Below are 72,089 nucleotides of genomic sequence, written 5' to 3'. Positions count from 1 at the left end.
TGATAATTCACATGGAATAGTCATTTGCAGTCAAAACATTAAACGTTAAAAAATATCCATTTCTGACCATCTGGAGAAATTTCGAGAGGTCACGGGTCATCATTTTTCATCAGAAAATTGTTTTTTGGACTGTAGAAAAATTGATTAAAAATGTCATTTGGAATGTGCCTCATGTTGAATAACTACTTTTTAAAGCTTCAATGTGACAAAATTGCCATTATTACAGACTTTTGCTCCTATTCAGAAGCTTCTATTTTGACCAATTTCAGGCATTAAAGTGACTCTAAACACTTATTTTAGTTCCAAAAGTGATAATTTACATGGAATAGTCATTTCCAGTAAAAATATTAAACATTAAAAAATTTCCATTTCTGACCATCTGGAGAAATTTCGACAGGTCACGGGTCATCGTTTTTCATCAGAAAATTGATTTTTTTAGACTCTAGAAAAATGTATTCAAAATGTCATTTTGAATGTGCCTTATGTTGAATAACTACTTTTTAAAGCCTCAATGTGACCAAAATTGCCATTATTACAGACTTTTTCTCCTATTCAGAAGCTTCTATTTCGACCAATTTCAGGCATTAAAGTGACTCTAAGCACACTTGTTTTTGTTCCAAAAGTGATAATTTACATGGAAAAGTCATTTGCAGTCAAAAAATTAAACATTAAAAAATTTCCATTTCTGACGATCTGGAGAAATTTTGACAGGTCACGGGTCATCGTTTATCATCAGAAAATTGATTTTTTGGACTGTAGAAAAATTGATTCAAAATGTCATTTAGAATGCGCCTCATGTTGAATAACTACTTTTTAAAGCCTCAATGTGACCAAAATTGATATAATTACAGACTTTTTCTCCTACTCAGAAGCTTCTTTTTCGACCAATTTCAGGCATTAAAGTGCCTCTAAACACACTTGTTTTTGTTCCAAAAGTGATAATTCACATGGAATAGTCATTTACAGTAAAAAAATTAAACATAAAAAAATTTCCATTTCTGACAATCTGGAGAAATTTCGACAGGTCACGGGTCATCGTTTTTCATCAGAAAATTGATTTTTTGGACTGTAGAAAAATTGATTAAAAATATCCTTTGGAATGTGCCTCATGTTGAATAACTACTTTTTAAAACCTTAATGTGACCAAAATTGCCATTATTACAGACTTTTTCTCTTATTCAGAAGCTTCTATTTCAACCAATTTCAGGCATTAAAGTGACTCTAAACACCCTTATTTTTGTTCCAAAAGTGATAATTCACATGGAATAGTCATTTACAGTAAAAAAAAATAAACATTAAAAAATTTCCATTTCTGACCATCTGGAGAAATTTCGACAGGTCACGGGTCATCGTTTTTCATCAGAAAATTGATTTTTTGGACTGTAGAAAAATTGATTCAAAATGTCATTTGGAATGTGCCTCATGTTGAATAACTACTTTTTAAAACCTCAATGTGACCAAAATTGCCATTATTACAGACTTTTTCTCCTATTTAGAAGCTTCTATTTCGACCAATTTCAGGCATTAAAGTGACTCTAAACACACTTATTTTTGTTCCAAAAGTGATAATTTACATGGAATAGTCATTTGCAGTCAAAAAATTAAACATTAAAAAATTTCCATTTCTGACCATCTGGAGAAATTTCGACAGGTCACGGGTCATCGTTTTTCATCAGAAAATTGATTTTTTGGACTGTAGAAAAATTGATTAAAAATGTCATTTGGATTGTGCCTCATGTTGAATAACTACTTTTTGAAGCCTCAACGTGACCAAAATTGCCATTTTAACAGACATTTTCTCCTACTCAGAAGCTTCTTTTTCGACCAATTTCAGTAATTAAAATTACTCTAAACACACTTATTTTAGTTCCAAAAGTGATAATTCACATGGAATAGTCATTTGCAGTCAAAAAATTAAACGTTAAAATATTTCCATTTCTGACCATCTGGAGAAATTTCGAGAGGTCACGGGTCATCGTTTTTCATCAGAAAATTGATTTTTTGGACTGTAGAAAAATTGATTAAAAATGTCATTTGGAATGTGCCTCATGTTGAATAACTACTTTTTAAAGCTTCAATGTGACCACAATTGCCATTATTACAGACTTTTGCTCCTATTCAGAAGCTTCTATTTTGACCAATTTCAGGCATTAAAGTGACTCTAAACACTTATTTTAGTTCCAAAAGTGATAGTTTACATGGAATAGTTATTTGCAGTCAAAAAACTAAACATTAAAAAATTTCCATTTCTGACAATCTGGAGAAATTTCGACAGGTCACGGGTCATCGTTTTTCATCAGAAAATTGATTTTTTGGACTCTAGAAAAATTGATTCAAAATGTCATTTGGAATGTGCCTTATGTTGAATAACTACTTTTTAAAGCCTCAATGTGACCAAAATTGCCATTATTACAGACTTTTTCTCCTATTCAGAAGCTTCTATTTCGACCAATTTCAGGCATTAAAGTGACTCTAAGCACACTTGTTTTTGTTCCAAAAGTGATAATTCACATGGAATAGTCATTTATAGTAAAAAAAAATAAACATTAAAAAATTTCCATTTCTGACCATCTGGAGAAATTTCGACAGGTCACGGGTCATCGTTTTTCATCAGAAAATTGATTTTTTGGACTGTAGAAAAATTGATTCAAAATGTCATTTGGAATGTGCCTCATGTTGAATAACTACTTTTTAAAACCTCAATGTGACCAAAATTGCCATTATTACAGACTTTTTCTCCTATTTAGAAGCTTCTATTTCGACCAATTTCAGGCAATAAAGTGACTCTAAACACACTTATTTTTGTTCCAAAAGTGATAATTTACATGGAATAGTCATTTGCAGTCAAAAAATTAAACATTAAAAAATTTCCATTTCTGACCATCTGGAGAAATTTCGACAGGTCACGGGTCATCGTTTTTCATCAGAAAATTGATTTTTTGGACTGTAGAAAAATTGATTAAAAATGTCATTTGGATTGTGCCTCATGTTGAATAACTACTTTTTGAAGCCTCAACGTGACCAAAATTGCCATTTTAACAGACATTTTCTCCTACTCAGAAGCTTCTTTTTCGACCAATTTCAGTAATTAAAATTACTCTAAACACACTTATTTTAGTTCCAAAAGTGATAATTCACATGGAATAGTCATTTGCAGTCAAAAAATTAAACGTTAAAATATTTCCATTTCTGACCATCTGGAGAAATTTCGAGAGGTCACGGGTCATCGTTTTTCATCAGAAAATTGATTTTTTGGACTGTAGAAAAATTGATTAAAAATGTCATTTGGAATGTGCCTCATGTTGAATAACTACTTTTTAAAGCTTCAATGTGACCAAAATTGCCATTATTACAGACTTTTGCTCCTATTCCGAAGCTTCTATTTCGACCAATTTCAGGCATTAAAGTGACTCTAAACACTTATTTTAGTTCCAAAAGTGATAGTTTACATGGAATAGTTATTTGCAGTCAAAAAACTAAACATTAAAAAATGTCCATTTCTGACAATCTGGAGAAATTTCGACAGGTCACGGGTCATCGTTTTTCATCACAAAATTGATTTTTTGGACTGTAGAAAAATTGATTAAAAATGTCATTTGGATTGTGCCTCATGTTGAATAACTACTTTTTGAAGCCTCAACGTGACCAAAATTGCCATTATTACAGACTTTTTCTCCTATTTAGAAGCTTCTATTTCGACCAATTTCAGGCATTAAAGTGACTCTAAACACACTTATTTGTGTTCCAAAAGTGATAATTTACATGGAATAGTCATTTGCAGTCAAAAAATTAAACATTAAAAAATTTCCATTTCTGACCATCTGGAGAAATTTCGACAGGTCACGGGTCATCGTTTTTCATCAGAAAATTGATTTTTTGGACTGTAGAAAAATTGATTAAAAATGTCATTTGGATTGTGCCTCATGTTGAATAACTACTTTTTGAAGCCTCAACGTGACCAAAATTGCCATTTTAACAGACATTTTCTCCTACTCAGAAGCTTCTTTTTCGACCAATTTCAGTAATTAAAATTACTCTAAACACACTTATTTTAGTTCCAAAAGTGATAATTCACATGGAATAGTCATTTGCAGTCAAAAAATTAAACGTTAAAATATTTCCATTTCTGACCATCTGGAGAAATTTCGAGAGGTCACGGGTCATCGTTTTTCATCAGAAAATTGATTTTTTGGACTCTAGAAAAATTGATTCAAAATGTCATTTGGAATGTGCCTTTTGTTGAATAACTACTTTTTAAAGCCTCAATGTGACCAAAATTGCCATTATTACAGACTTTTTCTCCTATTCAGAAGCTTCTATTTCGACCAATTTCAGGCATTAAAGTGACTCTAAGCACACTTGTTTTTGTTCCAAAAGTGATAATTTACATGGAATAGTCATTTGCAGTCAAAAAATTAAACATTAAAAAATTTCCATTTCTGACGATCTGGAGAAATTTTGACAGGTCACGGGTCATCGTTTTTCATCAGAAAATTGATTTTTTGGACTGTAGAAAAATTGATTCAAAATGTCATTTGGATTGTGCCTCATGTTGGATAACTACTTTTTAAAGCCTCAATGTGACGAAAATTGCCATTTTTAAAGACATTTTCTCCAATTCAGAAGCTTCTATTTCGACCAATTTCAGGCATTAAAGTGACTCTAAACACACTTATCTTTGTTCCAAAAGTGATAATTCACATGGAATAGTCATTTACAGTATACAAATTAAACATTAAAAAATTATCATTTCTGACAATCTGGAGAAATTTCGACAGGTCAAGGGTCATCGTTTTTCATCAGAAAATTGATTTTTTAGACTCTAGAAAAATGTATTCAAAATGTCATTTTGAATGTGCCTTATGTTGAATAACTACTTTTTAAAGCCTCAATGTGACCAAAATTGCCATTATTACAGACTTTTTCTCCTATTCAGAAGCTTCTATTTCGACCAATTTCAGGCATTAAAGTGACTCTAAGCACACTTGTTTTTGTTCCAAAAGTGATAATTCACATGGAATAGTCATTTACAGTAAAAAAAAATAAACATTAAAAAATTTCCATTTCTGACCATCTGGAGAAATTTCGACAGGTCACGGGTCATCGTTTTTCATCAGAAAATTGATTTTTTGGACTGTAGAAAAATTGATTCAAAATGTCATTTGGAATGTGCCTCATGTTGAATAACTACTTTTTAAAACCTCAATGTGACCAAAATTGCCATTATTACAGACTTTTTCTCCTACTCAGAAGCTTCTTTTTCGACCAATTTCAGGCATTAAAGTGCCTCTAAACACACTTGTTTTTGTTCCAAAAGTGATAATTCACATGGAATAGTCATTTACAGTAAAAAAAATTAAACATAAAAAAAATTCCATTTCTGACCATCTGGAGAAATTTCGACAGGTCACGGGTCATCGTTTTTCATCAGAAAATTGATTTTTTTGGACTGTAGAAAAATGTATTCAAAATGTCATTTGGATTGTGCCTCATGTTGAATAACTACTTTTTGAAGCCTCAATGTGACCAAAATTGCCATTAATACAGACAGTTTCTCCTATTCAGAAGCTTCTATTTCGACCAATTTCAGGCATTAAAGTGACTCTAAGCACACTTGTTTTTGTTCCAAAAGTGATAATTTACATGGAATAGTCATTTGCAGTCAAAAAATGAAACATTAAAAAATGTCCATTTCTGACCATCTGGAGAAATTTCAACAGGTCAAGGGTCATCGTTTTTCATCAGAAAATTGATTTTTTGGACTGTAGAAAAATTGATTAAAAATGTCATTTGGATTGTGCCTCATGTTGAATAACTACTTTTTGAAGCCTCAACGTGACCAAAATTGCCATTTTTACAGACATTTTCTCCTACTCAGAAGCTTCTTTTTTGACCAATTTCAGTAATTAAAATTATTCTAAACACACTTATTTTAGTTCCAAAAGTGATAATTCACATGGAATAGTCATTTGCAGTCAAAACATTAAACGTTAAAAAATATCCATTTCTGACCATCTGGAGAAATTTCGAGAGGTCACGGGTCATCATTTTTCATCAGAAAATTGATTTTTTGGACTGTAGAAAAATTGATTAAAAATGTCATTTGGAATGTGCCTCATGTTGAATAACTACTTTTTAAAGCTTCAATGTGACAAAATTGCCATTATTACAGACTTTTGCTCCTATTCAGAAGCTTCTATTTTGACCAATTTCAGGCATTAAAGTGACTCTAAACACTTATTTTAGTTCCAAAAGTGATAATTTACATGGAATAGTCATTTACAGTAAAAATATTAAACATTAAAAAATTTCCATTTCTGACCATCTGGAGAAATTTCGACAGGTCACGGGTCATCGTTTTTCATCAGAAAATTGATTTTTTTAGACTCTAGAAAAATGTATTCAAAATGTCATTTTGAATGTGCCTTATGTTGAATAACTACTTTTTAAAGCCTCAATGTGACCAAAATTGCCATTATTACAGACTTTTTCTCCTATTCAGAAGCTTCTATTTCGACCAATTTCAGGCATTAAAGTGACTCTAAGCACACTTGTTTTTGTTCCAAAAGTGATAATTTACATGGAAAAGTCATTTGCAGTCAAAAAATTAAACATTAAAAAATTTCCATTTCTGACGATCTGGAGAAATTTTGACAGGTCACGGGTCATCGTTTATCATCAGAAAATTGATTTTTTGGACTGTAGAAAAATTGATTCAAAATGTCATTTAGAATGCGCCTCATGTTGAATAACTACTTTTTAAAGCCTCAATGTGACCAAAATTGATATAATTACAGACTTTTTCTCCTACTCAGAAGCTTCTTTTTCGACCAATTTCAGGCATTAAAGTGCCTCTAAACACACTTGTTTTTGTTCCAAAAGTGATAATTCACATGGAATAGTCATTTACAGTAAAAAAATTAAACATAAAAAAATTTCCATTTCTGACAATCTGGAGAAATTTCGACAGGTCACGGGTCATCGTTTTTCATCAGAAAATTGATTTTTTGGACTGTAGAAAAATTTATTAAAAATATCCTTCGGAATGTGCCTCATGTTGAATAACTACTTTTTAAAACCTTAATGTGACCAAAATTGCCATTATTACAGACTTTTTCTCTTATTCAGAAGCTTCTATTTCAACCAATTTCAGGCATTAAAGTGACTCTAAACACCCTTATTTTTGTTCCAAAAGTGATAATTCACATGGAATAGTCATTTACAGTAAAAAAAAATAAACATTAAAAAATTTCCATTTCTGACCATCTGGAGAAATTTCGACAGGTCACGGGTCATCGTTTTTCATCAGAAAATTGATTTTTTGGACTGTAGAAAAATTGATTCAAAATGTCATTTGGAATGTGCCTCATGTTGAATAACTACTTTTTAAAACCTCAATGTGACCAAAATTGCCATTATTACAGACTTTTTCTCCTATTTAGAAGCTTCTATTTCGACCAATTTCAGGCATTAAAGTGACTCTAAACACACTTATTTGTGTTCCAAAAGTGATAATTTACATGGAATAGTCATTTGCAGTCAAAAAATTAAACATTAAAAAATTTCCATTTCTGACCATCTGGAGAAATTTCGACAGGTCACGGGTCATCGCTTTTCATCAGAAAATTGATTTTTTGGACTGTAGAAAAATTGATTAAAAATGTCATTTGGATTGTGCCTCATGTTGAATAACTACTTTTTGAAGCCTCAACGTGACCAAAATTGCCATTTTAACAGACATTTTCTCCTACTCAGAAGCTTCTTTTTCGACCAATTTCAGTAATTAAAATTACTCTAAACACACTTATTTTAGTTCCAAAAGTGATAATTCACATGGAATAGTCATTTGCAGTCAAAAAATTAAACGTTAAAATATTTCCATTTCTGACCATCTGGAGAAATTTCGAGAGGTCACGGGTCATCGTTTTTCATCAGAAAATTGATTTTTTGGACTCTAGAAAAATTGATTCAAAATGTCATTTGGAATGTGCCTTATGTTGAATAACTACTTTTTAAAGCCTCAATGTGACCAAAATTGCCATTATTACAGACTTTTTCTCCTATTCAGAAGCTTCTATTTCGACCAATTTCAGGCATTAAAGTGACTCTAAGCACACTTGTTTTTGTTCCAAAAGTGATAATTTACATGGAATAGTCATTTGCAGTCAAAAAATTAAACATTAAAAAATTTCCATTTCTGACGATCTGGAGAAATTTTGACAGGTCACGGGTCATCGTTTTTCATCAGAAAATTGATTTTTTGGACTGTAGAAAAATTGATTCAAAATGTCATTTGGATTGTGCCTCATGTTGGATAACTACTTTTTAAAACCTCAATGTGACCAAAATTGCCATTATTACAGACTTTTTCTCCTATTTAGAAGCTTCTATTTCGACCAATTTCAGGCATTAAAGTGACTCTAAACACACTTATTTTTGTTCCAAAAGTGATAATTTACATGGAATAGTCATTTGCAGTCAAAAAATTAAACATTAAAAAATTTCCATTTCTGACCATCTGGAGAAATTTCGACAGGTCACGGGTCATCGTTTTTCATCAGAAAATTGATTTTTTGGACTGTAGAAAAATTGATTAAAAATGTCATTTGGATTGTGCCTCATGTTGAATAACTACTTTTTGAAGCCTCAACGTGACCAAAATTGCCATTTTAACAGACATTTTCTCCTACTCAGAAGCTTCTTTTTCGACCAATTTCAGTAATTAAAATTACTCTAAACACACTTATTTTAGTTCCAAAAGTGATAATTCACATGGAATAGTCATTTGCAGTCAAAAAATTAAACGTTAAAATATTTCCATTTCTGACCATCTGGAGAAATTTCGAGAGGTCACGGGTCATCGTTTTTCATCAGAAAATTGATTTTTTGGACTGTAGAAAAATTGATTAAAAATGTCATTTGGAATGTGCCTCATGTTGAATAACTACTTTTTAAAGCTTCAATGTGACCAAAATTGCCATTATTACAGACTTTTGCTCCTATTCTGAAGCTTCTATTTCGACCAATTTCAGGCATTAAAGTGACTCTAAACACTTATTTTAGTTCCAAAAGTGATAGTTTACATGGAATAGTTATTTGCAGTCAAAAAACTAAACATTAAAAAATTTCCATTTCTGACAATCTGGAGAAATTTCGACAGGTCACGGGTCATCGTTTTTCATCAGAAAATTGATTTTTTGGACTCTAGAAAAATTGATTCAAAATGTCATTTGGAATGTGCCTTATGTTGAATAACTACTTTTTAAAGCCTCAATGTGACCAAAATTGCCATTATTACAGACTTTTTCTCCTATTCAGAAGCTTCTATTTCGACCAATTTCAGGCATTAAAGTGACTCTAAGCACACTTGTTTTTGTTCCAAAAGTGATAATTTACATGGAATAGTCATTTGCAGTCAAAAAATTAAACATTAAAAAATTTCCATTTCTGACGATCTGGAGAAATTTTGACAGGTCACGGGTCATCGTTTTTCATCAGAAAATTGATTTTTTGGACTGTAGAAAAATTGATTCAAAATGTCATTTGGATTGTGCCTCATGTTGGATAACTACTTTTTAAAGCCTCAATGTGACGAAAATTGCCATTTTTAAAGACATTTTCTCCAATTCAGAAGCTTCTATTTCGACCAATTTCAGGCATTAAAGTGACTCTAAGCACACTTGTTTTTGTTCCAAAAGTGATAATTCACATGGAATAGTCATTTACAGTAAAAAAAAATAAACATTAAAAAATTTCCATTTCTGACCATCTGGAGAAATTTCGACAGGTCACGGGTCATCGTTTTTCATCAGAAAATTGATTTTTTGGACTGTAGAAAAATTGATTCAAAATGTCATTTGGAATGTGCCTCATGTTGAATAACTACTTTTTAAAACCTCAATGTGACCAAAATTGCCATTATTACAGACTTTTTCTCCTATTTAGAAGCTTCTATTTCGACCAATTTCAGGCAATAAAGTGACTCTAAACACACTTATTTTTGTTCCAAAAGTGATAATTTACATGGAATAGTCATTTGCAGTCAAAAAATTAAACATTAAAAAATTTCCATTTCTGACCATCTGGAGAAATTTCGACAGGTCACGGGTCATCGTTTTTCATCAGAAAATTGATTTTTTGGACTGTAGAAAAATTGATTAAAAATGTCATTTGGATTGTGCCTCATGTTGAATAACTACTTTTTGAAGCCTCAACGTGACCAAAATTGCCATTTTAACAGACATTTTCTCCTACTCAGAAGCTTCTTTTTCGACCAATTTCAGTAATTAAAATTACTCTAAACACACTTATTTTAGTTCCAAAAGTGATAATTCACATGGAATAGTCATTTGCAGTCAAAAAATTAAACGTTAAAATATTTCCATTTCTGACCATCTGGAGAAATTTCGAGAGGTCACGGGTCATCGTTTTTCATCAGAAAATTGATTTTTTGGACTGTAGAAAAATTGATTAAAAATGTCATTTGGAATGTGCCTCATGTTGAATAACTACTTTTTAAAGCTTCAATGTGACCAAAATTGCCATTATTACAGACTTTTGCTCCCATTCAGAAGCTTCTATTTTGACCAATTTCAGGCATTAAAGTGACTCTAAACACTTATCTTAGTTCCAAAAGTGATAGTTTACATGGAATAGTTATTTGCAGTCAAAAAACTAAACATTAAAAAATTTCCATTTCTGACAATCTGGAGAAATTTCGACAGGTCACGGGTCATCGTTTTTCATCAGAAAATTGATTTTTTGGACTCTAGAAAAATTGATTCAAAATGTCATTTGGAATGTGCCTTATGTTGAATAACTACTTTTTAAAGCCTCAATGTGACCAAAATTGCCATTAATACAGACAGTTTCTCCTATTCAGAAGCTTCTATTTCGACCAATTTCAGGCATTAAAGTGACTCTAAACACTTATTTTTGTTCCAAAAGTGATAATTTACATGGAATAGTCATTTGCAGTCAAAAAATTAAACATTAAAAAATTTCCATTTCTGACCATCTGGAGAAATTTCGACAGGTCACGGGTCATCGTTTTTCATCAGAAAATTGATTTTTTGGACTGTAGAAAAATTGATTCAAAATGTCATTTGGATTGTGCCTCATGTTGAATAACTACTTTTTGAAGCCTCAACGTGACCAAAATTGCCATTTTAACAGACATTTTCTCCTACTCAGAAGCTTCTTTTTCGACCAATTTCAGTAATTAAAATTACTCTAAACACACTTATTTTAGTTCCAAAAGTGATAATTCACATGGAATAGTCATTTGCAGTCAAAAAATTAAACGTTAAAATATTTCAATTTCTGACCATCTGGAGAAATTTCGAGAGGTCACGGGTCATCGTTTTTCATCAGAAAATAGATTTTTTGGACTGTAGAAAAATTGATTAAAAATGTCATTTGGATTGTGCCTCATGTTGAATAACTACTTTTTGAAGCCTCAACGTGACCAAAATTGCCATTTTAACAGACATTTTCTCCTACTCAGAAGCTTCTTTTTCGACCAATTTCAGTAATTAAAATTACTCTAAACACACTTATTTTAGTTCCAAAAGTGATAATTCACATGGAATAGTCATTTGCAGTCAAAAAATTAAACGTTAAAATATTTCCATTTCTGACCATCTGGAGAAATTTCGAGAGGTCACGGGTCATCGTTTTTCATCAGAAAATTGATTTTTTGGACTGTAGAAAAATTGATTCAAAATGTCATTTGGAATGTGCCTCATGTTGAATAACTACTTTTTAAAGCTTCAATGTGACCAAAATTGCCATTATTACAGACTTTTGCTCCTATTCCGAAGCTTCTATTTCGACCAATTTCAGGCATTAAAGTGACTCTAAACACTTATTTTAGTTCCAAAAGTGATAGTTTACATGGAATAGTTATTTGCAGTCAAAAAACTAAACATTACAAAATTTCCATTTCTGACAATCTGGAGAAATTTCGACAGGTCACGGGTCATCGTTTTTCATCAGAAAATTGATTTTTTGGACTCTAGAAAAATTGATTCAAAATGTCATTTGGAATGTGCCTTATGTTGAATAACTACTTTTTAAAGCCTCAATGTGAACAAAATTGCCATTATTACAGACTTTTTCTCCTATTTAGAAGCTTCTATTTCGACCAATTTCAGGCATTAAAGTGACTCTAAGCACACTTGTTTTTGTTCCAAAAGTGATAATTTACATGGAATAGTCATTTGCAGTCAAAAAATTAAACATTAAAAAATTTCCATTTCTCACGATCTGGAGAAATTTTGACAGGTCACGGGTCATCGTTTTTCATCAGAAAATTGATTTTTTGGACTGTAGAAAAATTGATTCAAAATGTCATTTAGAATGCGCCTCATGATGAATAACTACTTTTTAAAGCCTCAATGTGACCAAAATTGATATAATTACAGACTTTTTCTCCTACTCAGAAGCTTCTTTTTCGACCAATTTCAGGCATTAAAGTGCCTCTAAACACACTTGTTTTTGTTCCAAAAGTGATAATTCACATGGAATAGTCATTTACAGTAAAAAAATTAAACATAAAAAAATTTCCATTTCTGACCATCTGGAGAAATTTCGACAGGTCACGGGTCATCGTTTTTCATCAGAAAATTGATTTTTTTGGACTGTAGAAAAATGTATTCAAAATGTCATTTGGATTGTGCCTCATGTTGAATAACTACTTTTTGAAGCCTCAATGTGACCAAAATTGCCAATAATACAGACAGTTTCTCCTATTCAGAAGCTTCTATTTCGACCAATTTCAGGCAATAAAGTGACTCTAAGCACACTTGTTTTTGTTCCAAAAGTGATAATTTACATGGAATAGTCATTTGCAGTCAAAAAATGAAACATTAAAAAATGTCCATTTCTGACAATCTGGAGAAATTTCGACAGGTCACGGGTCATCGTTTTTCATCAGAAACTTGATTTTTTGGACTCTAGAAAAATTGATTCAAAATGTCATTTGGAATGTGCCTTATGTTGAATGACTACTTTTTAAAGCCTCAATGTGACCAAAATTGCCATTATTACAGACTTTTTCTCCTATTCAGAAGCTTCTATTTCGACCAATTTCAGGCATTAAAGTGACTCTAAGCACACTTGTTTTTGTTCCAAAAGTGATAATTCACATGGAATAGTCATTTACAGTAAAAAAAAATAAACATTAAAAAATTTCCATTTCTGACCATCTGGAGAAATTTCGACAGGTCACGGGTCATCGTTTTTCATCAGAAAATTGATTTTTTGGACTGTAGAAAAATTGATTCAAAATGTCATTTGGAATGTGCCTCATGTTGAATAACTACTTTTTAAAACCTCAATGTGACCAAAATTGCCATTATTACAGACTTTTTCTCCTACTCAGAAGCTTCTTTTTCGACCAATTTCAGGCATTAAAGTGCCTCTAAACACACTTGTTTTTGTTCCAAAAGTGATAATTCACATGGAATAGTCATTTACAGTAAAAAAAATTAAACATAAAAAAAATTCCATTTCTGACCATCTGGAGAAATTTCGACAGGTCACGGGTCATCGTTTTTCATCAGAAAATTGATTTTTTTGGACTGTAGAAAAATGTATTCAAAATGTCATTTGGATTGTGCCTCATGTTGAATAACTACTTTTTGAAGCCTCAATGTGACCAAAATTGCCATTAATACAGACAGTTTCTCCTATTCAGAAGCTTCTATTTCGACCAATTTCAGGCATTAAAGTGACTCTAAGCACACTTGTTTTTGTTCCAAAAGTGATAATTTACATGGAATAGTCATTTGCAGTCAAAAAATGAAACATTAAAAAATGTCCATTTCTGACCATCTGGAGAAATTTCAACAGGTCAAGGGTCATCGTTTTTCATCAGAAAATTGATTTTTTGGACTGTAGAAAAATTGATTCAAAATGTCATTTGGAATGTGCCTCATGTTGAATAACTACTTTTTGAAGCCTCAACGTGACCAAAATTGCCATTTTTACAGACATTTTCTCCTACACAGAAGCTTCTTTTTTGACCAATTTCAGTAATTAAAATTATTCTAAACACACTTATTTTAGTTCCAAAAGTGATAATTCACATGGAATAGTCATTTGCAGTCAAAACATTAAATGTTAAAAAATTTCCATTTCTGACCATCTGGAGAAATTTCGAGAGGTCACGGGTCATCATTTTTCATCAGAAAATTGATTTTTTGGACTGTAGAAAAATTGATTAAAAATGTCATTTGGAATGTGCCTCATGTTGAATAACTACTTTTTAAAGCTTCAATGTGACAAAATTGCCATTATTACAGACTTTTGCTCCTATTCAGAAGCTTCTATTTTGACCAATTTCAGGCATTAAAGTGACTCTAAACACTTATTTTAGTTCCAAAAGTGATAATTTACATGGAATAGTCATTTACAGTAAAAATATTAAACATTAAAAAATTTCCATTTCTGACCATCTGGAGAAATTTCGACAGGTCACGGGTCATCGTTTTTCATCAGAAAATTGATTTTTTTAGACTCTAGAAAAATGTATTCAAAATGTCATTTTGAATGTGCCTTATGTTGAATAACTACTTTTTAAAGCCTCAATGTGACCAAAATTGCCATTATTACAGACTTTTTCTCCTATTCAGAAGCTTCTATTTCGACCAATTTCAGGCATTAAAGTGACTCTAAGCACACTTGTTTTTGTTCCAAAAGTGATAATTTACATGGAAAAGTCATTTGCAGTCAAAAAATTAAACATTAAAAAATTTCCATTTCTGACGATCTGGAGAAATTTTGACAGGTCACGGGTCATCGTTTATCATCAGAAAATTGATTTTTTGGACTGTAGAAAAATTGATTCAAAATGTCATTTAGAATGCGCCTCATGTTGAATAACTACTTTTTAAAGCCTCAATGTGACCAAAATTGATATAATTACAGACTTTTTCTCCTACTCAGAAGCTTCTTTTTCGACCAATTTCAGGCATTAAAGTGCCTCTAAACACACTTGTTTTTGTTCCAAAAGTGATAATTCACATGGAATATTCATTTACAGTAAAAAAATTAAACATAAAAAAATTTCCATTTCTGACAATCTGGAGAAATTTCGACAGGTCACGGGTCATCGTTTTTCATCAGAAAATTGATTTTTTGGACTGTAGAAAAATTGATTAAAAATATCCTTTGGAATGTGCCTCATGTTGAATAACTACTTTTTAAAACCTTAATGTGACCAAAATTGCCATTATTACAGACTTTTTCTCCTATTCAGAAGCTTCTATTTCAACCAATTTCAGGCATTAAAGTGACTCTAAACACCCTTATTTTTGTTCCAAAAGTGATAATTCACATGGAATAGTCATTTACAGTAAAAAAAAAATAAACATTAAAAAATTTCCATTACTGACCATCTGGAGAAATTTCAACAGGTCACAGGTCATCGTTTTTCATCAGAAAATTGATTTTTTGGACTGTAGAAAAATTGATTCAAAATGTCATTTGGAATGTGCCTCATGTTGAATAACTACTTTTTAAAACCTCAATGTGACCAAAATTGCCATTATTACAGACTTTTTCTCCTATTTAGAAGCTTCTATTTCGACCAATTTCAGGCAATAAAGTGACTCTAAACACACTTATTTTTGTTCCAAAAGTGATAATTTACATGGAATAGTCATTTGCAGTCAAAAAATTAAACATTAAAAAATTTCCATTTCTGACCATCTGGAGAAATTTCGACAGGTCACGGGTCATCGTTTTTCATCAGAAAATTGATTTTTTGGACTGTAGAAAAATTGATTAAAAATGTCATTTGGATTGTGCCTCATGTTGAATAACTACTTTTTGAAGCCTCAACGTGACCAAAATTGCCATTTTAACAGACATTTTCTCCTACTCAGAAGCTTCTTTTTCGACCAATTTCAGTAATTAAAATTACTCTAAACACACTTATTTTAGTTCCAAAAGTGATAATTCACATGGAATAGTCATTTGCAGTCAAAAAATTAAACGTTAAAATATTTCAATTTCTGACCATCTGGAGAAATTTCGAGAGGTCACGGGTCATCGTTTTTCATCAGAAAATAGATTTTTTGGACTGTAGAAAAATTGATTAAAAATGTCATTTGGATTGTGCCTCATGTTGAATAACTACTTTTTGAAGCCTCAACGTGACCAAAATTGCCATTTTAACAGACATTTTCTCCTACTCAGAAGCTTCTTTTTCGACCAATTTCAGTAATTAAAATTACTCTAAACACACTTATTTTAGTTCCAAAAGTGATAATTCACATGGAATAGTCATTTGCAGTCAAAAAATTAAACGTTAAAATATTTCCATTTCTGACCATCTGGAGAAATTTCGAGAGGTCACGGGTCATCGTTTTTCATCAGAAAATTGATTTTTTGGACTCTAGAAAAATTGATTCAAAATGTCATTTGGAATGTGCCTTATGTTGAATAACTACTTTTTAAAGCCTCAATGTGACCAAAATTGCCATTATTACAGACTTTTTCTCCTATTCAGAAGCTTCTATTTCGACCAATTTCAGGCATTAAAGTGACTCTAAGCACACTTGTTTTTGTTCCAAAAGTGATAATTTACATGGAATAGTCATTTGCAGTCAAAAAATTAAACATTAAAAAATTTCCATTTCTGACGATCTGGAGAAATTTTGACAGGTCACGGGTCATCGTTTTTCATCAGAAAATTGATTTTTTGGACTGTAGAAAAATTGATTCAAAATGTCATTTGGATTGTGCCTCATGTTGGATAACTACTTTTTAAAGCCTCAATGTGACGAAAATTGCCATTTTTAAAGACATTTTCTCCAATTCAGAAGCTTCTATTTCGACCAATTTCAGGCATTAAAGTGACTCTAAACACACTTATCTTTGTTCCAAAAGTGATAATTCACATGGAATAGTCATTTACAGTATACAAATTAAACATTAAAAAATTATCATTTCTGACAATCTGGAGAAATTTCGACAGGTCAAGGGTCATCGTTTTTCATCAGAAAATTGATTTTTTGGACTCTAGAAAAATGTATTCAAAATGTCATTTTGAATGTGCCTTATGTTGAATAACTACTTTTTAAACCCTCAATGTGACCAAAATTGCCATTATTACAGACTTTTTCTCCTATTCAGAAGCTTCTATTTCGACCAATTTCAGGCATTAAAGTGACTCTAAGCACACTTGTTTTTGTTCCAAAAGTGATAATTCACATGGAATAGTCATTTACAGTAAAAAAAAATAAACATTAAAAAATTTCCATTTCTGACCATCTGGAGAAATTTCGACAGGTCACGGGTCATCGTTTTTCATCAGAAAATTGATTTTTTGGACTGTAGAAAAATTGATTCAAAATGTCATTTGGAATGTGCCTCATGTTGAATAACTACTTTTTAAAACCTCAATGTGACCAAAATTGCCATTATTACAGACTTTTTCTCCTATTTAGAAGCTTCTATTTCGACCAATTTCAGGCAATAAAGTGACTCTAAACACACTTATTTTTGTTCCAAAAGTGATAATTTACATGGAATAGTCATTTGCAGTCAAAAAATTAAACATTAAAAAATTTCCATTTCTGACCATCTGGAGAAATTTCGACAGGTCACGGGTCATCGTTTTTCATCAGAAAATTGATTTTTTGGACTGTAGAAAAATTGATTAAAAATGTCATTTGGATTGTGCCTCATGTTGAATAACTACTTTTTGAAGCCTCAACGTGACCAAAATTGCCATTTTAACAGACATTTTCTCCTACTCAGAAGCTTCTTTTTCGACCAATTTCAGTAATTAAAATTACTCTAAACACACTTATTTTAGTTCCAAAAGTGATAATTCACATGGAATAGTCATTTGCAGTCAAAAAATTAAACGTTAAAATATTTCCATTTCTGACCATCTGGAGAAATTTCGAGAGGTCACGGGTCATCGTTTTTCATCAGAAAATTGATTTTTTGGACTGTAGAAAAATTGATTAAAAATGTCATTTGGAATGTGCCTCATGTTGAATAACTACTTTTTAAAGCTTCAATGTGACCAAAATTGCCATTATTACAGACTTTTGCTCCTATTCCGAAGCTTCTATTTCGACCAATTTCAGGCATTAAAGTGACTCTAAACACTTATTTTAGTTCCAAAAGTGATAGTTTACATGGAATAGTTATTTGCAGTCAAAAAACTAAACATTAAAAAATTTCCATTTCTGACAATCTGGAGAAATTTCGACAGGTCACGGGTCATCGTTTTTCATCAGAAAATTGATTTTTTGGACTCTAGAAAAATTGATTCAAAATGTCATTTGGAATGTGCCTTATGTTGAATAACTACTTTTTAAAGCCTCAATGTGACCAAAATTGCCATTATTACAGACTTTTTCTCCTATTCAGAAGCTTCTATTTCGACCAATTTCAGGCATTAAAGTGACTCTAAGCACACTTGTTTTTGTTCCAAAAGTGATAATTTACATGGAATAGTCATTTGCAGTCAAAAAATTAAACATTAAAAAATTTCCATTTCTCACGATCTGGAGAAATTTTGACAGGTCACGGGTCATCGTTTTTCATCAGAAAATTGATTTTTTGGACTGTAGAAAAATTGATTCAAAATGTCATTTAGAATGCGCCTCATGTTGAATAACTACTTTTTAAAGCCTCAATGTGACCAAAATTGATATAATTACAGACTTTTTCTCCTACTCAGAAGCTTCTTTTTCGACCAATTTCAGGCATTAAAGTGCCTCTAAACACACTTGTTTTTGTTCCAAAAGTGATAATTCACATGGAATAGTCATTTACAGTAAAAAAATTAAACATAAAAAAATTTCCATTTCTGACCATCTGGAGAAATTTCGACAGGTCACGGGTCATCGTTTTTCATCAGAAAATTGATTTTTTTGGACTGTAGAAAAATGTATTCAAAATGTCATTTGGATTGTGCCTCATGTTGAATAACTACTTTTTGAAGCCTCAATGTGACCAAAATTGCCATTAATACAGACAGTTTCTCCTATTCAGAAGCTTCTATTTCGACCAATTTCAGGCAATAAAGTGACTCTAAGCACACTTGTTTTTGTTCCAAAAGTGATAATTTACATGGAATAGTCATTTGCAGTCAAAAAATGAAACATTAAAAAATGTCCATTTCTGACAATCTGGAGAAATTTCGACAGGTCACGGGTCATCGTTTTTCATCAGAAACTTGATTTTTTGGACTCTAGAAAAATTGATTCAAAATGTCATTTGGAATGTGCCTTATGTTGAATGACTACTTTTTAAAGCCTCAATGTGACCAAAATTGCCATTATTACAGACTTTTTCTCCTATTCAGAAGCTTCTATTTCGACCAATTTCAGGCATTAAAGTGACTCTAAGCACACTTGTTTTTGTTCCAAAAGTGATAATTCACATGGAATAGTCATTTACAGTAAAAAAAAATAAACATTAAAAAATTTCCATTTCTGACCATCTGGAGAAATTTCGACAGGTCACGGGTCATCGTTTTTCATCAGAAAATTTATTTTTTGGACTGTAGAAAAATTGATTCAAAATGTCATTTGGAATGTGCCTCATGTTGAATAACTACTTTTTAAAACCTCAATGTGACCAAAATTGCCATTATTACAGACTTTTTCTCCTACTCAGAAGCTTCTTTTTCGACCAATTTCAGGCATTAAAGTGCCTCTAAACACACTTGTTTTTGTTCCAAAAGTGATAATTCACATGGAATAGTCATTTACAGTAAAAAAAATTAAACATAAAAAAAATTCCATTTCTGACCATCTGGAGAAATTTCGACAGGTCACGGGTCATCGTTTTTCATCAGAAAATTGATTTTTTTGGACTGTAGAAAAATTTATTCAAAATGTCATTTGGATTGTGCCTCATGTTGAATAACTACTTTTTGAAGCCTCAATGTGACCAAAATTGCCATTAATACAGACAGTTTCTCCTATTCAGAAGCTTCTATTTCGACCAATTTCAGGCATTAAAGTGACTCTAAGCACACTTGTTTTTGTTCCAAAAGTGATAATTTACATGGAATAGTCATTTGCAGTCAAAAAATGAAACATTAAAAAATGTCCATTACTGACCATCTGGAGAAATTTCAACAGGTCACAGGTCATCGTTTTTCATCAGAAAATTGATTTTTTGGGACTGTAGAAAAATTGATTCAAAATGTCATTTGGATTGTGCCTCATGTTGAATAACTACTTTTTAAAGCCTCAATGTGACAAAAATTGCCATTTTTAAAGACATTTTCTCCTATTCAGAAGCTTCTATTTCGACCAATTTCAGGCATTAAAGTGACTCTAAACACACTTATCTTTGTTCCAAAAGTGATAATTCACATGGAATAGTCATTTGCAGTCAAAAAATTAAACATTAAAAAATTTCCATTTCTGACCATCTGGAGAAATTTCGACAGGTCAAGGGTCATCGTTTTTCATCAGAAAATTGATTTTTTGGACTGTAGAAAAATTGATTAAAAATGTCATTTGGATTGTGCCTCATGTTGAATAACTACTTTTTGAAGCCTCAACGTGACCAAAATTGCCATTTTTACAGACATTTTCTCCTACTCAGAAGCTTCTTTTTTGACCAATTTCAGTAATTAAAATTATTCTAAACACACTTATTTTAGTTCCAAAAGTGATAATTGACATGGAATAGTCATTTGCAGTCAAAACATTAAACGTTAAAAAATTTCCATTTCTGACCATCTGGAGAAATTTCGAGATGTCACGGGTCATCATTTTTCATCAGAAAATTGATTTTTTGGACTGTAGAAAAATTGATTAAAAATGTCATTTGGAATGTGCCTCATGTTGAATAACTACTTTTTAAAGCTTCAATGTGACAAAATTGCCATTATTACAGACTTTTGCTCCTATTCAGAAGCTTCTATTTTGACCAATTTCAGGCATTAAAGTGACTCTAAACACTTATTTTAGTTCCAAAAGTGATAATTTACATGGAATAGTCATTTACAGTAAAAATATTAAACATTAAAAAATTTCCATTTCTGACCATCTGGAGAAATTTCGACAGGTCACGGGTCATCGTTTTTCATCAGAAAATTGATTTTTTTAGACTCTAGAAAAATGTATTCAAAATGTCATTTTGAATGTGCCTTATGTTGAATAACTACTTTTTAAAGCCTCAATGTGACCAAAATTGCCATTATTACAGACTTTTTCTCCTATTCAGAAGCTTCTATTTCGACCAATTTCAGGCATTAAAGTGACTCTAAGCACACTTGTTTTTGTTCCAAAAGTGATAATTTACATGGAAAAGTCATTTGCAGTCAAAAAATTAAACATTAAAAAATTTCCATTTCTGACGATCTGGAGAAATTTTGACAGGTCACGGGTCATCGTTTATCATCAGAAAATTGATTTTTTGGACTGTAGAAAAATTGATTCAAAATGTCATTTAGAATGCGCCTCATGTTGAATAACTACTTTTTAAAGCCTCAATGTGACCAAAATTGATATAATTACAGACTTTTTCTCCTACTCAGAAGCTTCTTTTTCGACCAATTTCAGGCATTAAAGTGCCTCTAAACACACTTGTTTTTGTTCCAAAAGTGATAATTCACATGGAATAGTCATTTACAGTAAAAAAATTAAACATAAAAAATTTTCCATTTCTGACAATCTGGAGAAATTTCGACAGGTCACGGGTCATCGTTTTTCATCAGAAAATTGATTTTTTGGACTGTAGAAAAATTGATTAAAAATATCCTTTGGAATGTGCCTCATGTTGAATAGCTACTTTTTAAAACCTTAATGTGACCAAAATTGCCATTATTACAGACTTTTTCTCCTATTCAGAAGCTTCTATTTCAACCAATTTCAGGCATTAAAGTGACTCTAAACACCCTTATTTTTGTTCCAAAAGTGATAATTCACATGGAATAGTCATTTACAGTAAAAAAAAATAAACATTAAAAAATTTCCATTTCTGACCATCTGGAGAAATTTCGACAGGTCACGGGTCATCGTTTTTCATCAGAAAATTGATTTTTTGGACTGTAGAAAAATTGATTCAAAATGTCATTTGGAATGTGCCTCATGTTGAATAACTACTTTTTAAAACCTCAATGTGACCAAAATTGCCATTATTACAGACTTTTTCTCCTATTTAGAAGCTTCTATTTCGACCAATTTCAGGCATTAAAGTGACTCTAAACACACTTATCTTTGTTCCAAAAGTGATAATTCACATGGAATAGTCATTTGCAGTCAAAAAATTAAACATTACAAAATTTCCATTTCTGACAATCTGGAGAAATTTCGACAGGTCACGGGTCATCGTTTTTCATCAGAAAATTGATTTTTTGGACTCTAGAAAAATTGATTCAAAATGTCATTTGGAATGTGCCTTATGTTGAATAACTACTTTTTAAAGCCTCAATGTGAACAAAATTGCCATTATTACAGACTTTTTCTCCTATTCAGAAGCTTCTATTTCGACCAATTTCAGGCATTAAAGTGACTCTAAGCACACTTGTTTTTGTTCCAAAAGTGATAATTTACATGGAATAGTCATTTGCAGTCAAAAAATTAAACATTAAAAAATTTCCATTTCTCACGATCTGGAGAAATTTTGACAGGTCACGGGTCATCGTTTTTCATCAGAAAATTGATTTTTTGGACTGTAGAAAAATTGATTCAAAATGTCATTTAGAATGCGCCTCATGATGAATAACTACTTTTTAAAGCCTCAATGTGACCAAAATTGATATAATTACAGACTTTTTCTCCTACTCAGAAGCTTCTTTTTCGACCAATTTCAGGCATTAAAGTGCCTCTAAACACACTTGTTTTTGTTCCAAAAGTGATAATTCACATGGAATAGTCATTTACAGTAAAAAAATTAAACATAAAAAAATTTCCATTTCTGACCATCTGGAGAAATTTCGACAGGTCACGGGTCATCGTTTTTCATCAGAAAATTGATTTTTTTGGACTGTAGAAAAATGTATTCAAAATGTCATTTGGATTGTGCCTCATGTTGAATAACTACTTTTTGAAGCCTCAATGTGACCAAAATTGCCAATAATACAGACAGTTTCTCCTATTCAGAAGCTTCTATTTCGACCAATTTCAGGCAATAAAGTGACTCTAAGCACACTTGTTTTTGTTCCAAAAGTGATAATTTACATGGAATAGTCATTTGCAGTCAAAAAATGAAACATTAAAAAATGTCCATTTCTGACAATCTGGAGAAATTTCGACAGGTCACGGGTCATCGTTTTTCATCAGAAACTTGATTTTTTGGACTCTAGAAAAATTGATTCAAAATGTCATTTGGAATGTGCCTTATGTTGAATGACTACTTTTTAAAGCCTCAATGTGACCAAAATTGCCATTATTACAGACTTTTTCTCCTATTCAGAAGCTTCTATTTCGACCAATTTCAGGCATTAAAGTGACTCTAAGCACACTTGTTTTTGTTCCAAAAGTGATAATTCACATGGAATAGTCATTTACAGTAAAAAAAAATAAACATTAAAAAATTTCCATTTCTGACCATCTGGAGAAATTTCGACAGGTCACGGGTCATCGTTTTTCATCAGAAAATTGATTTTTTGGACTGTAGAAAAATTGATTCAAAATGTCATTTGGAATGTGCCTCATGTTGAATAACTACTTTTTAAAACCTCAATGTGACCAAAATTGCCATTATTACAGACTTTTTCTCCTACTCAGAAGCTTCTTTTTCGACCAATTTCAGGCATTAAAGTGCCTCTAAACACACTTGTTTTTGTTCCAAAAGTGATAATTCACATGGAATAGTCATTTACAGTAAAAAAAATTAAACATAAAAAAAATTCCATTTCTGACCATCTGGAGAAATTTCGACAGGTCACGGGTCATCGTTTTTCATCAGAAAATTGATTTTTTTGGACTGTAGAAAAATGTATTCAAAATGTCATTTGGATTGTGCCTCATGTTGAATAACTACTTTTTGAAGCCTCAATGTGACCAAAATTGCCATTAATACAGACAGTTTCTCCTATTCAGAAGCTTCTATTTCGACCAATTTCAGGCATTAAAGTGACTCTAAGCACACTTGTTTTTGTTCCAAAAGTGATAATTTACATGGAATAGTCATTTGCAGTCAAAAAATGAAACATTAAAAAATGTCCATTTCTGACCATCTGGAGAAATTTCAACAGGTCAAGGGTCATCGTTTTTCATCAGAAAATTGATTTTTTGGACTGTAGAAAAATTGATTAAAAATGTCATTTGGATTGTGCCTCATGTTGAATAACTACTTTTTGAAGCCTCAACGTGACCAAAATTGCCATTTTTACAGACATTTTCTCCTACTCAGAAGCTTCTTTTTTGACCAATTTCAGTAATTAAAATTATTCTAAACACACTTATTTTAGTTCCAAAAGTGATAATTCACATGGAATAGTCATTTGCAGTCAAAACATTAAATGTTAAAAAATTTCCATTTCTGACCATCTGGAGAAATTTCGAGAGGTCACGGGTCATCATTTTTCATCAGAAAATTGATTTTTTGGACTGTAGAAAAATTGATTAAAAATGTCATTTGGAATGTGCCTCATGTTGAATAACTACTTTTTAAAGCTTCAATGTGACAAAATTGCCATTATTACAGACTTTTGCTCCTATTCAGAAGCTTCTATTTTGACCAATTTCAGGCATTAAAGTGACTCTAAACACTTATTTTAGTTCCAAAAGTGATAATTTACATAGAATAGTCATTTACAGTAAAAATATTAAACATTAAAAAATTTCCATTTCTGACCATCTGGAGAAATTTCGACAGGTCACGGGTCATCGTTTTTCATCAGAAAATTGATTTTTTTAGACTCTAGAAAAATGTATTCAAAATGTCATTTTGAATGTGCCTTATGTTGAATAACTACTTTTTAAAGCCTCAATGTGACCAAAATTGCCATTATTACAGACTTTTTCTCCTATTCAGAAGCTTCTATTTCGACCAATTTCAGGCATTAAAGTGACTCTAAGCACACTTGTTTTTGTTCCAAAAGTGATAATTTACATGGAAAAGTCATTTGCAGTCAAAAAATTAAACATTAAAAAATTTCCATTTCTGACGATCTGGAGAAATTTTGACAGGTCACGGGTCATCGTTTATCATCAGAAAATTGATTTTTTGGACTGTAGAAAAATTGATTCAAAATGTCATTTAGAATGCGCCTCATGTTGAATAACTACTTTTTAAAGCCTCAATGTGACCAAAATTGATATAATTACAGACTTTTTCTCCTACTCAGAAGCTTCTTTTTCGACCAATTTCAGGCATTAAAGTGCCTCTAAACACACTTGTTTTTGTTCCAAAAGTGATAATTCACATGGAATAGTCATTTACAGTAAAAAAATTAAACATAAAAAAATTTCCATTTCTGACAATCTGGAGAAATTTCGACAGGTCACGGGTCATCGTTTTTCATCAGAAAATTGATTTTTTGGACTGTAGAAAAATTGATTAAAAATATCCTTGGGAATGTGCCTCATGTTGAATAACTACTTTTTAAAACCTTAATGTGACCAAAATTGCCATTATTACAGACTTTTTCTCCTATTCAGAAGCTTCTATTTCAACCAATTTCAGGCATTAAAGTGACTCTAAACACCCTTATTTTTGTTCCAAAAGTGATAATTCACATGGAATAGTCATTTACAGTAAAAAAAAAATAAACATTAAAAAATTTCCATTTCTGACCATCTGGAGAAATTTCGACAGGTCACGGGTCATCGTTTTTCATCAGAAAATTGATTTTTTGGACTGTAGAAAAATTGATTCAAAATGTCATTTGGAATGTGCCTCATGTTGAATAACTACTTTTTAAAACCTCAATGTGACCAAAATTGCCATTATTACAGACTTTTTCTCCTATTCAGAAGCTTCTATTTCGACCAATTTCAGGCATTAAAGTGACTCTAAACACACTTATCTTTGTTCCAAAAGTGATAATTCACATGGAATAGTCATTTACAGTATACAAATTAAACATTAAAAAATTTCCATTTCTGACAATCTGGAGAAATTTCGACAGGTCAAGGGTCATCGTTTTTCATCAGAAAATTGATTTTTTGGACTCTAGAAAAATGTATTCAAAATGTCATTTTGAATGTGCCTTATGTTGAATAACTACTTTTTAAAGCCTCAATGTGACCAAAATTGCCATTATTACAGACTTTTTCTCCTATTCAGAAGCTTCTATTTCGACCAATTTCAGGCATTAAAGTGACTCTAAGCACACTTGTTTTTGTTCCAAAAGTGATAATTCACATGGAATAGTCATTTATAGTAAAAAAAAATAAACATTAAAAAATTTCCATTTCTGACCATCTGGAGAAATTTCGACAGGTCACGGGTCATCGTTTTTCATCAGAAAATTGATTTTTTGGACTGTAGAAAAATTGATTCAAAATGTCATTTGGAATGTGCCTCATGTTGAATAACTACTTTTTAAAACCTCAATGTGACCAAAATTGCCATTATTACAGACTTTTTCTCCTATTTAGAAGCTTCTATTTCGACCAATTTCAGGCAATAAAGTGACTCTAAACACACTTATTTTTGTTCCAAAAGTGATAATTTACATGGAATAGTCATTTGCAGTCAAAAAATTAAACATTAAAAAATTTCCATTTCTGACCATCTGGAGAAATTTCGACAGGTCACGGGTCATCGTTTTTCATCAGAAAATTGATTTTTTGGACTGTAGAAAAATTGATTAAAAATGTCATTTGGATTGTGCCTCATGTTGAATAACTACTTTTTGAAGCCTCAACGTGACCAAAATTGCCATTTTAACAGACATTTTCTCCTACTCAGAAGCTTCTTTTTCGACCAATTTCAGTAATTAAAATTACTCTAAACACACTTATTTTAGTTCCAAAAGTGATAATTCACATGGAATAGTCATTTGCAGTCAAAAAATTAAACGTTAAAATATTTCAATTTCTGACCATCTGGAGAAATTTCGAGAGGTCACGGGTCATCGTTTTTCATCAGAAAATTGATTTTTTGGACTGTAGAAAAATTGATTAAAAATGTCATTTGGAATGTGCCTCATGTTGAATAACTACTTTTTAAAGCTTCAATGTGACCAAAATTGCCATTATTACAGACTTTTGCTCCTATTCCGAAGCTTCTATTTCGACCAATTTCAGGCATTAAAGTGACTCTAAACACTTATTTTAGTTCCAAAAGTGATAGTTTACATGGAATAGTTATTTGCAGTCAAAAATCTAAACATTAAAAAATTTCCATTTCTGACAATCTGGAGAAATTTCGACAGGTCACGGGTCATCGTTTTTCATCAGAAAATTGATTTTTTGGACTGTAGAAAAATTGATTAAAAATGTCATTTGGATTGTGCCTCATGTTGAATAACTACTTTTTGAAGCCTCAACGTGACCAAAATTGCCATTATTACAGACTTTTTCTCCTATTTAGAAGCTTCTATTTCGACCAATTTCAGGCATTAAAGTGACTCTAAACACACTTATTTGTGTTCCAAAAGTGATAATTTACATGGAATAGTCATTTGCAGTCAAAAAATTAAACATTAAAAAATTTCCATTTCTGACCATCTGGAGAAATTTCGACAGGTCACGGGTCATCGTTTTTCATCAGAAAATTGATTTTTTGGACTGTAGAAAAATTGATTAAAAATGTCATTTGGATTGTGCCTCATGTTGAATAACTACTTTTTGAAGCCTCAACGTGACCAAAATTGCCATTTTAACAGACATTTTCTCCTACTCAGAAGCTTCTTTTTCGACCAATTTCAGTAATTAAAATTACTCTAAACACACTTATTTTAGTTCCAAAAGTGATAATTCACATGGAATAGTCATTTGCAGTCAAAAAATTAAACGTTAAAATATTTCCATTTCTGACCATCTGGAGAAATTTCGAGAGGTCACGGGTCATCGTTTTTCATCAGAAAATTGATTTTTTGGACTCTAGAAAAATTGATTCAAAATGTCATTTGGAATGTGCCTTATGTTGAATAACTACTTTTTAAAGCCTCAATGTGACCAAAATTGCCATTATTACAGACTTTTTCTCCTATTCAGAAGCTTCTATTTCGACCAATTTCAGGCATTAAAGTGACTCTAAGCACACTTGTTTTTGTTCCAAAAGTGATAATTTACATGGAATAGTCATTTGCAGTCAAAAAATTAAACATTAAAAAATTTCCATTTCTGACGATCTGGAGAAATTTTGACAGGTCACGGGTCATCGTTTTTCATCAGAAAATTGATTTTTTGGACTGTAGAAAAATTGATTCAAAATGTCATTTGGATTGTGCCTCATGTTGGATAACTACTTTTTAAAGCCTCAATGTGACGAAAATTGCCATTTTTAAAGACATTTTCTCCAATTCAGAAGCTTCTATTTCGACCAATTTCAGGCATTAAAGTGACTCTAAACACACTTATCTTTGTTCCAAAAGTGATAATTCACATGGAATAGTCATTTACAGTATACAAATTAAACATTAAAAAATTATCATTTCTGACAATCTGGAGAAATTTCGACAGGTCAAGGGTCATCCTTTTTCATCAGAAAATTGATTTTTTAGACTGTAGAAAAATGTATTCAAAATGTCATTTTGAATGTGCCTTATGTTGAATAACTACTTTTTAAAGCCTCAATGTGACCAAAATTGCCATTATTACAGACTTTTTCTCCTATTCAGAAGCTTCTATTTCGACCAATTTCAGGCATTAAAGTGACTCTAAGCACACTTGTTTTTGTTCCAAAAGTGATAATTCACATGGAATAGTCATTTACAGTAAAAAAAAATAAACATTAAAAAATTTCCATTTCTGACCATCTGGAGAAATTTCGACAGGTCACGGGTCATCGTTTTTCATCAGAAAATTGATTTTTTGGACTGTAGAAAAATTGATTCAAAATGTCATTTGGAATGTGCCTCATGTTGAATAACTACTTTTTAAAACCTCAATGTGACCAAAATTGCCATTATTACAGACTTTTTCTCCTATTTAGAAGCTTCTATTTCGACCAATTTCAGGCAATAAAGTGACTCTAAACACACTTATTTTTGTTCCAAAAGTGATAATTTACATGGAATAGTCATTTGCAGTCAAAAAATTAAACATTAAAAAATTTCCATTTCTGACCATCTGGAGAAATTTCGACAGGTCACGGGTCATCGTTTTTCATCAGAAAATTGATTTTTTGGACTGTAGAAAAATTGATTAAAAATGTCATTTGGATTGTGCCTCATGTTGAATAACTACTTTTTGAAGCCTCAACGTGACCAAAATTGCCATTTTAACAGACATTTTCTCCTACTCAGAAGCTTCTTTTTCGACCAATTTCAGTAATTAAAATTACTCTAAACACACTTATTTTAGTTCCAAAAGTGATAATTCACATGGAATAGTCATTTGCAGTCAAAAAATTAAACGTTAAAATATTTCCATTTCTGACCATCTGGAGAAATTTCGAGAGGTCACGGGTCATCGTTTTTCATCAGAAAATTGATTTTTTGGACTGTAGAAAAATTGATTAAAAATGTCATTTGGAATGTGCCTCATGTTGAATAACTACTTTTTAAAGCTTCAATGTGACCAAAATTGCCATTATTACAGACTTTTGCTCCTATTCCGAAGCTTCTATTTCGACCAATTTCAGGCATTAAAGTGACTCTAAACACTTATTTTAGTTCCAAAAGTGATAGTTTACATGGAATAGTTATTTGCAGTCAAAAAACTAAACATTAAAAAATTTCCATTTCTGACAATCTGGAGAAATTTCGACAGGTCACGGGTCATCGTTTTTCATCAGAAAATTGATTTTTTGGACTCTAGAAAAATTGATTCAAAATGTCATTTGGAATGTGCCTTATGTTGAATAACTACTTTTTAAAGCCTCAATGTGACCAAAATTGCCATTATTACAGACTTTTTCTCCTATTCAGAAGCTTCTATTTCGACCAATTTCAGGCATTAAAGTGACTCTAAGCACACTTGTTTTTGTTCCAAAAGTGATAATTTACATGGAATAGTCATTTGCAGTCAAAAAATTAAACATTAAAAAATTTCCATTTCTCACGATCTGGAGAAATTTTGACAGGTCACGGGTCATCGTTTTTCATCAGAAAATTGATTTTTTGGACTGTAGAAAAATTGATTCAAAATGTCATTTAGAATGCGCCTCATGTTGAATAACTACTTTTTAAAGCCTCAATGTGACCAAAATTGATATAATTACAGACTTTTTCTCCTACTCAGAAGCTTCTTTTTCGACCAATTTCAGGCATTAAAGTGCCTCTAAACACACTTGTTTTTGTTCCAAAAGTGATAATTCACATGGAATAGTCATTTACAGTAAAAAAATTAAACATAAAAAAATTTCCATTTCTGACCATCTGGAGAAATTTCGACAGGTCACGGGTCATCGTTTTTCATCAGAAAATTGATTTTTTTGGACTGTAGAAAAATGTATTCAAAATGTCATTTGGATTGTGCCTCATGTTGAATAACTACTTTTTGAAGCCTCAATGTGACCAAAATTGCCATTAATACAGACAGTTTCTCCTATTCAGAAGCTTCTATTTCGACCAATTTCAGGCAATAAAGTGACTCTAAGCACACTTGTTTTTGTTCCAAAAGTGATAATTTACATGGAATAGTCATTTGCAGTCAAAAAATGAAACATTAAAAAATGTCCATTTCTGACAATCTGGAGAAATTTCGACAGGTCACGGGTCATCGTTTTTCATCAGAAACTTGATTTTTTGGACTCTAGAAAAATTGATTCAAAATGTCATTTGGAATGTGCCTTATGTTGAATGACTACTTTTTAAAGCCTCAATGTGACCAAAATTGCCATTATTACAGACTTTTTCTCCTATTCAGAAGCTTCTATTTCGACCAATTTCAGGCATTAAAGTGACTCTAAGTACACTTGTTTTTGTTCCAAAAGTGATAATTCACATGGAATAGTCATTTACAGTAAAAAAAAATAAACATTAAAAAATTTCCATTTCTGACCATCTGGAGAAATTTCGACAGGTCACGGGTCATCGTTTTTCATCAGAAAATTTATTTTTTGGACTGTAGAAAAATTGATTCAAAATGTCATTTGGAATGTGCCTCATGTTGAATAACTACTTTTTAAAACCTCAATGTGACCAAAATTGCCATTATTACAGACTTTTTCTCCTATTTAGAAGCTTCTATTTCGACCAATTTCAGGCATTAAAGTGACTCTAAACACACTTATTTTTGTTCCAAAAGTGATAATTTACATGGAATAGTCATTTGCAGTCAAAAAATTAAACATTAAAAAATTTCCATTTCTGACCATCTGGAGAAATTTCGACAGGTCACGGGTCATCGTTTTTCATCAGAAAATTGATTTTTTGGACCGTAGAAAAATTGATTCAAAATTTTATGTGGAATGTGTCTCATGTTGAATAACTACTTTTTAAAGCCTCAATGTGACCAAAATTGCCATTAATACAGACATTTACTCCTATTCAGAAGCTTCTATTTCGACCAATTTCAGGCATTAAAGTGACTCTAAACACACCTGTTTTTGTTCCAAAAGTGATAATTTACATGGAATAGTCATGTGCAGTCAAAAAATTAAACATGAAAAAATTTCCATTTCTGACCATCTGGAGAAATTTCAACAGGTCACGGGTCATCGTTTTTCATCACAAAAATTGATTTTATGGACTGTAGAAAAATTGATTAAAAATGTCATTTGGAATGTGCCTCATGTTGAATAACTACTTTTTAAATGTTTTTAAATGCGGACAAAATTGTCATTAATACAGACTTTTTCTCCTATTCAGAAGCTTCTATTTTGACCAATTTCGGGCATTAAATGATTCTAAACACACTTATTTTAGTTCCAAAAGTGATAATTCACATGGAATAGTCATTTACAGTAAAAAAATTAAACATGAAAAAATTTCCATTTCTGACCATCTGGAGAAATTTCGACAGGTCACAGGTCATCGTTTTTCATCAGAAAACTGATTTTTTGGACTGTAGAAAAATTGATTCAAAATGTCATTTGGATTGTGCCTCATGTTGAATAACTACTTTTTAAATTCTCAATGTGACGAAAATTGCCATTTTTAAAGACATTTTCTCCTATTCAGAAGCTACTATTTCGACCAATTTCAGGCATTAAAGTGACTCTAAACACCCTTATTTTTGTTCCAAAAGTGATAATTCACATGGAATAGTCATTTACAGTCAAAAAATTAAACATTAAAAAATTTCCATTTCTGACCATCTGGAGAAATTTCGACAGGTCACGGGGCATCGTTTTTCATCAGAAAATTGATTTTTTGGACTGTAGAAAAATTGATTCAAAATGTCATTTGGAATACGCCTCATGTTGTATAACTACTTTTTAAAGCCTCAATGTGACCAAAATTGCCATAATTACAGACTTTTTCTCCTATTCAGAAGCTTCTATTTCGACCAATTTCAGGCATTAAAGTGACTCTAAACACACTTATTTTTGTTCCAAAAGTGATAATTTACATGGAATAGTCATTTGCAGTCAAAAAATTAAGCATGAAATAATTTCCATTTCTGACTATCTGGAGAAATTTCAACAGGTCACGGGTCATCATTTTTCATCAGAAAATTGATTTTTTTAGACTGTAGAAAAATTGATTCAAAATGTAATTTGGATTGTGCCTCATGTTGAATAACTACTTTTGAAGCCTCAATGTGACCAAAATTGCCATTTTTACAGACATTTTCTCCTACTCAGAAGCTTCTTTTTCGACCAATTTCAGTCATTAAACTTACTCTAAACACACTTATTTTAAGTGCAAAAGTGACAATTCACATGGAATGGTCATTTACAGTAAAAAAAATTAAACATGAAAAAATTTCCATTTCTGACCATCTGGAGAAATTTCGACAGGTCACGGGTCATCGTTTTTCATCAGAAAATTGATTTTTTGGACTGTAGAAAAATTGATTAAAAATGTCATTTGGAATGTGCCTCATGTTGAATAACTACTTTTTAAAGCCTCAAAGTGACCAAAATTGCCATTAATACAGACATTTTCTCCAATTCAGAAGCTTCTATTTCGACCAATTTCAGGTATTAAAGTGACTCGAAACACACCTGTTTTTGTTCCAAAAGTGATAATTTACATGGAATAGTCATTTGCAGTCAAAAAATTAAACATTGAAAAATTTCCATTTCTGACGATCTGGAGAAATTTCGACAGAAACATTCAGGTATTAAAGTGACTCGAAACACACCTGTTTTTGTTCCAAAAGTGATAATTTACATGGAATAGTCATTTGCAGTCAAAAAATTAAACATTAAAAATTTTCCATTTCTGACCATCTGGAGAAATTTCGACAGGTCACGGGGCATCGTTTTTCATCAGAAAATTGATTTTTTGGACTGTAGAAAAATTGATTCAAAATGTCATTTGGAATACGCCTCATGTTGTATAACTATTTTTTAAAGCCTCAATGTGACCAAAATTGCCATAATTACAGACTTTTTCTCCTATTCAGAAGCTTCTATTTCGACCAATTTCAGGCATTAAAGTGACTCTAAACACACTTATTTTTGTTCCAAAAGTGATAATTTACATGGAATAGTCATTTGCAGTCAAAAAATTAAACATGAAATAATTTCCATTTCTGACTATCTGGAGAAATTTCAACAGGTCACGGGTCATCATTTTTCATCAGAAAATTGATTTTTTAGACTGTAGAAAAATTGATTCAAAATGTCATTTGGATTGTGCCTCATGTCGAATAACTACTTTTTGTAGCCTCAATGTGACCAAAATTGCCATTTTTACAGACATTTTCTCCTACTCATAAGCTTCTTTTTCGACCAATTTCAGTCATTAAACTTACTCTAAACACACTTATTTTAAGTGCAAAAGTGACAATTCACATGGAATAGTCATTTACAGTAAAAAAATTGAACATGAAAAAATTTCCATTTCTGACCATCTGGAGAAATTTCGACAGGTCACGGGTCATCGTTTTTCATCAGAAAATTGATTTTTTGGACTGTAGAAAAATTTATTAAAAATGTCATTTGGAATGTGCCTCATGTTGAATAACTACTTTTTAAAGCCTCAATGTGACCAAAATTGAAATTATTACAGACTTTTTCTCCTATTCAGAAGCTTCTATTTCGACTAGTTTCAGGCATTAAAGTGACTCTAAACACACTTATTTTTGTTCCAAAAGTGATAATTTCCATGGAATAGTCATTTGCAGTCAAAAAATGAAACATGAAATAATTTCCATTTCTGACTATCTGGAGAAATTTTAACAGGTCACGGGTCATCATTTTTCATCAGAAAATTGATTTTTTTAGACTGTAGAAAAATTGATTCAAAATGTCATTTGGATTGTGCCTCATGTTGAATAACTACTTTTTGTAGCCTCAATGTGACCAAAATTGCCATTTTTACAGACATTTTCTCCTACTCAGAAGCTTCTTTTTGGACCAATTTCAGTCATTAAACTTACTCTAAACACACTTATTTTAAGTGCAAAAGTGACAATTCACATGGAATAGTCATTTACAGTAAAAAAATTAAACATGAAAAAATGTCCATTTCTGACCATCTGGAGAAATTTCGACAAGTCACGGGTCATCGTTTTTCATCAGAAATTTTTTTTTTTGGACTGTAGAAAAATTGATTCAAAATGTCATTTGGAATGTGCCTCATGTTGAATAACTACTTTTTAAAGCCTCAAAGTGACCAAAATTGCCATTAATACAGACATTTTCTCCAATTCAGAAGCTTCTATTTCGACCAATTTCAGGTATTAAAGTGACTCGAAACACACCTGTTTTTGTTCCAAAAGTGATAATTTACATGGAATAGTCATTTGCAGTCAAAAAATTAAACATTGAAAAATTTCCATTTCTGACGATCTGGAGAAATTTCGACAGAAACATTCAGGTATTAAAGTGACTCGAAACACACCTGTTTTTGTTCCAAAAGTGATCATTTACATGGAATAGTCATTTGCAGTCAAAAAATTAAACATTAAAAAATTTCCATTTCTGACCATCTGGAGAAATTTCGACAGGTCACGGGGCATCGTTTTTCATCAGAAAATTGATTTTTTGGACTGTAGAAAAATTGATTCAAAATGTCATTTGGAATACGCCTCATGTTGTATAACTATTTTTTAAAGCCTCAATGTGACCAAAATTGCCATAATTACAGACTTTTTCTCCTATTCAGAAGCTTCTATTTCGACCAATTTCAGGCATTAAAGTGACTCTAAACACACTTATTTTTGTTCCAAAAGTGATAATTTATATGGAATAGTCATTTGCAGTCAAAAAATTAAACATGAAATAATTTCCATTTCTGACTATCTGGAGAAATTTCAACAGGTCACGGGTCATCATTTTTCATCAGAAAATTGATTTTTTTAGACTGTAGAAAAATTGATTCAAAATGTCATTTGGATTGTGCCTCATGTCGAATAACTACTTTTTGTAGCCTCAATGTGACCAAAATTGCCATTTTTACAGACATTTTCTCCTACTCATAAGCTTCTTTTTCGACCAATTTCAGTCATTAAACTTACTCTAAACACACTTATTTTAAGTGCAAAAGTGACAATTCACATGGAATAGTCATTTACAGTAAAAAAAATTGAACATGAAAAAATTTCCATTTCTGACCATCTGGAGAAATTTCGACAGGTCACGGGTCATCGTTTTTCATCAGAAAATTGATTTTTTGGACTGTAGAAAAATTGATTAAAAATGTCATTTGGAATGTGCCTCATGTTGAATAACTACTTTTTAAAGCCTCAAAGTGACCAAAATTGCCATTAATACAGACATTTTCTCCAATTCAGAAGCTTCTATTTCGACCAATTTCAGGTATTAAAGTGACTCTAAACACACCTGTTTTTGTTCCAAAAGTGATAATTTACATGGAATAGTCATTTGCAGTCAAAAAATTAAACATTGAAAAATTTCCATTTCTGACGATCTGGAGAAATTTCGACAGGTCACGGGGCATCGTTTTTCATCAGAAAATAGTTTTTTGGGACTGTAGAAAAATTGATTAAAAATGTCATTTGGAATGCGCCTCATGTTGAATGACTACTTTTTAAAGCCTCAATGTGACGAAAATTGCCATTTTTAAAGACATTTTCTCCTATTCAGAATCTTCTATTTCGACCAATTTCAGGCATTAAAGTGACTCTAAACACCCTTATTTTTGTTCCAAAAGTGATAATTCACATGGAATAGTCATTTACAGAAAAAAAATGTAAACATTAAAAAATTTCCATTTCTGACCATCTGGAGAAATTTCGACAGGTCACGGGTCATCGTTTTTCATCAGAAAATTGATTTTTTGGACCGTAGAAAAATTGATTCAAAATTTTATTTGGAATGTGTCTCATGTTGAATAACTACTTTTTAAAGCCTCAATGTGACCAAAATTGCCATTAATACAGACATTTACTCCTATTCAGAAGCTTCTATTTCGACCAATTTCAGGCATTAAAGTGACTCTAAACACACCTGTTTTTGTTCCAAAAGTGATAATTTACATGGAATAGTCATGTGCAGTCCAAAAATTAAACATGAAAAATTTCCATTTCTGACCATCTGGAGAAATTTCAACAGGTCACAGGTCATCGTTTTTCATCAGAAAACTGATTTTTTGGACTGTAGAAAAATTGATTCAAAATGTCATTTGGATTGTGCCTCATGTTGAATAACTACTTTTTAAATCCTCAATGTGACGAAAATTGCCATTTTTAAAGACATTTTCTCCTATTCAGAAGCTACTATTTCGACCAATTTCAGGCATTAAAGTGACTCTAAACACCCTTATTTTTGTTCCAAAAGTGATAATTCACATGGAATAGTCATTTACAGTCAAAAAATTAAACATTAAAAAATTTCCATTTCTGACGATCTGGAGAAATTTCGACAGGTCACGGGGCATCGTTTTTCATCAGAAAATTGATTTTTTGGACTGTAGAAAAATTGATTCAAAATGTCATTTGGAATACGCCTCATGTTGTATAACTACTTTTTAAAGCCTCAATGTGACCAAAATTGCCATAATTACAGACTTTTTCTCCTATTCAGAAGCTTCTATTTCGACCAATTTCAGGCATTAAAGTGACTCTAAACACACCTGTTTTTGTTCCAAAAGTGATAATTTACATGGAATAGTCATGTGCAGTCAAAAAATTAAACATGAAAAAATTTCCATTTCTGACCATCTGGAGAAATTTCAACAGGTCACGGGTCATCGTTTTTCATCACAAAAATTGATTTTATGGACTGTAGAAAAATTGATTAAAAATGTCATTTGGAATGTGCCTCATGTTGAATAACTACTTTTTAAATGTTTTTAAATGCGGACAAAATTGTCATTAATACAGACTTTTTCTCCTATTCAGAAGCTTCTATTTTGACCAATTTCGGGCATTAAAGTGATTCTAAACACCCTTATTTTTGTTCCAAAAGTGATAATTCACATGGAATAGTCATTTACAGTAAAAAAATTAAACATTAAAAAATTTCCATTTCTGACGATCTGGAGAAATTTCGACAGGTCACGGGGCATCGTTTTTCATCAGAAAATTGATTTTTTGGACTGTAGAAAAATTGATTCAAAATGTCATTTGGAATACGCCTCATGTTGTATAACTACTTTTTAAAGCCTCAATGTGACCAAAATTGCCATAATTACAGACTTTTTCTCCTATTCAGAAGCTTCTATTTCAACCAATTTCAGGCATTAAAGTGACTCTAAACACACTTATTTTTGTTCCAAAAGTGATAATTTACATGGAATAGTCATTTGCAGTCAAAAAATTAAACATGAAATCATTTCCATTTCTGACTATCTGGAGAAATTTCAACAGGTCACGGGTCATCATTTTTCATCAGAAAATTGATTTTTTTAGACTGTAGAAAAATTGATTCAAAATGTCATTTGGATTGTGCCTCATGTTGAATAACTACTTTTTGAAGCCTCAATGTGACCAAAATTGCCATTTTTACAGACATTTTCTCCTACTCAGAAGCTTCTTTTTCCACCAATTTCAGTCATTAAACTTACTCTAAACACACTTATTTTAAGTGCAAAAGTGACAATTCACATGGAATGGTCATTTACAGTAAAAAAATTAAACATGAAAAAATTTCCATTTCTGACCATCTGGAGAAATTTCGACAGGTCACGGGTCATCGTTTTTCATCAGAAAATTGATTTTTTGGACTGTAGAAAAATTGATTCAAAATGTCATTTGGAATGTGCCTCATGTTGAATAACTACTTTTTAAAGCCTCAAAGTGACCAAAATTGCCTTTAATACAGACATTTTCTCCAATTCAGAAGCTTCTATTTCGACCAATTTCAGGTATTAAAGTGACTCTAAACACACCTGTTTATGTTCCAAAAGTGATAATTTACATGGAATAGTCATTTGCAGTCAAAAAATTAAACATTGAAAAATTTCCATTTCTGACGATCTGGAGAAATTTCCACAGGTCACGGGGCATCGTTTTTCATCAGAAATTAGTTTTTTTGGACTGTAGAAAAATTGATTCAAAATGTAATTTGGAATGCGCCTCATGTTGAATAACTACTTTTTAAAGCCTCAATGTGACGAAAATTGCCATTTTTAAAGACATTTTCTCCTATTCAGAGGCTTCTATTTCGACCAATTTCAGGCATTAAAGTGACTCTAAACACCCTTATTTTTGTTCCAAAAGTGATAATTCACATGGAATAGTCATTTACAGAAAAAAAGAAGTAAACATTAAAAAATTTCCATTTCTGACCATCTGGAGAAATTTCGACAGGTTACGGGTCATCGTTTTTCATCACAAAAATTGATTTTATGGACTGTAGAAAAATTGATTAAAAATGTCATTTGGAATGTGCCTCATGTTGAATAACTACTTTTTAAATGTTTTTAAATGTGGCCAAAATAGCCATTAATACAGACTTTTTCTCCTATTCAGAAGCTTCTATTTTGACCAATTTCAGGCATTAAAGTGATTCTAAACACACTTATTTTAGTTCCAAAAGTGATAATTTACATGGAATAGTCATGTGCAGTCAAAAAATTAAACATTAAAAAATTTCCATTTCTGACCATCTGGAGAAATTTCGACTGGTCACGGGTCATCGTTTTTAATCAGAAAATTGATTGTTTGGACTGTAGAAAAATTGATTCAAAATGTCATTTGGAATGTGCCTCATGTTGAATAACTACTTTTTAAAGCCTCAATGTGACCAGAATTGCCATTTTTACAGACGTTTTCTCCTACTCAGAGGCTTCTTTTTTGACCAATTTCAGTCATTAAACTTACTCTAAACACACTTATTTTAATTCCAAAAGTGATAATTCATATGGAATAGTCATTTACAGTAAAAAAAAAAAAAATTTAAAAATTTCCATTTCTGACCATCTGGAGAGATTTCGACAGGTCACGGGTCATCGTTTTTCATCAGAAAATTGAGTTTTTGGGCTGTAGAAAAATGTATTCAAAATGTCATTTGAATTGTGCCTCATGTTGAATAACTACTTTTTAAAGCCTCAATGTGACGAAAATTGCCATTTTTAAAGACATTTTCTCCTATTCAGAAGCTTCTATTTCGACCAATTTCAGGCATTAAAGTGACTCTAAACACCCTTATTTTTGTTCCAAAAGTGATAATTCACATGGAATAGTCATTTACAGAAAAAAAATGTAAACATAAAAAAATTTCCATTTCTGACCATCTGGAGAAATTTCGACAGGTCACGGGTCATCGTTTTTCATCAGAAAATTGATTTTTTTGGACCGTAGAAAAATTGATTCAAAATTTTATTTGGAATGTGCCTCATGTTGAATAACTACTTTTTAAAGCCTCAAAGTGACCAAAATTGCCATTAATACAGACATTTTTTCCTATTCAGAAGCTTCTATTTCGACCAATTTCAGGCTTTAAAGTGACTCTAAACACACCTGTTTTTGTTCCAAAAGTGATAATTTGCATGGAATAGTCATGTGCAGTCTAAAAATTAAACATTAAAAAATTTCCATTTCTGACCATCTGGAGAAATTTTGACAGGTCGACAGGTTAAATCGTTTTTCATCAGAAAATTGATTTTTTGGACTGTAGAAAAATTGATTAAAAATGTAATTTGGAATGTGCCTCATGTTGAATAACTACTTTTTAAAGCCTCAATGTGTCCAAAATTGCCATTATTACAGACTTTTTCTCCTATTCAGAAGCTTCTATTTCGACCAATTTCAGGCATTAAAGTGACTCTAAACACACTTATTTTTGTTCCAAAAGTGATAATTTACATGGAATAGTCATTTGCAGTCAAAAAATTAAACATTAAAAAATTTCCATTTCTGACGATCTGGAGAAATTTTGACAGGTCACGGGTCATCGTTTATCATCAGAAAATAGATTTTTTGGACTGTAGAAAAATTGATTCAAAATGTCATTTGGAATGCGCCTCATGTTGAATAACTACTTTTTAAAGCCTCAATGTGACCAAAATTGCCATAATTACAGACTTTTTCTCCTATTCAGAAGCTTCTATTTCGACCAATTTCAGGCATTAATGTGACTCTAAACACACTTATTTTTGTTCCAAAAGTGATAATTTACATGGAATAGTCATTTGCAGTCAAAAAATTAAACATTAAATAATTTCCATTTCTGACGATCTGGAGAAATTTCGACAGGTCACGGGTCATCATTTTTCATCAGTAAATTGATTTTTTTGGACTGTAGAAAAATTGATTCAAAATGTCATTTGGATTGTGCCTCATGTTGACTAACTACTTTTTAAAGCCTCAATGTGACCAAAATTGCCATAATTACAGACTTTTTCTCCTATTCAGAAGCTTCTATTTCGACCAATTTCAGGCATTAAAGTGACTCTAAACACACTTATTTTTGTTCCAAAAGTGAAAATTTACATGGAATAGTCATTTGCAGTCAAAAAATTAAACATTGAAAAATTTCCATTTCTGACGATCTGGAGAAATTTCGACAGGTCACGGGGCATCGTTTTTCATCAGAAAATTGTTTTTTTAGGCTGTAGAAAAATTGATTCAAAATGTCATTTGGAATGCGCCTCATGTTGAATAACTACTTTTTAAAGCCTCAATGTGACGAAAATTGCCATTTTTAAAGACATTTTCTCCTATTCAGAAGCTTCTATTTCGACCAATTTCATGCATTAAAGTGACTCTAAACACCCTTATTTTTGTTCCAAAAGTGATAATTCACATGGAATAGTCATTTACAGAAAAAAAATGTAAACATTAAAAAATTTCCATTTCTGACCATCTGGAGAAATTTCGACAGGTCACGGGGCATCGTTTTTCATCAGAAAATTGATTTTTTGGACTGTAGAAAAATTGATTCAAAATGTCATTTGGAATACGCCTCATGTTGTATAACTACTTTTTAAAGCCTCAATGTGACCAAAATTGCCATAATTACAGACTTTTTCTCCTATTCAGAAGCTTCTATTTCAACCAATTTCAGGCATTAAAGTGACTCTAAACACACTTATTTTTGTTCCAAAAGTGATAATTTACATGGAATAGTCATTTGCAGTCAAAAAATTAAACATGAAATCATTTCCATTTCTGACTATCTGGAGAAATTTCAACAGGTCACGGGTCATCATTTTTCATCAGAAAATTGATTTTTTTAGACTGTAGAAAAATTGATTCAAAATGTCATTTGGATTGTGCCTCATGTTGAATAACTACTTTTTGAAGCCTCAATGTGACCAAAATTGCCATTTTTACAGACATTTTCTCCTACTCAGAAGCTTCTTTTTCCACCAATTTCAGTCATTAAACTTACTCTAAACACACTTATTTTAAGTGCAAAAGTGACAATTCACATGGAATGGTCATTTACAGTAAAAAAATTAAACATGAAAAAATTTCCATTTCTGACCATCTGGAGAAATTTCGACAGGTCACGGGTCATCGTTTTTCATCAGAAAATTGATTTTTTGGACTGTAGAAAAATTGATTCAAAATGTCATTTGGAATGTGCCTCATGTTGAATAACTACTTTTTAAAGCCTCAAAGTGACCAAAATTGCCTTTAATACAGACATTTTCTCCAATTCAGAAGCTTCTATTTCGACCAATTTCAGGTATTAAAGTGACTCTAAACACACCTGTTTATGTTCCAAAAGTGATAATTTACATGGAATAGTCATTTGCAGTCAAAAAATTAAACATTGAAAAATTTCCATTTCTGACGATCTGGAGAAATTTCCACAGGTCACGGGGCATCGTTTTTCATCAGAAATTAGTTTTTTTGGACTGTAGAAAAATTGATTCAAAATGTAATTTGGAATGCGCCTCATGTTGAATAACTACTTTTTAAAGCCTCAATGTGACGAAAATTGCCATTTTTAAAGACATTTTCTCCTATTCAGAGGCTTCTATTTCGACCAATTTCAGGCATTAAAGTGACTCTAAACACCCTTATTTTTGTTCCAAAAGTGATAATTCACATGGAATAGTCATTTACAGAAAAAAAGAAGTAAACATTAAAAAATTTCCATTTCTGACCATCTGGAGAAATTTCGACAGGTTACGGGTCATCGTTTTTCATCACAAAAATTGATTTTATGGACTGTAGAAAAATTGATTAAAAATGTCATTTGGAATGTGCCTCATGTTGAATAACTACTTTTTAAATGTTTTTAAATGTGGCCAAAATAGCCATTAATACAGACTTTTTCTCCTATTCAGAAGCTTCTATTTTGACCAATTTCAGGCATTAAAGTGATTCTAAACACACTTATTTTAGTTCCAAAAGTGATAATTTACATGGAATAGTCATGTGCAGTCAAAAAATTAAACATTAAAAAATTTCCATTTCTGACCATCTGGAGAAATTTCGACTGGTCACGGGTCATCGTTTTTAATCAGAAAATTGATTGTTTGGACTGTAGAAAAATTGATTCAAAATGTCATTTGGAATGTGCCTCATGTTGAATAACTACTTTTTAAAGCCTCAATGTGACCAGAATTGCCATTTTTACAGACGTTTTCTCCTACTCAGAGGCTTCTTTTTTGACCAATTTCAGTCATTAAACTTACTCTAAACACACTTATTTTAATTCCAAAAGTGATAATTCATATGGAATAGTCATTTACAGTAAAAAAAAAAAAAATTTAAAAATTTCCATTTCTGACCATCTGGAGAGATTTCGACAGGTCACGGGTCATCGTTTTTCATCAGAAAATTGAGTTTTTGGGCTGTAGAAAAATGTATTCAAAATGTCATTTGAATTGTGCCTCATGTTGAATAACTACTTTTTAAAGCCTCAATGTGACGAAAATTGCCATTTTTAAAGACATTTTCTCCTATTCAGAAGCTTCTATTTCGACCAATTTCAGGCATTAAAGTGACTCTAAACACCCTTATTTTTGTTCCAAAAGTGATAATTCACATGGAATAGTCATTTACAGAAAAAAAATGTAAACATAAAAAAATTTCCATTTCTGACCATCTGGAGAAATTTCGACAGGTCACGGGTCATCGTTTTTCATCAGAAAATTGATTTTTTTGGACCGTAGAAAAATTGATTCAAAATTTTATTTGGAATGTGCCTCATGTTGAATAACTACTTTTTAAAGCCTCAAAGTGACCAAAATTGCCATTAATACAGACATTTTTTCCTATTCAGAAGCTTCTATTTCGACCAATTTCAGGCTTTAAAGTGACTCTAAACACACCTGTTTTTGTTCCAAAAGTGATAATTTGCATGGAATAGTCATGTGCAGTCTAAAAATTAAACATTAAAAAATTTCCATTTCTGACCATCTGGAGAAATTTTGACAGGTCGACAGGTTAAATCGTTTTTCATCAGAAAATTGATTTTTTGGACTGTAGAAAAATTGATTAAAAATGTAATTTGGAATGTGCCTCATGTTGAATAACTACTTTTTAAAGCCTCAATGTGTCCAAAATTGCCATTATTACAGACTTTTTCTCCTATTCAGAAGCTTCTATTTCGACCAATTTCAGGCATTAAAGTGACTCTAAACACACTTATTTTTGTTCCAAAAGTGATAATTTACATGGAATAGTCATTTGCAGTCAAAAAATTAAACATTAAAAAATTTCCATTTCTGACGATCTGGAGAAATTTTGACAGGTCACGGGTCATCGTTTATCATCAGAAAATAGATTTTTTGGACTGTAGAAAAATTGATTCAAAATGTCATTTGGAATGCGCCTCATGTTGAATAACTACTTTTTAAAGCCTCAATGTGACCAAAATTGCCATAATTACAGACTTTTTCTCCTATTCAGAAGCTTCTATTTCGACCAATTTCAGGCATTAATGTGACTCTAAACACACTTATTTTTGTTCCAAAAGTGATAATTTACATGGAATAGTCATTTGCAGTCAAAAAATTAAACATTCAATAATTTCCATTTCTGACGATCTGGAGAAATTTCGACAGGTCACGGGTCATCATTTTTCATCAGTAAATTGATTTTTTTGGACTGTAGAAAAATTGATTCAAAATGTCATTTGGATTGTGCCTCATGTTGACTAACTACTTTTTAAAGCCTCAATGTGACCAAAATTGCCATAATTACAGACTTTTTCTCCTATTCAGAAGCTTCTATTTCGACCAATTTCAGGCATTAAAGTGACTCTAAACACACTTATTTTTGTTCCAAAAGTGAAAATTTACATGGAATAGTCATTTGCAGTCAAAAAATTAAACATTGAAAAATTTCCATTTCTGACGATCTGGAGAAATTTCGACAGGTCACGGGGCATCGTTTTTCATCAGAAAATTGTTTTTTTAGGCTGTAGAAAAATTGATTCAAAATGTCATTTGGAATGCGCCTCATGTTGAATAACTACTTTTTAAAGCCTCAATGTGACGAAAATTGCCATTTTTAAAGACATTTTCTCCTATTCAGAAGCTTCTATTTCGACCAATTTCATGCATTAAAGTGACTCTAAACACCCTTATTTTTGTTCCAAAAGTGATAATTCACATGGAATAGTCATTTACAGAAAAAAAATGTAAACATTAAAAAATTTCCATTTCTGACCATCTGGAGAAATTTCGACAGGTCACGGGGCATCGTTTTTCATCAGAAAATTGATTTTTTGGACTGTAGAAAAATTGATTCAAAATGTCATTTGGAATACGCCTCATGTTGTATAACTACTTTTTAAAGCCTCAATGTGACCAAAATTGCCATAATTACAGACTTTTTCTCCTATTCAGAAGCTTCTATTTCAACCAATTTCAGGCATTAAAGTGACTCTAAACACACTTATTTTTGTTCCAAAAGTGATAATTTACATGGAATAGTCATTTGCAGTCAAAAAATTAAACATGAAATCATTTCCATTTCTGACTATCTGGAGAAATTTCAACAGGTCACGGGTCATCATTTTTCATCAGAAAATTGATTTTTTTAGACTGTAGAAAAATTGATTCAAAATGTCATTTGGATTGTGCCTCATGTTGAATAACTACTTTTTGAAGCCTCAATGTGACCAAAATTGCCATTTTTACAGACATTTTCTCCTACTCAGAAGCTTCTTTTTCCACCAATTTCAGTCATTAAACTTACTCTAAACACACTTATTTTAAGTGCAAAAGTGACAATTCACATGGAATGGTCATTTACAGTAAAAAAATTAAACATGAAAAAATTTCCATTTCTGACCATCTGGAGAAATTTCGACAGGTCACGGGTCATCGTTTTTCATCAGAAAATTGATTTTTTGGACTGTAGAAAAATTGATTCAAAATGTCATTTGGAATGTGCCTCATGTTGAATAACTACTTTTTAAAGCCTCAAAGTGACCAAAATTGCCATTAATACAGACATTTTCTCCAATTCAGAAGCTTCTATTTCGACCAATTTCAGGTATTAAAGTGACTCTAAACACACCTGTTTATGTTCCAAAAGTGATAATTTACATGGAATAGTCATTTGCAGTCAAAAAATTAAACATTGAAAAATTTCCATTTCTGACGATCTGGAGAAATTTCCACAGGTCACGGGGCATCGTTTTTCATCAGAAATTAGTTTTTTTGGACTGTAGAAAAATTGATTCAAAATGTAATTTGGAATGCGCCTCATGTTGAATAACTACTTTTTAAAGCCTCAATGTGACGAAAATTGCCATTTTTAAAGACATTTTCTCCTATTCAGAGGCTTCTATTTCGACCAATTTCAGGCATTAAAGTGACTCTAAACACCCTTATTTTTGTTCCAAAAGTGATAATTCACATGGAATAGTCATTTACAGAAAAAAAGAAGTAAACATTAAAAAATTTCCATTTCTGACCATCTGGAGAAATTTCGACAGGTTACGGGTCATCGTTTTTCATCACAAAAATTGATTTTATGGACTGTAGAAAAATTGATTAAAAATGTCATTTGGAATGTGCCTCATGTTGAATAACTACTTTTTAAATGTTTTTAAATGTGGCCAAAATAGCCATTAATACAGACTTTTTCTCCTATTCAGAAGCTTCTATTTTGACCAATTTCAGGCATTAAAGTGATTCTAAACACACTTATTTTAGTTCCAAAAGTGATAATTTACATGGAATAGTCATGTGCAGTCAAAAAATTAAACATTAAAAAATTTCCATTTCTGACCATCTGGAGAAATTTCGACTGGTCACGGGTCATCGTTTTTAATCAGAAAATTGATTGTTTGGACTGTAGAAAAATTGATTCAAAATGTCATTTGGAATGTGCCTCATGTTGAATAACTACTTTTTAAAGCCTCAATGTGACCAGAATTGCCATTTTTACAGACGTTTTCTCCTACTCAGAGGCTTCTTTTTTGACCAATTTCAGTCATTAAACTTACTCTAAACACACTTATTTTAATTCCAAAAGTGATAATTCATATGGAATAGTCATTTACAGTAAAAAAAAAAAAAATTTAAAAATTTCCATTTCTGACCATCTGGAGAGATTTCGACAGGTCACGGGTCATCGTTTTTCATCAGAAAATTGAGTTTTTGGGCTGTAGAAAAATGTATTCAAAATGTCATTTGAATTGTGCCTCATGTTGAATAACTACTTTTTAAAGCCTCAATGTGACGAAAATTGCCATTTTTAAAGACATTTTCTCCTATTCAGAAGCTTCTATTTCGACCAATTTCAGGCATTAAAGTGACTCTAAACACCCTTATTTTTGTTCCAAAAGTGATAATTCACATGGAATAGTCATTTACAGAAAAAAAATGTAAACATAAAAAAATTTCCATTTCTGACCATCTGGAGAAATTTCGACAGGTCACGGGTCATCGTTTTTCATCAGAAAATTGATTTTTTTGGACCGTAGAAAAATTGATTCAAAATTTTATTTGGAATGTGCCTCATGTTGAATAACTACTTTTTAAAGCCTCAAAGTGACCAAAATTGCCATTAATACAGACATTTTTTCCTATTCAGAAGCTTCTATTAAGACCAATTTCAGGCTTTAAAGTGACTCTAAACACACCTGTTTTTGTTCCAAAAGTGATAATTTGCATGGAATAGTCATGTGCAGTCAAAAAATTAAACATTAAAAAATTTCCATTTCTGACCATCTGGAGAAATTTTGACAGGTCGACAGGTTAAATCGTTTTTCATCAGAAAATTGATTTTTTGGACTGTAGAAAAATTGATTAAAAATGTAATTTGGAATGTGCCTCATGTTGAATAACTACTTTTTAAAGCCTCAATGTGTCCAAAATTGCCATTATTACAGACTTTTTCTCCTATTCAGAAGCTTCTATTTCGACCAATTTCAGGCATTAAAGTGACTCTAAACACACTTATTTTTGTTCCAAAAGTGATAATTTACATGGAATAGTCATTTGCAGTCAAAAAATTAAACATTACAAAATTTCCATTTCTGACGATCTGGAGAAATTTTGACAGGTCACGGGTCATCGTTTATCATCAGAAAATAGATTTTTTGGACTGTAGAAAAATTGATTCAAAATGTCATTTGGAATGCGCCTCATGTTGAATAACTACTTTTTAAAGCCTCAATGTGACCAAAATTGCCATAATTACAGACTTTTTCTCCTATTCAGAAGCTTCTATTTCGACCAATTTCAGGCATTAATGTGACTCTAAACACACTTATTTTTGTTCCAAAAGTGATAATTTACATGGAATAGTCATTTGCAGTCAAAAAATTAAACATTAAATAATTTCCATTTCTGACGATCTGGAGAAATTTCGACAGGTCACGGGTCATCATTTTTCATCAGTAAATTGATTTTTTTGGACTGTAGAAAAATTGATTCAAAATGTCATTTGGATTGTGCCTCATGTTGACTAACTACTTTTTAAAGCCTCAATGTGACCAAAATTGCCATAATTACAGACTTTTTCTCCTATTCAGAAGCTTCTATTTCGACCAATTTCAGGCATTAAAGTGACTCTAAACACACTTATTTTTGTTCCAAAAGTGAAAATTTACATGGAATAGTCATTTGCAGTCAAAAAATTAAACATTGAAAAATTTCCATTTCTGACGATCTGGAGAAATTTCGACAGGTCACGGGGCATCGTTTTTCATCAGAAAATTGTTTTTTTAGGCTGTAGAAAAATTGATTCAAAATTTTATTTGGAATGTGTCTCATGTTGAATAACTACTTTTTAAAGCCTCAATGTGACCAAAATTGCCATTAATACAGACATTTACTCCTATTCAGAAGCTTCTATTTCGACCAATTTCAGGCATTAAAGTGACTCTAAACACACCTGTTTTTGTTCCAAAAGTGAAAATTTACATGGAATAGTCATGTGCAGTCAAAAAATTAAACATTAAAAAATTTCCATTTCTGACCATCTGGAGAAATTTCGACAGGTCATGGGTCATCGTTTTTCATCACAAAAATTGATTTTATGGACTGTAGAAAAATTGATTAAAAATGTCATTTGGAATGTGCCTCATGTTGAATAACTACTTTTTAAATGTTTTTAAATGTGGCCAAAATTGCCATTAATACAGACTTTTTCTCCTATTCAGAAGCTTCTATTTCGACCAATTTCAGGCATTAAAGTGACTCTAAACACACTTATTTTTGTTCCAAAATTGATAATTCACATGGAATAGTCATTTGCAGTCAAAAACCTTAAACATTAAAAAAATTCCATTTCTGACCATCCGGAGAAATTTCGACAGGTCACGGGTCATCGTTTTTCATCAGAAAATTGATTTTTTGGACTGTAGAAAAATTGATTCAAAATGTCATTTGGATTGTGCCTCATGTTGAATAACTACTTTTTAAAGCATCAATGTGACCAAAATTGCCATTTTTACAGGCATTTTCTCCTATTCAGAAGCTTCTATTTCGACCAATTTCAGGCATTAAAGTGACTCTAAACACACTTATTTTTGTTCCAAAAGTGATAATTTACATGGAATAGTCATTTACAGTCAAGAAATTAAACATTAAATAATTTCCATTTTTGACCATCTGGAGAAATTTCGACAGGCCACGGGTCATCGTTTTTCATCAGAAAATTGATTTTTTGGACTGTAGAAACATTGATTCAAAATGTCATCTCGAATGTGCCTGCCTCATGTTGAATAACTACTTTTTAAAGCCTCAATGTGACCAAAATTGCCATAATTACAGACTTTTTCTCCTATTCAGAAGCTTCTATTTCGACCAATTTCAGGCATTAAAGTGACTCTATACACACTTATTTTTGTTCCAAAAGTGATAATTTACATGGAATAGTCATTTGCAGTCAAAAAATTAAACATTAAATAATTTCCATTTCTGACCATCTGGAGAAATTTCGACAGGTCACGGGTCATCGTTTTTCATCAGAAAATTGTTTTTTTGGACCGTAGAAAAATTGATTCAAAATTTTATTTGGAATGTGTCTCATGTTGAATAACTACTTTTTAAAGCCTCAATGTGACCAGAATTGCCATTTTTACAGACGTTTTCTCCTACTCAGAGGCTTCTTTTTTGACCAATTTCAGTCATTAAACTTACTCTAAACACACTTATTTTAATTCCAAAAGTGATAATTCACATGGAATAGTCATTTAGAGTAAAAAAAATTAAAATTAAAAAATTTCCATTTCTGACCATCTGGAGAAATTTTGACAGGTCACGGGTCATCGTTTTTCATCAGAAAACTGAGTTTTTGGGCTGTAGAAAAATTGATTCAAAATGTCATTTGAATTGTGCCTCATGTTGAATAACTACTTTTGAAAGCCTCAATGTGATGAAAATTGCCATTTTTAAAGACATTTTCTCCTATTCAGAAGCTTCTATTTCGACCAATTTCAGGCATTAAAGCGATTTTAAACACCCTTATTTTTGTTCCAAAAGTGATAATTCACATGGAATAGTCATTTACAGAAAAAAAATGTAAACATAAAAAAATTTCCATTTCTGACCATCTGGAGAAATTTCGACAGGTCACGGGTCATCGTTTTTCATCAGAAAATTGATTTTTTGGACTGTAGAAAAATTGATTAAAAATGTAATTTGAAATGTGCCTCATGTTGAATAACTACTTTTTAAAGCCTCAATGTGACCAAAATTGCCATTATTACAGACTTTTTATCCTATGCAGAAGCTTTTATTTCGACCACTTTCAGGCATTAAAGTGACTCTAAACACACTTATTTTTGATCCAAAAGTGATAATTTACATGGAATAATCATGTGCAGTCAAAAAATTAAACATTAAAAAATTTCCATTTCTGACCATCTGGAGAAATTTCGACAGGTCACGGGTCATCGTTTTTCATCAGAAAATTGATTTTTTGGACTGTAGAAAAATTGATTAAAAATGTAATTTGGAATGTGCCTCATGTTGAATAACTACTTTTTAAAGCCTTAATGTGACCAAAATTGCCATTATTACAGACTTTTTCTCCTATTCAGAAGCTTCTTTTTGGACCAATTTCAGGCATTAAAGTGACTCTAAACACACTTATTTTTGTTCCAAAAGTGATAATTTACATGGAATAGTCATTTGCAGTCAAAAAATTAACCATTAAAAAATTTCCATTTCTGACGATCTGGAGAAATTTTGACAGGTCACGGGTCATCGTTTTTCATCAGAAAATAGATTTTTTGGACTGTAGAAAAATTGATTCAAAATGTCATTTGGAATGCGCCTCATGTTGAATAACTACTTTTTAAAGCCTCAATGTGACCAAAATTGCCATTAATACAGACATTTTCTCCTATTTAGAAGCTTCTATTTCGACCAACTTCAGGCATTAAAGTGACTCTAAACATACTTGTTTTTTTCCAAAAGTGATAATTTACATGGAATAGTCATTTGCAGTAAAAAAATTAAACATTAAAAAATTTCCATTTCTGACCATCTGGAGAAATTTCATCGTTTTTCATCAGAAAATTGATTTTTTTGGACTGTAGAAAAATGTGATTCAAAATGTCATTTGGATTGTGCCTCATGTTTAATAACTACTTTTTAAAGCCTCAATTTGACCAAAATTGCCATTAATACAGACATTTTCTCCTATTCAGAAGCTTCTATTTCGACTAATTTCAAGCATTAAAGTGACTATAAACACACTTTTTTTTGTTCCAAAAGTGATAATTTACATGGAATAGTCGTTTGCAGTCAAAAAATGAAACATTAAAAAATTTAAATTTCTGACCATCTGGAGAAATTTCGACAGGTCACGGGTCATCGTTTTTCAATAGAAAATTGATTTTTTTGGACTGTAGAATAATTAATTCAAAATGTCATTTGGATTGTATCTCATGTTGAATAACTACTTTTTGAAGCCTCAATGTGACCAAAATTGCCATTAATACAGACATTTTCTCCTTTTCAGAAGCTTCTATTTCGACCAATTTCATGCATTAAAGTGACTCTAAACACACCTGTTTTTGTTCCAAAAGTGATAATTTACATGGAATATCATGTGCAGTCAAAAAATTAAACATGAAAAAGTTTCCATTTCTGACCATCTGGAGAAATTTCGACAGGTCACGGGTCATCGTTTTTCATCACAAAAATTGATTTTATGGACTGTAGAAAAATTGATTAAAAATGTCATTTGGAATGTGCCTCATGTTGAATAACTACTTTTTAAATGTTTTTAAATGCGGCCAAAATTGCCATTAATACAGACTTTTTCTCCCATTCAGAAGCTTCTATTTTGACCAATTTCAGGCATTAAAGTGATTCTAAACACACTTATTTTAGTTCCAAAAGTGATAATTCACATGGAATAGTCATTTACAGTAAAAAAATTAAACATGAAAAAATTTCCATTTCTGACCATCTGGAGAAATTTCGACAGGTCACAGGTCATCGTTTTTCATCAGAAAATTGATTTTTTGGACTGTAGAAAAATTGATTCAAAATGTCATTTGGATTGTGCCTCATGTTGAATAACTACTTTTTAAAGCCTCAATGTGACCAAAATTGCCATAATTACAGACTTTTTCTCCTATTCAGAAGCTTCTATTTCGACCAATTTCAGGCATTAAAGTGACTCTAAACACACTTATTTTTGTTCCAAAAGTGATAATTTACATGGAATAGTCATTTGCAGTCAAAAAATTAAACATGAAATAATTTCCATTTCTGACTATCTGGAGAAATTTCAACAGGTCACGGGTCATCCTTTTTCATCAGAAAATTGATTTTTTTAGACTGTAGAAAAATTGATTCAAAATGTCATTTGGATTGTGCCTCATGTCGAATAACTACTTTTTGTAGCCTCAATGTGACCAAAATTGCCATTTTTACAGACATTTTCTCCTACTCATAAGCTTCTTTTTCGACCAATTTCAGTCATTAAACTTACTCTAAACACACTTATTTTAAGTGCAAAAATGACAATTCACATGGAATAGTCATTTACAGTAAAAAAATTGAACATGAAAAAATTTCCATTTCTGACCATCTGGAGAAATTTCGACAGGTCACGGGTCATCGTTTTTCATCAGAAAATTGATTGTTTGGACTGTAGAAAAATTGATTCAAAATATCATTTGGAATGTGCCTCATGTTGAATAACTACTTTTTAAAGCCTCAAAGTGACCAAAATTGCCATTAATACAGACATTTTCTCCAATTCAGAAGCTTCTATTTCGACCAATTTCAGGTATTAAAGTGACTCTAAACACACCTGTTTTTGTTCCAAAAGTGATAATTTACATGGAATAGTCATTTGCAGTCAAAAAATTAAACATTGAAAAATTTCCATTTCTGACGATCTGGAGAAATTTCGACAGGTCACGGGGCATCGTTTTTCATCAGAAAATTGTTTTTTTGGACTGTAGAAAAATTGATTAAAAATGTCATTTGGAATGCGCCTCATGTTGAATGACTACTTTTTAAAGCCTCAATGTGACGAAAATTGCCATTTTTAAAGACATTTTCTCCTATTCAGAAGCTTCTATTTCGACCAATTTCAGGCATTAAAGTGACTCTAAACACCCTTTTTTTTGTTCCAAAAGTGATAATTCACATGGAATAGTCATTTACAGAAAAAAAATGTAAACATTAAAAAATTTCCATTTCTGACCATCTGGAGAAATTTCGACAGGTCACGGGTCATCGTTTTTCATCACAAAAATTGATTTTATGGACTGTAGAAAAATTGATTAAAAATGTCATTTGGAATGTGCCTCATGTTGAATAACTACTTTTTAAATGTTTTTAAATGCGGCCAAAATTGCCATTAATACAGACTTTTTCTCCTATTCAGAAGCTTCTATTTTGACCAATTTCAGGCATTAAAGTGATTCTAAACACACTTATTTTAGTTCCAAAAGTGATAATTCACATGGAATAGTCATTTACAGTAAAAAAATTAAACATGAAAAAATTTCCATTTCTGACCATCTGGAGAAATTTCGACAGGTCACAGGTCATCGTTTTTCATCGGAAAATTGATTTTTTGGACTGTAGAAAAATTGATTCAAAATGTCATTTGGATTGTGCCTCATGTTGAATAACTACTTTTTAAATCCTCAATGTGACCAAAATTGCCATTTTTAAAGACATTTTCTCCTATTCAGAAGCTACTATTTCGACCAATTTCAGGCATTAAAGTGACTCTAAACACCCTTATTTTTGTTCCAAAAGTGATAATTTACATGGAATAGTCATTTGCAGTCAAAAAATTAAACATGAAATAATTTCCATTTCTGACTATCTGGAGAAATTTCAACAGGTCACGGGTCATCATTTTTCATCGGAAAATTGATTTTTTTAGACTGTAGAAAAATTGATTCAAAATGTCATTTGGATTGTGCCTCATGTTGAATAACTACTTTTTGAAGCCTCAATGTGACCAAAATTGCCATTTTTACAGACATTTTCTCCTACTCAGAAGCTTCTTTTTCGACCAATTTCAGTCATTAAACTTACTCTAAACACACTTATTTTAAGTGCAAAAGTGACAATTCACATGGAATGGTCATTTACAGTAAAAAAATTAAACATGAAAAAATTTCCATTTCTGACCATCTGGAGAAATTTCGACAGGTCACGGGTCATCGTTTTTCATCAGAAAATTGATTTTTTGGACTGTAGAAAAATTGATTAAAAATGTAATTTGAAATGTGCCTCATGTTGAATAACTACTTTTTAAAGCCTCAATGTGACCAAAATTGCCATTATTACAGACTTTTTATCCTATGCAGAAGCTTTTATTTCGACCAATTTCAGGCATTAAAGTGACTCTAAACACACTTATTTTTGTTCCAAAAGTGATAATTTACATGGAATAATCATGTGCAGTCAAAAAATTAAACATTAAAAAATTTCCATTTCTGACCATCTGGAGAAATTTCGACAGGTCACGGGTCATCGTTTTTCATCAGAAAATTGATTTTTTGGACTGTAGAAAAATTGATTAAAAATGTAATTTGGAATGTGCCTCATGTTGAATAACTACTTTTTAAAGCCTTAATGTGACCAAAATTGCCATTATTACAGACTTTTTCTCCTATTCAGAAGCTTCTTTTTGGACCAATTTCAGGCATTAAAGTGACTCTAAACACACGTATTTTTGTTCCAAAAGTGATAATTTACATGGAATAGTCATTTGCAGTCAAAAAATTAACCATTAAAAAATTTCCATTTCTGACGATCTGGAGAAATTTTGACAGGTCACGGGTCATCGTTTTTCATCAGAAAATAGATTTTTTGGACTGTAGAAAAATTGATTCAAAATGTCATTTGGAATGCGCCTCATGTTGAATAACTACTTTTTAAAGCCTCAATGTGACCAAAATTGCCATTAATACAGACATTTTCTCCTATTTAGAAGCTTCTATTTCGACCAACTTCAGGCATTAAAGTGACTCTAAACATACTTGTTTTTTTCCAAAAGTGATAATTTACATGGAATAGTCATTTGCAGTAAAAAAATTAAACATTAAAAAATTTCCATTTCTGACCATCTGGAGAAATTTCATCGTTTTTCATCAGAAAATTGATTTTTTTGGACTGTAGAAAAATGTGATTCAAAATGTCATTTGGATTGTGCCTCATGTTTAATAACTACTTTTTAAAGCCTCAATTTGACCAAAATTGCCATTAATACAGACATTTTCTCCTATTCAGAAGCTTCTATTTCGACTAATTTCAAGCATTAAAGTGACTATAAACACACTTTTTTTTGTTCCAAAAGTGATAATTTACATGGAATAGTCGTTTGCAGTCAAAAAATGAAACATTAAAAAATTTAAATTTCTGACCATCTGGAGAAATTTCGACAGGTCACGGGTCATCGTTTTTCAATAGAAAATTGATTTTTTTGGACTGTAGAATAATTAATTCAAAATGTCATTTGGATTGTATCTCATGTTGAATAACTACTTTTTGAAGCCTCAATGTGACCAAAATTGCCATTAATACAGACATTTTCTCCTATTCAGAAGCTTCTATTTCGACCAATTTCAGGCATTAAAGTGACTCTAAACACACCTGTTTTTGTTCCAAAAGTGATAATTTACATGGAATATCATGTGCAGTCAAAAAATTAAACATGAAAAAGTTTCCATTTCTGACCATCTGGAGAAATTTCGACAGGTCACGGGTCATCGTTTTTCATCACAAAAATTGATTTTATGGACTGTAGAAAAATTGATTAAAAATGTCATTTGGAATGTGCCTCATGTTGAATAACTACTTTTTAAATGTTTTTAAATGCGGCCAAAATTGCCATTAATACAGACTTTTTCTCCCATTCAGAAGCTTCTATTTTGACCAATTTCAGGCATTAAAGTGATTCTAAACACACTTATTTTAGTTCCAAAAGTGATAATTCACATGGAATAGTCATTTACAGTAAAAAAATTAAACATGAAAAAATTTCCATTTCTGACCATCTGGAGAAATTTCGACAGGTCACAGGTCATCGTTTTTCATCAGAAAATTGATTTTTTGGACTGTAGAAAAATTGATTCAAAATGTCATTTGGATTGTGCCTCATGTTGAATAACTACTTTTTAAAGCCTCAATGTGACCAAAATTGCCATAATTACAGACTTTTTCTCCTATTCAGAAGCTTCTATTTCGACCAATTTCAGGCATTAAAGTGACTCTAAACACACTTATTTTTGTTCCAAAAGTGATAATTTACATGGAATAGTCATTTGCAGTCAAAAAATTAAACATGAAATAATTTCCATTTCTGACTATCTGGAGAAATTTCAACAGGTCACGGGTCATCCTTTTTCATCAGAAAATTGATTTTTTTAGACTGTAGAAAAATTGATTCAAAATGTCATTTGGATTGTGCCTCATGTCGAATAACTACTTTTTGTAGCCTCAATGTGACCAAAATTGCCATTTTTACAGACATTTTCTCCTACTCATAAGCTTCTTTTTCGACCAATTTCAGTCATTAAACTTACTCTAAACACACTTATTTTAAGTGCAAAAATGACAATTCACATGGAATAGTCATTTACAGTAAAAAAATTGAACATGAAAAAATTTCCATTTCTGACCATCTGGAGAAATTTCGACAGGTCACGGGTCATCGTTTTTCATCAGAAAATTGATTGTTTGGACTGTAGAAAAATTGATTCAAAATATCATTTGGAATGTGCCTCATGTTGAATAACTACTTTTTAAAGCCTCAAAGTGACCAAAATTGCCATTAATACAGACATTTTCTCCAATTCAGAAGCTTCTATTTCGACCAATTTCAGGTATTAAAGTGACTCTAAACACACCTGTTTTTGTTCCAAAAGTGATAATTTACATGGAATAGTCATTTGCAGTCAAAAAATTAAACATTGAAAAATTTCCATTTCTGACGATCTGGAGAAATTTCGACAGGTCACGGGGCATCGTTTTTCATCAGAAAATTGTTTTTTTGGACTGTAGAAAAATTGATTAAAAATGTCATTTGGAATGCGCCTCATGTTGAATGACTACTTTTTAAAGCCTCAATGTGACGAAAATTGCCATTTTTAAAGACATTTTCTCCTATTCAGAAGCTTCTATTTCGACCAATTTCAGGCATTAAAGTGACTCTAAACACCCTTTTTTTTGTTCCAAAAGTGATAATTCACATGGAATAGTCATTTACAGAAAAAAAATGTAAACATTAAAAAATTTCCATTTCTGACCATCTGGAGAAATTTCGACAGGTCACGGGTCATCGTTTTTCATCACAAAAATTGATTTTATGGACTGTAGAAAAATTGATTAAAAATGTCATTTGGAATGTGCCTCATGTTGAATAACTACTTTTTAAATGTTTTTAAATGCGGCCAAAATTGCCATTAATACAGACTTTTTCTCCCATTCAGAAGCTTCTATTTTGACCAATTTCAGGCATTAAAGTGATTCTAAACACACTTATTTTAGTTCCAAAAGTGATAATTCACATGGAATAGTCATTTACAGTAAAAAAATTAAACATGAAAAAATTTCCATTTCTGACCATCTGGAGAAATTTCGACAGGTCACAGGTCATCGTTTTTCATCGGAAAATTGATTTTTTGGACTGTAGAAAAATTGATTCAAAATGTCATTTGGATTGTGCCTCATGTTGAATAACTACTTTTTAAATCCTCAATGTGACCAAAATTGCCATTTTTAAAGACATTTTCTCCTATTCAGAAGCTACTATTTCGACCAATTTCAGGCATTAAAGTGACTCTAAACACCCTTATTTTTGTTCCAAAAGTGATAATTTACATGGAATAGTCATTTGCAGTCAAAAAATTAAACATGAAATAATTTCCATTTCTGACTATCTGGAGAAATTTCAACAGGTCACGGGTCATCATTTTTCATCGGAAAATTGATTTTTTTAGACTGTAGAAAAATTGATTCAAAATGTCATTTGGATTGTGCCTCATGTTGAATAACTACTTTTTGAAGCCTCAATGTGACCAAAATTGCCATTTTTACAGACATTTTCTCCTACTCAGAAGCTTCTTTTTCGACCAATTTCAGTCATTAAACTTACTCTAAACACACTTATTTTAAGTGCAAAAGTGACAATTCACATGGAATGGTCATTTACAGTAAAAAAATTAAACATGAAAAAATTTCCATTTCTGACCATCTGGAGAAATTTCGACAGGTCACGGGTCATCGTTTTTCATCAGAAAATTGATTTTTTGGACTGTAGAAAAATTGATTAAAAATGTAATTTGAAATGTGCCTCATGTTGAATAACTACTTTTTAAAGCCTCAATGTGACCAAAATTGCCATTATTACAGACTTTTTATCCTATGCAGAAGCTTTTATTTCGACCAATTTCAGGCATTAAAGTGACTCTAAACACACTTATTTTTGTTCCAAAAGTGATAATTTACATGGAATAATCATGTGCAGTCAAAAAATTAAACATTAAAAAATTTCCATTTCTGACCATCTGGAGAAATTTCGACAGGTCACGGGTCATCGTTTTTCATCAGAAAATTGATTTTTTGGACTGTAGAAAAATTGATTAAAAATGTAATTTGGAATGTGCCTCATGTTGAATAACTACTTTTTAAAGCCTTAATGTGACCAAAATTGCCATTATTACAGACTTTTTCTCCTATTCAGAAGCTTCTTTTTGGACCAATTTCAGGCATTAAAGTGACTCTAAACACACGTATTTTTGTTCCAAAAGTGATAATTTACATGGAATAGTCATTTGCAGTCAAAAAATTAACCATTAAAAAATTTCCATTTCTGACGATCTGGAGAAATTTTGACAGGTCACGGGTCATCGTTTTTCATCAGAAAATAGATTTTTTGGACTGTAGAAAAATTGATTCAAAATGTCATTTGGAATGCGCCTCATGTTGAATAACTACTTTTTAAAGCCTCAATGTGACCAAAATTGCCATTAATACAGACATTTTCTCCTATTTAGAAGCTTCTATTTCGACCAACTTCAGGCATTAAAGTGACTCTAAACATACTTGTTTTTTTCCAAAAGTGATAATTTACATGGAATAGTCATTTGCAGTAAAAAAATTAAACATTAAAAAATTTCCATTTCTGACCATCTGGAGAAATTTCATCGTTTTTCATCAGAAAATTGATTTTTTTGGACTGTAGAAAAATGTGATTCAAAATGTCATTTGGATTGTGCCTCATGTTTAATAACTACTTTTTAAAGCCTCAATTTGACCAAAATTGCCATTAATACAGACATTTTCTCCTATTCAGAAGCTTCTATTTCGACTAATTTCAAGCATTAAAGTGACTATAAACACACTTTTTTTTGTTCCAAAAGTGATAATTTACATGGAATAGTCGTTTGCAGTCAAAAAATGAAACATTAAAAAATTTAAATTTCTGACCATCTGGAGAAATTTCGACAGGTCACGGGTCATCGTTTTTCAATAGAAAATTGATTTTTTTGGACTGTAGAATAATTAATTCAAAATGTCATTTGGATTGTATCTCATGTTGAATAACTACTTTTTGAAGCCTCAATGTGACCAAAATTGCCATTAATACAGACATTTTCTCCTATTCAGAAGCTTCTATTTCGACCAATTTCAGGCATTAAAGTGACTCTAAACACACTTATTTTTGTTCCAAAAGTGATAATTCACATGGAATAGTCATTGACAGTAAAAAAACTTTAAACATTAAAAAATTTCCATTTCTGACCATCTGGAGAAATTTCGACAGGTCACGGGTCATCGTTTTTCATCAGAAAAATTTGATTTTTTGGACCGTAGTAAAATTGATTCAAAATTTTATTTGGAATGTGTCTCATGTTGAATAACTACTTTTTAAAGCCTCAATGTGACCAAAATTGCCATTAATACAGCCTTTTACTCCTATTCAGAAGCTTCTATTTCGACCAATTTCAGGCATTAAAGTGACTCTAAACACACCTGTTTTTGTTCCAAAAGTGATAATTTACATGGAATAGTCATGTGCAGTCAAAAAATTAAACATGAAAAAGTTTCCATTTCTGACCATCTGGAGAAATTTCGACAGGTCACGGGTCATCGTTTTTCATCACAAAAATTGATTTTATGGACTGTAGAAAAATTGATTAAAAATGTCATTTGGAATGTGCCTCATGTTGAATAACTACTTTTTAAATGTTTTTAAATGCGGCCAAAATTGCCATTAATACAGACTTTTTCTCCTATTCAGAAGCTTCTATTTTGACCAATTTCAGGCATTAAAGTGATTCTAAACACACTTATTTTAGTTCCAAAAGTGATAATTCACATGGAATAGTCATTTACAGTAAAAAAATTAAACATGAAAAAATTTCCATTTCTGACCATCTGGAGAAATTTCGACAGGTCACAGGTCATCGTTTTTCATCAGAAAATTGATTTTTTGGACTGTAGAAAAATTGATTCAAAATGTCATTTGGATTGTGCCTCATGTTGAATAACTACTTTTTAAATCCTCAATGTGACGAAAATTGCCATTTTTAAAGACATTTTCTCCTATTCAGAAGCTACTATTTCGACCAATTTCAGGCATTAAAGTGACTCTAAACACCCTTATTTTTGTTCCAAAAGTGATAATTCACATGGAATAGTCATTTACAGTCAAAAAATTAAACATTAAAAAATTTCCATTTCTGACCATCTGGAGAAATTTCGACAGGTCACGGGGCATCGTTTTTCATCAGAAAATTGATTTTTTGGACTGTAGAAAAATTGATTCAAAATGTCATTTGGAATACGCCTCATGTTGTATAACTACTTTTTAGAGCGTCAATGTGACCAAAATTGCCATAATTATAGACTTTTTCTCCTATTCAGAAGCTTCTATTTCGACCAATTTCAGGCATTAAAGTGATTCTAAACACACTTATTTTAGTTCCAAAAGTGATAATTCACATGGAATAGTCATTTACAGTAAAAAAATTAAACATGAAAAAATTTCCATTTCTGACCATCTGGAGAAATTTCGACAGGTCACAGGTCATCGTTTTTCATCGGAAAATTGATTTTTTGGACTGTAGAAAAATTGATTCAAAATGTCATTTGGATTGTGCCTCATGTTGAATAACTACTTTTTAAATCCTCAATGTGACCAAAATTGCCATTTTTAAAGACATTTTCTCCTATTCAGAAGCTACTATTTCGACCAATTTCAGGCATTAAAGTGACTCTAAACACCCTTATTTTTGTTCCAAAAGTGATAATTTACATGGAATAGTCATTTGCAGTCAAAAAATTAAACATGAAATAATTTCCATTTCTGACTATCTGGAGAAATTTCAACAGGTCACGGGTCATCATTTTTCATCGGAAAAATTGATTTTTTTAGACTGTAGAAAAATTGATTCAAAATGTCATTTGGATTGTGCCTCATGTTGAATAACTACTTTTTGAAGCCTCAATGTGACCAAAATTGCCATTTTTACAGACATTTTCTCCTACTCAGAAGCTTCTTTTTCGACCAATTTCAGTCATTAAACTTACTCTAAACACACTTATTTTAAGTGCAAAAGTGACAATTCACATGGAATGGTCATTTACAGTAAAAAAATTAAACATGAAAAAATTTCCATTTCTGACCATCTGGAGAAATTTCGACAGGTCACGGGTCATCGTTTTTCATCAGAAAATTGATTTTTTGGACTGTAGAGAAATTGATTCAAAATGTCATTTGGAATACGCCTCATGTTGTATAACTACTTTTTAAAGCCTCAATGTGACCAAAATTGCCATAATTACAGACTTTTTCTCCTATTCAGAAGCTTCTATTTCGACCAATTTCAGGCATTAAAGTGACTCTAAACACACTTATTTTTGTTCCAAAAGTGATAATTTACATGGAATAGTCATTTGCAGTCAAAAAATTAAACATTAAAAAATTTCCATTTCTGACGATCTGGAGAAATTTCGACAGGTCACGGGGCATCGTTTTTCATCAGAAAATTGATTTTTTGGACTGTAGAAAAATTGATTCAAAATGTCATTTGGAATACGCCTCATGTTGTATAACTACTTTTTAGAGCGTCAATGTGACCAAAATTGCCATAATTACAGACTTTTTCTCCTATTCAGAAGCTTCTATTTCGACCAATTTCAGGCATTAAAGTGACTCTAAACACACTTATTTTTGTTCCAAAAGTGATAATTTACATGGAATAGTCATTTGCAGTCAAAAAATTAAACATGAAATAATTTCCATTTCTGACTATCTGGAGAAATTTCAACAGGTCACGGGTCATCATTTTTCATCGGAAAATTGATTTTTTTAGACTGTAGAAAAATTGATTCAAAATGTCATTTGGATTGTGCCTCATGTTGAATAACTACTTTTTGAAGCCTCAATGTGACCAAAATTGCCATTTTTACAGACATTTTCTCCTACTCAGAAGCTTCTTTTTCGACCAATTTCAGTCATTAAACTTACTCTAAACACACTTATTTTAAGTGCAAAAGTGACAATTCACATGGAATGGTCATTTACAGTAAAAAAATTAAACATGAAAAAATTTCCATTTCTGACCATCTGGAGAAATTTCGACAGGTCACGGGTCATCGTTTTTCATCAGAAAATTGATTTTTTGGACTGTAGAAAAATTGATTCGAAATATCATTTAGAATGTGCCTCATGTTGAATAACTACTTTTTAAAGCCTCAATGTGACCAAAATTGCCATTATTACAGACTTTTTCTCCTATTCAGAAGCTTCTATTTCGACTAATTTCAGGCATTAAAGTGACTCTAAACACACTTATTTTTGTTCCAAAAGTGATAATTTACATGGAATAGTCATTTGCAGTCAAAAAATTAAACATTAAAAAATTTCCATTTCTGACGATCTGGAGAAATTTCGACAGGTCACGGGGCATCGTTTTTCATCAGAAAATTGATTTTTTGGACTGTAGAGAAATTGATTCAAAATGTCATTTGGAATACGCCTCATGTTGTATAACTACTTTTTAAAGCCTCAATGTGACCAAAATTGCCATAATTACAGACTTTTTCTCCTATTCAGAAGCTTCTATTTCGACCAATTTCAGGCATTAAAGTGACTCTAAACACACTTATTTTTGTTCCAAAAGTGATAATTTACATGGAATAGTCATTTGCAGTCAAAAAATTAAACATGAAATAATTTCCATTTCTGACTATCTGGAGAAATTTCAACAGGTCACGGGTCATCATTTTTCATCAGAAAATAGATTTTTTTAGACTGTAGAAAAATTGATTCAAAATGTCATTTGGATTGTGCCTCATGTTGAATAACTACTTTTTGTAGCCTCAATGTGACCAAAATTGCCATTTTAACAGACATTTTCTCCTACTCAGAAGCTTCTTTTTCGACCAATTTCAGTCATTAAACTTACTCTAAACACACGTATTTTAAGTGCAAAAGTGACAATTCACATGGAATAGTCATTTACAGTAAAAAAATTAAACATGAAAAAATTTCCATTTCTGACCATCTGGAGAAATTTCGACAGGTCACGGGTCATCGTTTTTCATCAGAAAATTGATTTTTTGGACTGTAGAAAAATTGATTCAAAATGTCATTTGGATTGTGCCTCATGTTGAATAACTACTTTTTAAATCCTCAATGTGACGAAAATTGCCATTTTTAAAGACATTTTCTCCTATTCAGAAGCTACTATTTCGACCAATTTCAGGCATTAAAGTGACTCTAAACACCCTTATTTTTGTTCCAAAAGTGATAATTCACATGGAATAGTCATTTACAGTCAAAAAATTAAACATTAAAAAATTTCCATTTCTGACGATCTGGAGAAATTTCGACAGGTCACGGGGCATCGTTTTTCATCAGAAAATTGATTTTTTGGACTGTAGAAAAATTGATTCAAAATGTCATTTGGAATACGCCTCATGTTGTATAACTACTTTTTAGAGCGTCAATGTGACCAAAATTGCCATAATTACAGACTTTTTCTCCTATTCAGAAGCTTCTATTTCGACCAATTTCAGGCATTAAAGTGACTCTAAACACACTTATTTTTGTTCCAAAAGTGATAATTTACATGGAATAGTCATTTGCAGTCAAAAAATTAAACATGAAATAATTTCCATTTCTGACTATCTGGAGAAATTTCAACAGGTCACGGGTCATCATTTTTCATCGGAAAATTGATTTTTTTAGACTGTAGAAAAATTGATTCAAAATGTCATTTGGATTGTGCCTCATGTTGAATAACTACTTTTTGAAGCCTCAATGTGACCAAAATTGCCATTTTTACAGACATTTTCTCCTACTCAGAAGCTTCTTTTTCGACCAATTTCAGTCATTAAACTTACTCTAAACACACTTATTTTAAGTGCAAAAGTGACAATTCACATGGAATGGTCATTTACAGTAAAAAAATTAAACATGAAAAAATTTCCATTTCTGACCATCTGGAGAAATTTCGACAGGTCACGGGTCATCGTTTTTCATCAGAAAATTGATTTTTTGGACTGTAGAAAAATTGATTAAAAATGTAATTTGAAATGTGCCTCATGTTGAATAACTACTTTTTAAAGCCTCAATGTGACCAAAATTGCCATTATTACAGACTTTTTATCCTATGCAGAAGCTTTTATTTCGACCAATTTCAGGCATTAAAGTGACTCTAAACACACTTATTTTTGTTCCAAAAGTGATAATTTACATGGAATAATCATGTGCAGTCAAAAAATTAAACATTAAAAAATTTCCATTTCTGACCATCTGGAGAAATTTCGACAGGTCACGGGTCATCGTTTTTCATCAGAAAATTGATTTTTTGGACTGTAGAAAAATTGATTAAAAATGTAATTTGGAATGTGCCTCATGTTGAATAACTACTTTTTAAAGCCTTAATGTGACCAAAATTGCCATTATTACAGACTTTTTCTCCTATTCAGAAGCTTCTTTTTGGACCAATTTCAGGCATTAAAGTGACTCTAAACACACTTATTTTTGTTCCAAAAGTGATAATTTACATGGAATAGTCATTTGCAGTCAAAAAATTAACCATTAAAAAATTTCCATTTCTGACGATCTGGAGAAATTTTGACAGGTCACGGGTCATCGTTTTTCATCAGAAAATAGATTTTTTGGACTGTAGAAAAATTGATTCAAAATGTCATTTGGAATGCGCCTCATGTTGAATAACTACTTTTTAAAGCCTCAATGTGACCAAAATTGCCATTAATACAGACATTTTCTCCTATTTAGAAGCTTCTATTTCGACCAACTTCAGGCATTAAAGTGACTCTAAACATACTTGTTTTTTTCCAAAAGTGATAATTTACATGGAATAGTCATTTGCAGTAAAAAAAGTAAACATTAAAAAATTTCCATTTCTGACCATCTGGAGAAATTTCATCGTTTTTCATCAGAAAATTGATTTTTTTGGACTGTAGAAAAATGTGATTCAAAATGTCATTTGGATTGTGCCTCATGTTTAATAACTACTTTTTAAAGCCTCAATTTGACCAAAATTGCCATTAATACAGACATTTTCTCCTATTCAGAAGCTTCTATTTCGACTAATTTCAAGCATTAAAGTGACTATAAACACACTTTTTTTTGTTCCAAAAGTGATAATTTACATGGAATAGTCGTTTGCAGTCAAAAAATGAAACATTAAAAAATTTAAATTTCTGACCATCTGGAGAAATTTCGACAGGTCACGGGTCATCGTTTTTCAATAGAAAATTGATTTTTTTGGACTGTAGAATAATTAATTCAAAATGTCATTTGGATTGTATCTCATGTTGAATAACTACTTTTTGAAGCCTCAATGTGACCAAAATAGCCATTAATACAGACATTTTCTCCTATTCAGAAGCTTCTATTTCGACCAATTTCAGGCATTAAAGTGACTCTAAACACACTTATTTTTGTTCCAAAAGTGATAATTCACATGGAATAGTCATTGACAGTAAAAAAACTTTAAACATTAAAAAATTTCCATTTCTGACCATCTGGAGAAATTTCGACAGGTCACGGGTCATCGTTTTTCATCAGAAAAATTTGATTTTTTGGACCGTAGTAAAATTGATTCAAAATTTTATTTGGAATGTGTCTCATGTTGAATAACTACTTTTTAAAGCCTCAATGTGACCAAAATTGCCATTAATACAGACATTTACTCCTATTCAGAAGCTTCTATTTCGACCAATTTCAGGCATTAAAGTGACTCTAAACACACCTGTTTTTGTTCCAAAAGTGATAATTTACATGGAATAGTCATGTGCAGTCAAAAAATTAAACATGAAAAAGTTTCCATTTCTGACCATCTGGAGAAATTTCGACAGGTCACGGGTCATCGTTTTTCATCACAAAAATTGATTTTATGGACTGTAGAAAAATTGATTAAAAATGTCATTTGGAATGTGCCTCATGTTGAATAACTACTTTTTAAATGTTTTTAAATGCGGCCAAAATTGCCATTAATACAGACTTTTTCTCCTATTCAGAAGCTTCTATTTTGACCAATTTCAGGCATTAAAGTGATTCTAAACACACTTATTTTAGTTCCAAAAGTGATAATTCACATGGAATAGTCATTTACAGTAAAAAAATTAAACATGAAAAAATTTCCATTTCTGACCATCTGGAGAAATTTCGACAGGTCACAGGTCATCGTTTTTCATCAGAAAATTGATTTTTTGGACTGTAGAAAAATTGATTCAAAATGTCATTTGGATTGTGCCTCATGTTGAATAACTACTTTTTAAATCCTCAATGTGACGAAAATTGCCATTTTTAAAGACATTTTCTCCTATTCAGAAGCTACTATTTCGACCAATTTCAGGCATTAAAGTGACTCTAAACACCCTTATTTTTGTTCCAAAAGTGATAATTCACATGGAATAGTCATTTACAGTCAAAAAATTAAACATTAAAAAATTTCCATTTCTGACGATCTGGAGAAATTTCGACAGGTCACGGGGCATCGTTTTTCATCAGAAAATTGATTTTTTGGACTGTAGAAAAATTGATTCAAAATGTCATTTGGAATACGCCTCATGTTGTATAACTACTTTTTAGAGCGTCAATGTGACCAAAATTGCCATAATTACAGACTTTTTCTCCTATTCAGAAGCTTCTATTTCGACCAATTTCAGGCATTAAAGTGACTCTAAACACACTTATTTTTGTTCCAAAAGTGATAATTTACATGGAATAGTCATTTGCAGTCAAAAAATTAAACATGAAATAATTTCCATTTCTGACTATCTGGAGAAATTTCAACAGGTCACGGGTCATCATTTTTCATCGGAAAATTGATTTTTTTAGACTGTAGAAAAATTGATTCAAAATGTCATTTGGATTGTGCCTCATGTTGAATAACTACTTTTTGAAGCCTCAATGTGACCAAAATTGCCATTTTTACAGACATTTTCTCCTACTCAGAAGCTTCTTTTTCGACCAATTTCAGTCATTAAACTTACTCTAAACACACTTATTTTAAGTGCAAAAGTGACAATTCACATGGAATGGTCATTTACAGTAAAAAAACTAAACATGAAAAAATTTCCATTTCTGACCATCTGGAGAAATTTCGACAGGTCACGGGTCATCGTTTTTCATCAGAAAATTGATTTTTTGGACTGTAGAAAAATTGATTCGAAATATCATTTAGAATGTGCCTCATGTTGAATAACTACTTTTTAAAGCCTCAATGTGACCAAAATTGCCATTATTACAGACTTTTTCTCCTATTCAGAAGCTTCTATTTCGACTAATTTCAGGCATTAAAGTGACTCTAAACACACTTATTTTTGTTCCAAAAGTGATAATTTACATGGAATAGTCATTTGCAGTCAAAAAATTAAACATTAAAAAATTTCCATTTCTGACGATCTGGAGAAATTTCGACAGGTCACGGGGCATCGTTTTTCATCAGAAAATTGATTTTTTGGACTGTAGAGAAATTGATTCAAAATGTCATTTGGAATACGCCTCATGTTGTATAACTACTTTTTAAAGCCTCAATGTGACCAAAATTGCCATAATTACAGACTTTTTCTCCTATTCAGAAGCTTCTATTTCGACCAATTTCAGGCATTAAAGTGACTCTAAACACACTTATTTTTGTTCCAAAAGTGATAATTTACATGGAATAGTCATTTGCAGTCAAAAAATTAAACATGAAATAATTTCCATTTCTGACTATCTGGAGAAATTTCAACAGGTCACGGGTCATCATTTTTCATCAGAAAATAGATTTTTTTAGACTGTAGAAAAATTGATTCAAAATGTCATTTGGATTGTGCCTCATGTTGAATAACTACTTTTTGTAGCCTCAATGTGACCAAAATTGCCATTTTAACAGACATTTTCTCCTACTCAGAAGCTTCTTTTTCGACCAATTTCAGTCATTAAACTTACTCTAAACACACGTATTTTAAGTGCAAAAGAGACAATTCACATGGAATAGTCATTTACAGTAAAAAAATTAAACATGAAAAAATTTCCATTTCTGACCATCTGGAGAAATTTCGACAGGTCACGGGTCATCGTTTTTCATCAGAAAATTGATTTTTTGGACTGTAGAAAAATTGATTCAAAATGTCATTTGGATTGTGCCTCATGTTGAATAACTACTTTTTAAATCCTCAATGTGACGAAAATTGCCATTTTTAAAGACATTTTCTCCTATTCAGAAGCTACTATTTCGACCAATTTCAGGCATTAAAGTGACTCTAAACACCCTTATTTTTGTTCCAAAAGTGATAATTCACATGGAATAGTCATTTACAGTCAAAAAATTAAACATTAAAAAATTTCCATTTCTGACGATCTGGAGAAATTTCGACAGGTCACGGGGCATCGTTTTTCATCAGAAAATTGATTTTTTGGACTGTAGAAAAATTGATTCAAAATGTCATTTGGAATACGCCTCATGTTGTATAACTACTTTTTAGAGCGTCAATGTGACCAAAATTGCCATAATTACAGACTTTTTCTCCTATTCAGAAGCTTCTATTTCGACCAATTTCAGGCATTAAAGTGACTCTAAACACACTTATTTTTGTTCCAAAAGTGATAATTTACATGGAATAGTCATTTGCAGTCAAAAAATTAAACATGAAATAATTTCCATTTCTGACTATCTGGAGAAATTTCAACAGGTCACGGGTCATCATTTTTCATCGGAAAATTGATTTTTTTAGACTGTAGAAAAATTGATTCAAAATGTCATTTGGATTGTGCCTCATGTTGAATAACTACTTTTTGAAGCCTCAATGTGACCAAAATTGCCATTTTTACAGACATTTTCTCCTACTCAGAAGCTTCTTTTTCGACCAATTTCAGTCATTAAACTTACTCTAAACACACTTATTTTAAGTGCAAAAGTGACAATTCACATGGAATGGTCATTTACAGTAAAAAAATTAAACATGAAAAAATTTCCATTTCTGACCATCTGGAGAAATTTCGACAGGTCACGGGTCATCGTTTTTCATCAGAAAATTGATTTTTTGGACTGTAGAAAAATTGATTAAAAATGTAATTTGAAATGTGCCTCATGTTGAATAACTACTTTTTAAAGCCTCAATGTGACCAAAATTGCCATTATTACAGACTTTTTATCCTATGCAGAAGCTTTTATTTCGACCAATTTCAGGCATTAAAGTGACTCTAAACACACTTATTTTTGTTCCAAAAGTGATAATTTACATGGAATAATCATGTGCAGTCAAAAAATTAAACATTAAAAAATTTCCATTTCTGACCATCTGGAGAAATTTCGACAGGTCACGGGTCATCGTTTTTCATCAGAAAATTGATTTTTTGGACTGTAGAAAAATTGATTAAAAATGTAATTTGGAATGTGCCTCATGTTGAATAACTACTTTTTAAAGCCTTAATGTGACCAAAATTGCCATTATTACAGACTTTTTCTCCTATTCAGAAGCTTCTTTTTGGACCAATTTCAGGCATTAAAGTGACTCTAAACACACTTATTTTTGTTCCAAAAGTGATAATTTACATGGAATAGTCATTTGCAGTCAAAAAATTAACCATTAAAAAATTTCCATTTCTGACGATCTGGAGAAATTTTGACAGGTCACGGGTCATCGTTTTTCATCAGAAAATAGATTTTTTGGACTGTAGAAAAATTGATTCAAAATGTCATTTGGAATGCGCCTCATGTTGAATAACTACTTTTTAAAGCCTCAATGTGACCAAAATTGCCATTAATACAGACATTTTCTCCTATTTAGAAGCTTCTATTTCGACCAACTTCAGGCATTAAAGTGACTCTAAACATACTTGTTTTTTTCCAAAAGTGATAATTTACATGGAATAGTCATTTGCAGTAAAAAAATTAAACATTAAAAAATTTCCATTTCTGACCATCTGGAGAAATTTCATCGTTTTTCATCAGAAAATTGATTTTTTTGGACTGTAGAAAAATGTGATTCAAAATGTCATTTGGATTGTGCCTCATGTTTAATAACTACTTTTTAAAGCCTCAATTTGACCAAAATTGCCATTAATACAGACATTTTCTCCTATTCAGAAGCTTCTATTTCGACTAATTTCAAGCATTAAAGTGACTATAAACACACTTTTTTTTGTTCCAAAAGTGATAATTTACATGGAATAGTCGTTTGCAGTCAAAAAATGAAACATTAAAAAATTTAAATTTCTGACCATCTGGAGAAATTTCGACAGGTCACGGGTCATCGTTTTTCAATAGAAAATTGATTTTTTTGGACTGTAGAATAATTAATTCAAAATGTCATTTGGATTGTATCTCATGTTGAATAACTACTTTTTGAAGCCTCAATGTGACCAAAATAGCCATTAATACAGACATTTTCTCCTATTCAGAAGCTTCTATTTCGACCAATTTCAGGCATTAAAGTGACTCTAAACACACTTATTTTTGTTCCAAAAGTGATAATTCACATGGAATAGTCATTGACAGTAAAAAAACTTTAAACATTAAAAAATTTCCATTTCTGACCATCTGGAGAAATTTCGACAGGTCACGGGTCATCGTTTTTCATCAGAAAAATTTGATTTTTTGGACCGTAGTAAAATTGATTCAAAATTTTATTTGGAATGTGTCTCATGTTGAATAACTACTTTTTAAAGCCTCAATGTGACCAAAATTGCCATTAATACAGACATTTACTCCTATTCAGAAGCTTCTATTTCGACCAATTTCAGGCATTAAAGTGACTCTAAACACACCTGTTTTTGTTCCAAAAGTGATAATTTACATGGAATAGTCATGTGCAGTCAAAAAATTAAACATGAAAAAGTTTCCATTTCTGACCATCTGGAGAAATTTCGACAGGTCACGGGTCATCGTTTTTCATCACAAAAATTGATTTTATGGACTGTAGAAAAATTGATTAAAAATGTCATTTGGAATGTGCCTCATGTTGAATAACTACTTTTTAAATGTTTTTAAATGCGGCCAAAATTGCCATTAATACAGACTTTTTCTCCTATTCAGAAGCTTCTATTTTGACCAATTTCAGGCATTAAAGTGATTCTAAACACACTTATTTTAGTTCCAAAAGTGATAATTCACATGGAATAGTCATTTACAGTAAAAAAATTAAACATGAAAAAATTTCCATTTCTGACCATCTGGAGAAATTT

This window comes from Triturus cristatus, chromosome 10, assembly GCF_964204655.1.
Source record: "Triturus cristatus chromosome 10, aTriCri1.1, whole genome shotgun sequence".
Taxonomy (NCBI): domain Eukaryota; kingdom Metazoa; phylum Chordata; class Amphibia; order Caudata; family Salamandridae; genus Triturus; species Triturus cristatus.
Note: the sequence above shows the minus strand (reverse complement) of the source record.